Raw genomic sequence first — 72,089 nt, 5'->3', positions numbered from 1 at the left:
GGAATACGGCGGTTTGGAAATCGTTGTCTGTACAGCTCACTCGCTGCATGTGCCGATTCTCCTGCTGCACCGTAAACGAGGTGAATATCAGCTAATTCTGAAAACGTAAATGTTTCCATTATCTGATCAATTGGATACAGTGATGTTAGGTCTACAACTGTTCCACGCCTTGGGGACAGCAAGCGACAATGTGCCCGCAATGAAGATGTGTCATTGGGTGGAGCCTACGTCCAGTGCCACATTCACTTGTTCACGCGCCACCGCTGAATGTGCAACAGCTGCGTCAAACCGTTTCCTCATGTGATTAGTTTACGTGGAGTTAACAGTGTGTTGAGGCTAAAAAGGGTACATTTAAAGTAAAAAATAAGAATACATTTTGGAATAAATCAGTGGAGCGAAGTCATATGTAATATAATAATAATAATAATAATAATAATAATAATAATAATAATAATAATAATAATAATAATAATAATAATAATAATAATTTGCTAGTTGTTTTACGTCGCACCGACACAGATAGGTCTTATGGCGATGATGGGATAGGAAAGGCCTCGGAGTTGGAAGGAAGCGGCCGTGGCCTTAATTAAGGTACAGACCCAGCATTTGCCTGGTGTGAAAATAGGAAGCCACGGAAAACCATCATCTGGGCTGCCGACTGTGGGATTCGAACCCACTATCTCCCGGATGCAAGCTCTCAGCCGCGCGCCTCTAACCGCACGGCCAACTCGCCCGGTAATATAATAATAATAATAATAATAATAATAATAATAATAATAATTTGCTAGTTGTTTTACGTCGCACCGACACAGATAGGTCTTATGGCGACGATGGGATAGGAAAGGCCTCTGAGTTGGAAGGAAGCGGCCGTGGCCTTAATTAAGGTACAGCCCGAGCATTTGCCTGGTGTGAAAATAGGAAGCCACGGAAAACCATCTTCTGGGCTGCCGACAGTGGAATTCGAACCAACTATCTCCCGGATGCAAGCTCTCAGCCGCGCGCCTCTAACCGCACGGCCAACTCGCCCGGTAATAATAATAATAATAATAATAATAATTTTTTGCTGGTTGTTTTACGTCGCACCGACACAGATAGGTCTTATGGCGACGATGGGATAGGAGCGGCCTGGGAGTTGGAAGGAAGCGGCCGTGGCCTTAATTAAGGTACAGCCCCAGCATTTGCCTGGTGTGAAAATAGGAAGCCACGGAAAACCATCTTCTGGGCTGCCGACAGTGGAACTCGAACCAACTATCTCCCGGATGCAAGTTCACAATTGTGCGCCCATAACCGCACGACCAACTTACTGCAAGCTCTAATGCCGGGCTGAGTAGCTCGGACGATAGAGCGCTGGTCTTCTGATCCCAACTTGGCAGGTTGGATGGAGGCTCAGTTCGGTGGTATTTGAAGGTGCTAAAATACGCCAGTCTCGTGCCTGTAGGTTTATTTCCATTAAAAAAGTACCGCGGTAAAAAATTCTGGTATTTCAGCGTCTCCGAAAACCGTGAAAATTAGTTAGTACAACGTAAAAACATTATTATTATGATGTTGATTATTATTATTATTATTATTATTATTAGTAGTAGTAGTAGTAGTAGTAATATTATTATTACGGAAGTTCTAATTAAACGGGTCCATTACACTCATCATTTTACCTATCGGCACTTACTGTCCAGTACTAAGCCTTCTGTCCGCCTCTGTGGTGTAGTGGTTAGTGTGATTAGCTGCCACCCCCGAAGGCTCGGGTTCGATTTCCAGCTCTGACACGAAATTTGAAAAGTGGTACGAGGGCTGGAAGAGGGTCCACTAACCCTCGGGAGCTCAAATGAGTAGAGGTGGTTCGATTCCCACCTCAGCCATCATCCTGAAAGTGGTGTCCCGTAGTTTCCCACTTCTCTAGGCAAATGCCGGGATGGTACCTAACTTAAGGCCACGGCCGCTTCCTTCCCTCTTCCTTGTCTATCCCTTCCAATCTTCCCATCCCTCGCAAGGCCCCTGTTCAGCATAGCAGATGAGGCCGTCTGTGTGAGGTACTGGTCATTGTCCCCAGTTGTATCCCCGACCCAATCTCTCACGCTCCAGGACACTGCCCTTGAGGCGGTAGAGGTGGGGTCCCTTGCTGAGTCCCATGAAAAACCAACCCTGGAGGGCAAACAGATTAGGAAAAAGAAGAATAAGCCTTCTATTACAAATGCCCGGCGGCAATTCCACAGTAGGTCTTTTTCCTTCGAGTAATGTTCACGCATGGATGCAACTACGGTTTTTGAAATGTGTCTCTTTTATAACAATTTCACTGAATATGTATAGCCTTTTCTTTCAGTGTCCATCGTCCTTTCATTGACATAAAATGTTTATGAATAAGCATAGAAAACCCGCGTGGTCTATTGTCAGAAATTCATCGCAGACTGTCGCAATAACAGCACAGAAATGTTGCGCCCATTTTTATTATACTTATTAACTATTTCCTTTCATTTTGTCAGCTTGGGTCACTGATTAATGCCACTGACGTCTTATAAATCACACACAACTACACAACACTTGATTTGCATGCATGTGCTGGTACGGATCTTCGACGTCAACGTAAGGATTCTGTGTACTTTTCACTCAGGCTACCCTAGACCGGTTTTCGAGTACAGCAAGTGGCCTGGAAGGTGAGTCAACCTCTCCTACTTGCCAAGCCTTTAAGTGAAGTGCTCAACATGTGTTGGCCTTCGATAAGAAACAGGTTCAACAAGCCCTATACTGTGCTACTGTACTTGGACTACGCGTGGACAGAATGACATCACCGGCGTATCCTGCTACGGCCGTTCAAAACTAATTGGGTCCTGAAATATTTGGTTCAGTTATGAGCAAACTAATAGGACAAGGTAAAAAGTACATAGCATATATTGTGAGATGTATTTTTCTTTGCCGACTAGCTTAATATCTGCACGTATACCCGTAACACCCTGTATATAGATGGAGAATCTAGTAGCCATTTACAACATATTTTTAACATAGCAATATTTTTATTCTGTTACCCCACGAACGTACTACGCTGGCGTAGTAGGGGGAGAGGTGATACTCCCACGTGGCGCGTCCCAGGTGGTGGATCGGGAGGGTCCTAACCGGCTTGCCAGCGGACTTGAGGGAAATAAAATACCTCTCGCGGACCAAACACACAACCCCCTGCGGGTGGGGGACGCACATGTAGAATACACCCGCGGTATCCCCTGCCTGTCGTAAGAGGCCACTTAAAGGGGCCCAAGGGGCTCTCAAATTTGGAGTGTGGGTTGGCGACCACGGGGCCCTTATCTGATTCTTGTCATTGATTCCACTTACTTGTGCCAGGTTCCTCACTTTCGTCTATCCTGTCCGACCTCCCTTGGTCAACTCTTGTTCTTTTCCGACCCCGACGGTATTAAAGCATTCGAGGCCTTGGGAGTCTTTCATTTTCATGCCCTTCGTGGCCCTTGCCTTTCTTCGTCCGTTACTTCATTTTTCGAAGTGATGGATCCCTTCTTCCTTCTTATTTTTCTCTCTCTCTCTACCCCCCTGTGGGTGGGGGACGCAGACGAAAAATACACCCACGGTATCCCCTGCCTGTCGTGAGAGGCGACTAAAAGGGGCGACCAAGGGATGATTGTCTTAGAATCATGAAACTACTTTTGATTAATAGCATCACGCGGGGAACACCATGGGTCGCCTTGTGGCGAATTGGGTCAGTATGAGGGCCGCTGAGCGCTTGAGGCGAGCAAATATTATTTCACTGGTGGAAACTTGCTAAACCACTGAAAGGCATATGCCCGACACCTCAATAAGCAGGAACGACACCAAGAGAAATTAGTATATCGGGCTTAACTTTATCCAATCGACAGAGGCAGCGGAAGCTTAGCGGGCTAACCGAGAGGGCTGTCCGTGGTAGGTACCGAGTTAAAAAAAGAAGAATAAGCAAGGAGTGAGAGGACAGAGGATACATACATCGAACCAAATACAAGAGTGAAGAATCAATTTAAAACAAACTATATTTTAAGCATAAATGACTAGAACAGGTAATATATAAATCAGTTGAAGGATAGGAAATACAAACATATGATAAGGGCTCAGCCCACTTGACGACCAGAATACAATCGAGACAAATAATGATTAGGAATTCTTGGGGATACCAGTTATAATATCCAGCTAAAGCTGAAGACCCGCATTCAAAAGAGAAAACACAATAAGTACCTAATAGATTACACGACATCCATTAAAAAGGGGGGATTAGTACGCTTCACCATACCAATTAAAGGCCACTCTTACAATCTTTATTTGAAACCTCAAAGAGGGAAAGAGAGCTAAAACACATCGGGAGGAAAGAGAATTACGTTACTCAATATCGGAGTAAAGGAAAGAAAAGGGGGAAAGAGTGAATACGAAAGGAATGAAAGGAAGGGGGGGGGGAGGGAGGGAAATCCTTCCAGACTGCTTAAACACTACTACTTCGGTGATGTAAGCGACCACTCGGGCCTGTAGAAAATGTCCGAAAGGTGGCAACACTTCTATCATTCGTCCAAGCACAATTAGTCTTTTAAAGTTATGAAATTGATTTAGATTTTCGGTCAGAAGGACTCTTTTACAATGGAGACCGACAAGCCACAAAATGATCAATCATTCAAAGTTCAATTCTTGATTAAAAGAACGAAGGACCACAACAACTTATAAACATTTTTGCTCACCCAGTCTGTTGAAGCACGATGAAGCTATTCACAAATTAAAAGGAAATAAAACATCGCTACGGGCCAGCCGCCAGCGAATAGTTCGCTCTCTCCTCTTGAGTTAATATGCACTAAATGTCTGACCGTCGAAATGAAGGAATAGCTTGCTTATATACGAAGTGAAGAGATTCGAGAAGTTACTCGACGAAGATTACGTAGGTGTGACGTCACAGCCAGGCAGGAAGAGCAGTGCCGGAGAACAAGCCAGTCAGTAAACAGCTGGGCGAGCGATCAGTAGAATGCAACAGATGGCAGAAGGTAAGATGTCGTAGAACGGTCGTAACAGCCTTTACTTGCGAGCAGTGCCGCTATATTCGGTACACAGTAGGTTTGTGATTAGTAGCAGCAGTGTGTGTGTGTGGACTGTGGGTTTCCAGTACCCGTGAGTCGTACCCATGTGAGCAACACCACGTCTATTTGAGCGCCACCGTCGGTCTGCGTTGCCTGTCATTAGTACCCACTATGTGAGGAACACCACACGAATACCGGCGTCCGTGATTAGTACACCTAGGTGAGGAACCTCATCGGTTTGCGTTGGCTGTGAGTGGCGCCATTGTGTGAGAAACACCATAGGTCTGCCTTACCTGTACGACGTACAATACTTTACTAGCGATAAGTGCCATTATGCGGGATCGTTGACATAGATTTTGACCCATTTAGACAAGCATCATCGATTCAGGATTGGGCCTTGGAAGCAGTCCCTTGGTCAGTAATATTGCTTATGGGAATGTGAGGCATTGCGCGTCTTATCCACTGATTGTTTTAAATTCTTATTCATCAATTCATTCCTCATTATTACGTTTTGAATTCTGGTCAGTGGATGAATTACGTACTTTTAAATTGTAATCGCTTTTCTTCTCATTTCGTACTATAGGGGCCGCTGACCTTGTTTGAAGTTCATTATACACTGCAGACACTATTTCATTCGAGGCTTTGGGCCTATATACTTCACACCAGGTGTATATTGATACATTTTCTTTTGGAAATTTGGAACGTGAAGAACCTTTTACTGTTGTGAAGTTGTAGCAGTTCAACTGCATGCTATAGTATGCACTTTGATCACAGACTTTAGGAAGGACAAGGTTTTTCTGGCAGTCAAATGAAATTGTCAAGAGCCTTGGTTTTTCCTCTCTCAACATATCGTAAAATTGATTGCACCTGAGTTTATGCACTCTCTGTTCTATCATTAACTAATATCTCTCTCTTTGGCCCTAGTCTCTCGTTTCAATTTCTCAGATATCTCAAGAAATTTTGAGCACACGTCAGTTGAAGGAGTTTTGAAACTGATGTATTGAAAATGTGACGGAAGTACGAGTCTTTCACTTTAAGGTCTGCAGTTACCCATTTGCTGTACATCCACCATATTTTCTTAATATTTAAACTGCAGTCAAGATACACACGCTCACTGTTTGCTCGACAATGATGAGACTCAACAGTTTTAAATTTACTTATGAAGTTCAGAACTGAAGATGATTTTCTAGCATATGCCTTTGACCTTCCGTCGCCACCTCTAGTCTCGACAGGAATGGGAACTCCATCTCTTTGGAAACGTTGAAATACACCCATGACCCTGTGTTTTGTAATCCTCGATGTCGACAGAAGAGTTCTCCGACACACAGAATTTTGAACTCCAACTTGATTAACAATATTGTATTGTACTGTTATTTCTTTCTCTGGACGCACTCCTTCTACTGTGTCGTCGTGCGGGTAAGCTGTTGCAGCAATACTTCCAAATAAATGCATCTTGGCCTGCTTTGTTGCGACATGAATAAAATTTGTGATGGAAGTTCTGAAATTCAGTAATCTGCATGTCTTCTTTTTTCCTCTATGGTTACAAGTTGGGTAAACAGGTAAGGATTTTGCTGAATATCTGAAAGTGGAAAAAATATTGTTACTGTTATCCTATACGATCGTCGGCTGTAACTCGATCTGAGTATATATAACTTCTCCCTGCATACATTGACCAGTCCAACTCAGTTTATGGATGTGTTTACGATGACTAAACAGACCCATCCTGGGCGTAAAGCACACGCCCACACAAAGCACACTGAATGGATGGTGGAGGGCAGGGTTGTAATTGACGGAGTTTTCTTGCTTGTCACTTGGCCTCTTGATGTCTGCGGTGTTCTGTTTCAAACAAGTTGACAGCGGTGGATATAGTGTTCGGCCACAGTGAACGGTGCACATCACATTCTTCCCATCTATACCAGTAGTCTTCATGATGTGTTTTAGCTGGTCCTTAAAATTATTAAAAGGGACTCCATGAGGTCTTCTGCCGGAGCAAAGTTCACCATAAAGAATTTGGCGGGGAAGCCTGGTATCACCCATGCAGTGAACATGGCCTAACTATCTCAGTTGATGAGCGATGATTGTTGCCTCAATGCTATTTAGCTGCGCTTTGTCGAGAACTGCCGTGTTGGTCACATAGTCCTCCCACTTAATATTCAAGATGAATCTCATTTTCTGTTGGTGGAAGCGCTTAAGTTTTTTGATATCACGTTGGTAGAGTGTCCAAGTTTCACAGTCATACAGCAGCGTGGAAATGACAACAGCTTTGTACACCATGAGTTTGGTATGCAGTTTTAGGTCGTTATTCATGAACACTGTGTATTAACCGTCCGAATGCTGCATGAGCAGCCCCAATTCTTTTATCAACGTCTTGTTGACAGGTACACCGTTTAGACAAGATGCTTCCAAGATATGGAAAGTGATCAGCCTGTTCCAGTGTCGAGTCTAAGATGGAAATACTGAACTCAGGAAGTGTTAATCCTGGGGCAGGTTGTGCAAGTACCTTCGCTTTTTCCCCATATTGCCCCCTTCATGCCGGGTTCAGCTCTGCCGGTGAGCGAGAGTCTCAAGGGTAGACCGTCGCTTATCGGCTGTGCAGAAAAATTTTAAAGGGCAGGGATAGCATAAGGACTAGCGGCAAATGAAAGGAAAGCTAAATAGGTTTTTCACATTTATTATGACTAACACTCTTCCAAAATAATATTTAAAATTACAAAATCTAGGAATTTTTTTTGGTATTATTTCTTCTCTTCAGGCTATTACTGGTAAGGAATCTTCATCAATTAAAAGGACAGCAGATGTTCAAGTCTGCAATTATACCACCAGACGTTAATTTACATTTAACTTAATGACAAATTAAAATGAAGTTCGAGAATATCTTCTCCAATAATAATTAAACTATTTTGAAAATTAAATATTTCCTCTGGATTCATTATAATATGAATGGAAAAATTGATCACTTTCTCCTTCTTATAAAAATTAAAATAAACTTTTTATTCCTAGAAATTATTATTAATTCGTCTTCCTTAGACTTTAAATTTACCAATTAATTTATTTTATAATTATTTAGTGATTAATTTTCAAATAATCATCTTAAATTTGACGTCATGTCAACCTATGTGTTATTCATTTATGTGCAATAAATAGTCATGTAATATCTACAAATCCGAGTTCGTGACTTCGATCCACTGACATGGCCTTTGCTTATTCATTTTTGTTTAGTAGTTAAGACCCTACTTTATCTTAAAAATCAATAAAATTTACTGAAGATTCATATTCCATCAAATTGTGAACACACGAAACTGACATAAAATCGACCAAAATTTTGCGCGAATAGCGGGGAATATCACCACAAACACTGACAATAAAAATCACAGTAGACAAAATATAGACAAATCTCACACATCACATTCACACAAAGGCACACGGTAAAATTATAAAAATATTTACACGAATACTAACCCTTGATTATTATTTTTAAGTTTAATCTAAATCAGGGAAAAACATTCTTAAGATGACAATATCATGTAAAGATCTTTGCGTCAACTTGGGATGTGATAGAGTTCAGATTATCACTTCGATGACAAATTTTACCATACGACGATGCCCATGGGAATATTATGAACAGAAATCATCCGAAATTATCGGTTAAAAATGCTTATAACACCGGTCAAAATTTAAATACGCGCTTGCGGCTCATGAGTTGCGGTATTAATTTTATTCTCCTACTATTTGTGGCTCTCAATTAATCTGCGCTCAAACTGAAGAAATTATGTTAAGTAACATATTTCCTTCTCAAAATGGCTCTATAATGAATACACAAATTATTCCACTAACTATAATGTCCATCTACAAGTCAAAATAATAACCATAGCACAGTAAAATATACAAGTGTTCCGTCAGGATACTGCCGTATTCCAGGCCTATGTTTACACAAAATGAGCACACATTAATCTCGTTCAAGAATAAATAATATTATACTCATGACCTTATTCAAATTTTTAGCAGGTAATTAAATAGATTTATTTTTATTGTCATTATTATTATTCCTGACCGTGCAAGATTACACTCGCGAAGGCTACTGTACGATAACATTCAGATGATTCTAGCGTATCTCAAATCCAACGAGACGTCGTATAATTGTAAAGTGAAGTTTATCGCAATGAAAAGTACTGAAATACTGTCCCATCTGGTTTCAGTTAAAATATAAAATCATTTTAAACTCATCCAAAATTAACGTAGAGGTCAAATTAACTTTAGTTCTCCTGCCACACTGAACTCGGGACAGTCGAAATCTTTCTCGAAGACACTCACTCAAATAACTATCCAATAGAGTTCAATACACGTCCATTCAGTAACACAAACTACCTCTCACCAAGGAAAGAAGGAAATAAAAGTCTATCTATGACAATACTAATAGAAGTTACTCTACATGAATAAGGAAAAGCTATGTTTACACAACTTTTACATGTACAGACAGAAAAGAAAATATATTTTTTAAATGGTACTCATGTGACTGTTGACTGCTGGATTCTGGTTGATGACCTAGGGCATTATCCGCTTACGCACCATCGAATCAAGTCTCGTCCATGTCTGAGGTACCTTACATAATTAGAAGCTCATTGAGGACGTGAGGACGTACAGGAAACAGCATAACTCATTTTGTGGAAGGGCAGGCATCTTGAAATGTGCTCGAACCAGTAGTCTTCCTCTCCTGATTTCCTCGTGAAAAGCTGAAACTGACAAACAAGTCTTAGAAAAGTCCAGGACACACGCCCGATGCTTGATGAGATGGATAAAATAAACTTAACTTTTGTGAATCTCCAATTAATTGTAGTCAGAATTTTGAATATGTCTGAATTGCTGTATGTTAGGTTTTCAATGCCTTATGTGAAGTAAAGTTCCCCAGCGAAGCAAAAGACGTCTAATCTCGACCGTAGTTGTAGTCAGAATAATTCCCAGACGTTGAGTTCAGAAGTAGAAACCAGGATAAAAATTTCCTTCGGGAATACCACTATCTCGTCGTCTTAAGACGGAGGTGTGTCTCTTAATTACACTTTGTAACGGTTCAAATCCCGTTACAAGATAATATTATTATTATTATTATTATTAGTATTATTATTATTATTATTATGTCCGTATTATTATTATTTTATCTATGAGATTACTATTATTTTGTTATAATTATTATTTATAATTGAGTGTATGCATATATACGTATATGTAGATTAATATTAAATACCTGTACAGTGAGAGTTTCGATGTATCAGATGTTGGATGTGACGTTGTGATATTGCTATACTACTGGCGATTCTGCCAAGTCATTGCTATGTCATGGCTACGTCATCGTATTAAGTTAGCACTGAGCTCACTTTGTTTGAGAAACCCAGTAAGCCGGTTGTGGTTTCACAACTGTATGTAATATTTGCCGCGTTGTGGGAGTATGTCATCGTTATTTCTGGAGATTACGTAGCTGTGTCAACCAACGTCTATAAAAGGTGGATGCATATTGTAGCGTCAGTCATTATTTAAACGGAAGCTGAACAGTGAAGTAGTCTACTAGATGAAGAGGCCTCAGTCGGTCAGTCAACGAGTGTGAACGAGAGATGGAGAAGACTCAGTGAGCCATTAATCATTGGTCATTGAGAGAGTGAGGCCAAAGTTGGTCCGTCACTTAGTGGAAGACACGGACGCAAGGGCTTACCATGGAGTCAGAGAGGGCAACCCTGGACCTGCCAAGAGGTAATACGATATTGACTAACAAAGAAGTCAGATGCCACGAACCTGCTACGCAGGCGTAGCAGGGGGAGAGGTGATACTCCCACGTGGCGCGTCCCAGGTGGCGGATAGGGGGGTCCTAACCGGCTTGCCGGCGGACTTGAGGGAAATAAAATACCTCTCGCGGACCAAACACACACACCCTGTGGGTGGGGGAGGCAGACGAAGAATTCACCCACGGTATCCCTTGCCTGTCGTAAGAGGCGACTACAAGGGGCGACCAAGGGATGAATGAATTAGAACCATGAAACTACTCTTGATTCGTACCATCATGCGGGGAACACCATGGGTTGCATGTACTTGCGAGTAGTATCACTAACTTGGTACGAAATAGGCTTGTGATTCGTTGCAGTAAAAAGCCTGGCCTGGTGGATTCCAGTACCCGTGCGTTGTACCCATGTGGGCAACACCGCGGGTCTGGGCGTAGCCTGTGAGTTGTACCACTATATGAGCGACACCGTGGGTCTGCGTTGCCTGTGATTAGTACTCACTATGTGAGGAACACCACGGGGCCCTTGGGACCGGCACCCGTGACTAGTACCCTAGGTGAGGAAACTCATCGGTTTGCGTTGGTTGTAGGTGGCGCCATTGTGTGCGAAACACCATAGGTCTGCGTTACCTGTACGAAGTACAATACTTGTGAGTAGTACCATCTTTTGTGGAACACCGTGAGTCTTCGCTACTTCTGATTAATACCCCAACATGACACATACCATGGTTCTATTTTACTCGCGACATGTACCATTCTGTGGGGCCTTAGACGTGGATTTTGCACCCCCTTTAGACACCAAGCATCATTGTGCTTTATAAGTGGTTCCTTGGTCGGTAATAATGTTATTTTCGATCTCTATTGAGTCCGATCCACTGGTTTTTGTTTATTTGTTTTGTGTTTTGTTGGGTTCCTGTCCATCCATTCATTCTTCATGGCATATTTTATTTTTATTTTGGTCAGTGGATGCCTTTGAAATTTTTGTTCTTTCATTTCGTACCATTAGGGGCCGATGACCTTCGATGTTAGGCCCCTTAAAACAACAAGCATCATCATCATCAAGAAGTCAGATGATATGGAGAAGAAGCAGTCACAAGGATGTATCACCAAGTTAGGCGTGACACATCTACAGTAAACACCAGATCAAAGGAATACGTCGTAATTACATTCCAAGTGTTGAAGGTACAGTCAAGTGAATCAGTGAGGGAAATATTTCGTATAAATTGTAAAATGTCCGGTCAAGAAGAATTCAAAATCATGCCTAGTTTCTTTCAGTTGCAATGTCATAATTTCATATTCTCATCTGTTTTATCGCAACAAGACTCACTATTTTTTAATATGTTATTTAAAGAACATATATTGTTCTATCAAACGAATTCATAGTTTTATTTCATTGACAGTAAAATATCTTAACCTCAAAATTAATGGGGAAACCGAATGCCAGTCTCCTTTTCCCAGAACTTATATGGTATGTTGTCAAAAGTAAGCTTATTACCCCACACCCTAGAGATAGTCAAGAGTCTCATTGTATTATTGCTGCACTGAGTGGCAGCTGGCGCCCTTCAAATAACGTATGTGTAAGTAAGCAGGTAACAAGTAAGTGTGAGTACAAGGTCCGACGATTGTGTATTTTATTTAATGAATATTAATTTTCAGATTTTCAATTTTAAATGCATATATTTCAGATTTTTCAAGTTAAATGCAGTTTTATATAATATTCGTAAAATTAGTCATCGACTTAGGAAAGTCTCAACTTGATTGGTTGATCCATAATACTCATGCGAAGATTGTCGTTTTATTGGCTACCATAGTCTTACGTCAATCGTCCTTGATATTATCGATCGCATGTTCACCTTGTCACGTGGCACTCGCAGCTGACTGAAGGACATCTAACTAACAGTATTCTCGGCTCACTCCCTCGCGTGCTGGCCCAACTGGAAAATCCAGTCACCAGGTGGCTGGTTCTCGCCGGCTCGGAAGTGATGAAATTCGCTTCCTGGCGGTCGAAATAATCCCAACTCACTGTTGTAATAAATGTTCTTTCTTAATAAACTTTTGAAGGGTACAATATTAATAGCAAGACCAGAGCGTTCACATGTAGTTTTAAAGCAGTTGACTGACTGTTGTAGTTCTGCAGGTGTTAGAGCAGGAGATGCGGTGTCATCGGCATACTGCAGTTCTGTCACCCGGATAACCAGAGTACGTCTTTGTGAGCCAAGTCTTGCCAGATTGAAAAGGCTTCCATCAAAACGAAATTTAATCTCTATGCCTAAGCTGTTTGCAGATAATTCATGCAGCATGGCAGCCATGCACAGTGCAAAGAGTGTAGGACCAAGCACACAGCCTTGTTTCAATCCATGTGTGATTGGGAACGAATCTGATACTGAGTTACCATGAAGAACCTGTCCAGGCATGCAACCATGAAGAGCTTGAACCAATTCCACATAACGTTCAGGACATCCAAAATGTCTCAATACTTTCCACATAGCAGATCTTGGTACTGAATCAGAGGCTTTTTCCAGATCATAGGAAACTAAATACAGAGGCGGCTGCTGTTCTCTGCATTTTTCCTGGAGTTATCTGGCACAGAAGATCATATCTGTTGTGCCTCTGGAGGTTCGGAAACCACGTTGAGACTCAGGAAAAATCCTCTCTGAGATAACTCGGAGCCGGTTTAATAGATTTCTTGCGAGAATTTTACCTGCAGTTGACAAAAGGGATATACCACGGTAGTTCCCACATACACTACGATCGCCTTTCTTGAAGATAGTGATGATGGTAGCATTCTTCAAGTCGTTAGGTTCTTCTCGAGTTTCCCAAATCCTATACAATAATATTGCATGAATTAACGGGCAACATTATAATACAGTTGTTAATACTAGTTTATGCTTGGTATGTGCAAGACAATGTAGACTTTGTTGCCGATTTTTACAGAGAAACAATACTGGAAGGAATTTGTGTTTGAAAGGATTGAAAGTTTATTCTCTTAAGTTTTCAACCTACCCATTAAAATATCGTGCCTTCAAAATCTATTATTGAGACTTTAATTAAACCTGTTATATTGTTCCCATTATCTACTGACCTTTCCTCTTCCTGTCGTGATCGTTTCCAAGACGCTTCCTGGAACGCGTTTTTCCACTTTCCTCCATAACCGGTTAATAAAGAACAAAGCACACGCAGATTATATACCGTTATTTGCTACTTCACAACTTCATTAACAACAGAATGTCAGCCATGTTGAAAACAATGCTAGTCATCAAGTCACATGATGGATACCTGCTTCCTCATTGGATAAAGATGGATTACCTATGACTTTCCCGGAATTGAAACTCATGTCATTGGACTCTGCCATTTATTGGAACTGAGTGCTATTTTCACCAGCCATTTAGAGCCATTTCTGTCCGGTTGTGACATGTCATATCCCTTGGTCACAGGAGATTCCATATTGATGTAGATGATGTAGATGTTGATTCCCATAGGGAACCTAAAATATTTGTCCCGAATGAGTAAATTTATAATACCAATATAATGGTCCGTTATTGGACATTATAAATTTTCCAGCTAACTCATTCTTGGTTGCCTGCGTTTCGCCCTCGTGTGCTAAGTTCCATATTGACTAAAATTTCGTTTTTTTAAATTGGACTTGGCCGTGATTGAAACTAGACACCTCAAATAAGCTCGCTCGCGAATGGCCAATGGAGTGCCATGTTAATCCGCCAGTGGTCGCTAGGATGAAATTAACGCGAGTGGTCGCACGTTGAGCAAAATGCTCACGGTATGATATGACGTGTTTACATAATAAATACCAACCGATTTCAAGCGTAAATGTATTAACACATTAAATTAACATAAGAATAAATTTCAAATGGTTATAAAGACCACTAAAATTTCAAATAAAATTACAAGTAGTAATAAATCTCAAATGGTTATAACTGTATCTGGAAAAAACATTTCCCAACTTTGTAAAATAGTGCGTGGGTCTTTCGCAATTCCCTTTACACGAGGAGGATATTTTCAGCACAAGTACGTGAACGTGGATTTCTTCTCTGTGAAAGTCTTCCCCACTTTGTCACCTTATCTTTCCCTATATAAACATTGTCACTAAACATGAAATTCTCATTTACCTCCAACATAATTATGTTGTTCGCCAGGTAGAGATTGTTTTCCAGGTTCCGTTCCATCAACACGTTCTTCTGGCTCGGACTGTTCAGTATCCGTAATATTTTCACTGTGTTCACTTGTTCACAGTCCGAGTCACTGTTTTCGTCCTCGAGTTGATCACTAGGAATTTCATCACACCAAGCTAAAATGTCACGACTTGAAACCATCGTCACGCACTAATTATACAACACATTAATACAATAAGTTGCAAAGATCTGTTTCACCTATGAAACAGCAGACAACAATAGCTAAACTATAACACACACAGAAATTAGCGCCAACGTGACTGGTCGCGCGTGAAGCAAAATGCTCACCCTTGACGGTCGCTGTTAAGTCCTCCCTCCCTGTCCCTTCTCAAAGTCACAGACGTGCGTTTCAATGCATCCGTCCTTCTCTCAGAACTGCATTGCGAAGGTACACCAGGGATCAAGTTCGAAACTACATGCTGTTTAAACGACCAGATGATTTTCTACGAGCGTGAGCATTTTGCTCATATAGCGACCACTGGCGGGTTAATGGTCACATGACAGCACATCTCACGCACTTGTTAACTGGGGGCGAGGAGTTATAGAAAATAGAAAACTTATCTGTCTCTCAGTCTCTCGTAGATACTATTTCTCCACTTAAACTGGTGGCGGCATTCGGTAGCTGTTTTTCTGCTTGTGCTCATAATAAGCTAATTCGTTCATTTGAACGAAGTGCCGCGAGAGCTATTTCTAGGACATCACCTCATGAACTACCTCGTTCATTTGAACTAGTTCATTTGAAAGACTCAAGGCGACGAACGGTATCGAATGAACTAATTCAAACAAATGAACTAACTGGACCCATCCCTAATCATATAAATAGCATGGAGCTTCCACATTCCAAAGAAGCTCAACTTGTTACTTCTCCATCTACCCACCAGATGCCACCACTAAACAACATCGAGAGTCACAATGATCGACTTCACCCCATTGTACGGTACGTATAATACACAATCCAGTCTTCATTTATTCCTTATTAGGCCAATTCCAGGCGTCGCGTGTTTAGATTTGTACATTTCTTTTTAACGTATATAGGCTATGAAACTTACTATCTAAACAAATTGAGATTTATGAATAATAACGTCTAGATGATACTGAACAACCTCCATAAATATCATTGTTGTAAAACTGATGTATTCGATTTTATAAAATTTTAAACGCAGCGATCGGTGTTTATATGGAACGGACTTTCAACTTTACATACCTTTACGTCTTTTCTAAATTCTGCGAATTATGGTAACTTTTATTGGTAATGTTAAGATATTGTTTACAAGAAGGACAAAGGTACATTTTGCGAAAAAAAAGAAAATGTTAAGTTGCGTAATGTCTGCGAAATTAGTTAAAGGCGATCGTCGCGTGTTCACTTGACAGCGTCGCGGGATTACACACGCGAATCGGTGCTATATCGACATGGCACGATGGGGCTAATTAATCTTAAACTCCGTATCAAATACGATGAATTAAAGATAAAATGTATATTTAATATCGCAGTAAGTAATAATAAAGAAGGGGTGTGATGGCGCAGCGGTCAAGCTACTTGGAACCATCAAGACGGACTGGGTTCGAGTCCCGATTAATGCATGTGTGATTTTAGAGGTGAAAGTCACGTCCGGTGGTTCGGATTTCGCGTAAAATGTGAGGTGACCGTGGCTTATGATCGCGAGATTATCGGTCACGTAAAACTGTAATCTTTCTATTAAATAAATAATAACTGATAATGAATAAAGGAATTTGGGAGCCAGCGAAATATATAAATAAATAAATAATTCTTAAAACTGCCGGCTGTTGAAACTAATCTTCAGGGTCGTTGCCTTGTGACAAGGAGATCTGAATCACTTGATACCTGAAAAATAATATTGGAAAAGGAGTCCATGTGGTAATTTCCCCCACCCATAGAAATTAAACAGGATATATCTTAATCTCATACAATTTACTTGGTCAATTAAACCAGTATTTACCTTGAAATCTGAGCATAGCTCGTCGTGATACACCCTTGAACATATATAACAAAATAAACAGAATATTGATATAAATAATGTCTTAATTATGAAGTAACTCTCTCTCAATAATTGGTACTCAGTTTATTCCGAAACGCAAAATTTTCACACGCAGTCATGACTATTTTTACAAGAATGGACTCCACTTTGCTGATAGCGTTGTTATAGTTTGGAAAAGGCCCAACACGTTACCTTATGTAGACATTCATAATCATAGAATGTTGTTACCCTCCAGCATCTCTCTCCCTGGTTCCGTCATCAGCAGATCTCAAACTCCCAACATGGCATGGTACATCTTCCCACAACTCGTTCAAAACACCTCTTATTACACTCCGAACGAAAGCGAGTATCACATCTGCTCATTGCAAGCTCCAACTTGAGAATCCTTGACCAGACGCTAGCCTGCTCCACGCTAGTCCAAGCCCACATAACAGCATTCTAAAATAGCACAGTTCCGGGAATTTTCCACCTCAGCTCCGTCAACACCTAAACACCCGCTCGGAGAATCGTCACGTACACAACCGGGAGATAAACTGAGTGATCGAAACACACTAGTCCCAAGTAAAATATAGAGAGTATATAAAATTTAGAGAGTATCCATAATAATGAGAGTTCCTATAAGAGTTACCATGCCGCGACGGCTAAATACACATATTTGAAATATACACATTAAATAATAATAATAATAATAATAATAATAATAATAATAATAATAATAATAATATCTGAGCGGGGTTTGTCAGGTTACAAAACTACAGACTTTCTTCCCCTCCCAATAATAATGTATATAACTACAGATACTGGTACTGAAATGTGGCCGGCTTAATAAAGTGTTTTTATGAATTGTCACATTTAACAGTGAATGCGAAATGAACTAAAATGTTTTAAAATAAGCACATTCAACGCTTAAGCAGCCTACTGTTTGAATGAAAGCTTGGTCATAAAAATATATAATAAAATGAAAAAAAACCATCTTTTGTTCATTCTGCTTCTGGTATAAATTCATCAAAATATCATTTCCCATGAATAAAACGAGCCGCCGGCAATTCTCTTTCGATTTCATTTAAAAAGCACTCGTCTTTCGTCGGCGGTTCACAAAACAGTGCAACTTTTCGTTGCACTTGCGAAAATTCGTTACGAAATAGATATCACCATTTCTTTCAGTTAATGGCAGGTACAAACATACTATTTTGAATGTTCCTTTCCGCTGTATTTTCCAAGTACGAAGTCACCCACTTCAAAACCCATTTCACGAGGTGGATTTTTGTCATCTGCTTCGATCTTGTAGTCTTGGATGTAGAGTGTGTGTGGTAGTAGTTTCAGCATAACAATATTTTCTTGCCTGAACTATATATTTTTTGAATGGCTTCACGTAATGAATATCATGCCCGGCTCCATGGCTAAATGTTTAGTGTAGAGATGGGCTCTATCGACTAGTCGGGCGATAGTTCCTTCGAACTATCGACTGAGTAGTCGAATGTTTTCAGTCGAAAGTATTCTTTGCATATTACAGGTAGTCAGGCGTTTCAGGACAACGTAACACTTCCTTCTTCGTCCGTCCAACCAGTGGATATTCTATATTTAAAAATGTAATTGTACAAGCTTCTTTCTGAAAGTTTGAAACGAAAGCGCTTCGCGGATTGAAAATAATATTTTTCTAAGCTTCTGATCAATATCTTATAAACACATGCTCGCGGAAATCCCCTGTAGCGGCTGCGAGGTCACGCACGACCTGGATTCAGATCTATGTATAGAGAGGTTCCAGCTGATGTAACACAAAAGACAGCGAAACCTCTGAAAGTTGGGCGGAAGACTAGGCCTATTGTAATAAATGAATTTAAATGTATTAACATCCGGGTTCGGCGGTATGTCTGGTTCAAGCATTTAAAGTGCGCGAAAATTATTCACCATCGGTCATGTTACCAGACCGCGTGTGATTAGTGTTTTGGACGTAGAGTGTGACGAATTCATCATTTATTTAGGAGAGAATTCTGGTGATGGAATAACAGCGAATCTTCCTATCTACAGGGAATCGAGCCCCTTGCATTCGGATTAATGGAATACGTGTCACGTAAATAGGCCTACTTGTTATTTCGTGGCAAAATATATTTTATAGCAAAGATAATGTATTTTAATTTTCATTTATCTTCTTATTTATGTAAGGAGCACGAAGACCTTGCCGGGTGATATGAAATGTTTGTTTATGCCTGCGACGACGGTAGGTCTTTTTTGTTTGTGCAAACTTCATAGTCGAGAGGAACGAATAGTCGAATGTTTTCAGTCGAACGATAGTATTCATTACTTCCTGTCGAGGAGGTTGAATAGTCGAATGATTTCAGTCGAAAGTATTCATATAACGCAAGTCGTCAGTCGTTCCATGAAAAACAATCGAATGTTTCCAGTCGAAACTCTCCGTATCAAAAAAGTGGAGAGCCGTACTTTTACGAATTAGACTTCTTTTTATAAACGCCAGTTATCAATAATTAGAAATCACTTGTATAGAAATGTTATATTGACTTACAAATTTATTCAAAGGGACCCACGTTCGCAGTCGAGAAGTCTACTCCACTCCACATTAGGAATAAGAAGATGCACCACTCGCAGATCCCAGGTTCATATCCCATTCACTGACAGCGGACACCGTATCGTTAGTTTAATATACTGTAGTTTTCCACTTTTCTATATTCATTCCTGGCAAATGACACAATAGTACTGTACCTTTGGGCGCATAGCACAATCTCAGGCTTATATAATCACACTATCGAGGAACTTGCACAGGTTAAAATCCGATTTACGCACTCATCCATACACGGGGCTAATAAATAGAGAGATACCCTTAATATGAACCAACATCATAAGAATTGCCCTTCTTGGTACTAACTGGACAGTGAAACGTAGAAAGACTACATCGAGGCTCTATTCTCGAACAATGTTAACAATAATATGTAAACCTTGTTGCTGTAGTACACAATCAGGATATACTATGAGAATAGCCAAACACACCACTGCGGTATTTTACTAGATTATTACTGTAATTAGGTGTTATTTATGAATAACGTAATTAATATAAACAAATATACAAGGAAACAAAGAGCACATAAACAAGAGAAAATCGCCTTATCAAGTAGATACCTCTAAGGTCAACATACACGAGGCTAGATGAATTAAAACAAAATGTAAACAGCACACATACAGCAACTTGACAAATAACTTTAAGTTCGCTTTGAGGAAAATAAGTTTATCAACGTTCTTTCCTTACAGGCGGCTTCTTTTTTTTTTTCAGATAGAATCATTCCAGCCTTAGAGAAAATTCTCTCGGATGGAACCGACGTTGCAGGTACACATAAATACTTCAGAGCAAGTTTATAGAGTTGTAGCATTGACGCCTTATATTTCCTCCAAAACAGTCCAGGGCAGTTTCTTCTCTCTTCATAGGGTTTCTAGATGTACTGGCGGAGTATGACAGTGGCGGAACTTACAGGGTTTGATTTTTGTTTCAGACTACAAACTCTATTATCGAGGAAACCCCAAATTTCATAACTGTGATCGTCTTGAGATACAGTGCCAGTATTTGTTTCAGTCACGCAGTTTTCACGTGATTCTTCTTCATCCTCTTTGCAAAGCACGGACAGTTATCTCATTATGGACTGATGGGACACCTCAAAATTTGTAACTACTCCAAATGCCGCCTTCTTGAATCTAGGATTCAGTAAAGTAGCACTGGCAATGATTGAATTCTTTTCAACAGACCCAAATCTGTTTTGGATACCTTGAACTAGCTCCTCTTTTAATGAACCTCCAACAGTCGTGTTAGTCCTCTTACCCTGAAGGCTAATTTGAATTCCTCTAACCAATGGAATGACTATTGACACTGTTCGATACTTCTCTCCAGAAAGTTCCTGTGTCATTACTTCCCTTAGTTTTAACAATGAAATACAGTCTTCAACAACCTGCCATTGGTCGGCAGTTAAGGGCTCTGGACTTCTAGGTAAAGACACAAGAGTAGCTGAAAGGGGCTGCTTTATTTCCTTCAATCGTTCAAGCATTGTAAGTGTGGAGTTCCATCTGGTACATACAGTATATCTTGCTTCACTTTGAGTTGTTTAAATCCCATTTGACTTTGCATTGACCTGAGTTTATCTGCAGCAATAACATTTGACTTAAAATGTGTGACCAATGCACAGCAAACTTTAAGAATGTTTGCTAATTTTACACATTTATTAATAGCATCATTTACAAGTAAATTTAACATATGTGCAGCGCATGGCATATTTGGTATGCCAAGATACTTTACAGCAGCTTTTACATTCGCTCCAGTATCAGTCACAGTAGTTACTATTCTACCTGTAATGCCCCAGTCGTCGAAAGCTTGTTTCAGAACATGTGCTATATGATTCTGGGACAGTTCTTTCGTAGCAAGCACACACGATCGTAAACTTTCACTATCGAAATAGTGACCAGTCACAGTAAGAAACGATGTGGTATTCAAAGAAGTCCATATGTTTGTAGACACTGATACATAAAGAGCTGCACGTAACTCATTCTGTAATTCATTGCGGGTCGAGTCGTATTAGCTTGATAGAATTGTAGAGGTAAGCCGTTTCCGATGTGGAAGAGGGTATCTTAGTTCAAGTTCATGAATTAATTCTTTGAAACCAGAATTGGCAAGGGCTGCATAACTCTGGCAACCATTTCAATCACTAATGAGTCGATTTTTTCAATTCTCTGATCCGAAATATCATTAGTTTTGTAACTACCGTAGAGACGCAACTGCCGAGTACGCTTTGTTCTAGTGTTGTGATCTAGCTGTGAAACGTTTTCTTCGGCGGTGCTGGTGGACGAACATGCTGAGGTGGTGGGCGTGGATTCTGTCTCATTTTCAGATAAACGTATTCTTTTTTTTAGGGATCGTAAATGGAACAGATTCCGCCCGAACCAAATTGTTTTGCTCCAAAACGGTCACATGTTGGTGCTTTAAATGTCCCTCAGATTTGATGTGTTATTGGAACGTTTGAATTCTTTCTTACACAGGAGACACGAAGCAGAAGTTGAACTTATTTTCTCAAAACGATCCTATACTTCAGACCTTTTGGGACTCATTTTTTCTCCTACACAATAACAAACCGCACAATAACATTAATTTAGCAATGTTTACAAGTAACCACGAATGTAATGTATTTGTATAGACAGCAAGATAGCGAAAACCCCCGATAGCTATCGGAGATATCCGAAGTGACCATAAACCGATAGTTCCATTCGCTTCTGCGTCGCTGTGACGAGAGTGCGACTGAATTCAGTCGACTTGTTTAATGCTGACTAGACAGCAAAACGTGGAGAGATCCGTGACGGTGAATGCGACTGAATTTAGTCGGCTTGTTTTTAAGTAGTCGACTGCTACGATTGTGTAAACTATCGACTAGTTCGATAGATATCAGTCGATAGGTTAACTTGCTGGCCCTTGGTTACAGGGGTCCCGGTTTCGATTCCCGGCAGGGTCGGGTAATTTAACCATCGTTGGTTAATTTATCTGGTACTGTGGCTGGGAGTATGTTTCGTCTTCATCATCATTTCATCCTCATCACGACACGCAGGTTGCCTACGGGAGTCAAATCGAAAGACCTGCACCTGTCGAGCCAAATATGTCCTCGGTCACTCCCGGCACTAAAAGCCATACGCCATTTCACTTTCAATGAACCACGAACCTACTACGCTGGCGTAGCAGGGGCAGAGGTGATACTCCCACGTGGCGCGTCCCAGGTGGCGGATAGCGGGGTCCTAACCGGCTTGCCGGCGGACTTGAGGAAAATAAAATAGCTCTCGCGGACCAAACACACTACCCCCTGCGGTGAGGGACGCAAATGTAGAATACATCCGCGGTATCTCTTGCCTGTCGTAAGAGGCGACTAACAGGGGCTCAAGGGGCTCTCAACTTGCGAGTGTGGATTGGTGACCACGGGGCCTTCAGCTGAGCCTTGGCGTTGCTTCCACTTGCTTGTGCCAGGCTCCTCACTTTCGTCTATCCTATCCAACCTCCCTTGGTCAACTGTTGTTCTTTTCCGACCCCGACGGTATTAGAGCATTCGAAGCCTAAATCATTTTCACGCCCTTCATGGCCCTTGACTTTCTTCGTCCGTTACTTCATTTTTCGAAGTGACGGATCCCTTCTTTCTTCTTTTGTCTCTTCTTTTACCCCCGTGGGTGGGGGATGCAGACGAATAACACACCCACGGTATTCCCTGCCTGTCGTGAGAGGCGACTAAAAGGGGCGACCAAGGGATGATTGAATTAGAACCAAGAAACTACTTTTGATTCGTACCATCACGCGGGGAACACCACGGGTTGCATGTACTTGCGAGTAATACCATTATATTAGGTACGAAGTAGGTTTGTGATTAGTAGCAGTAAAGAGGCTGGCCTGGGGGTCTCCAGTATCCGTGCTTCGTACCCATATGAACAACACCGCGGGTCTGGGCGTTGCCTGTGAGTTGTACCACTATATGAGCGACACCGTGGGTCTGTGTTGCCTGTGATTAGTACCCACTATGTGAGGAACACCACGGGATAGTACGAGTCCCGGTGGTTAGTACACCTAGGTGAGGAACCTTATCGGTTTGCGTTGGCTATGAGTGGCGCTATTGTGTGAGAAACACCATAGGTCTGCGTTTTCTGCGTGGCCATTTTTGTTCTGTACTTAACATCTCTTCAACACGTACTACATGTACGTAACACGACCTAATACGTTGAAAGTCTGTTTCGATTACAATGCGGTCGTGAAAATTCAATATTCATTGACATGCCCCACAACGGGCGATTTAAACGCACTCTACAGTGTGCTAGCAGCAGTGCCAGACCTGTAGCCCTGATCCTTTCAAACAGAACAAAGATGGCGTAGGCCACCATAGCTCATTTGGTAGAGCAACCGACGCGAAATCGGGAGGTTGTGGGTTCGGATCCCACTGGTGTCCGGCTGGCCATTTTTTTTCTGTACTTAACATCTCGTACTACATGTACGTAACACGACCTAATACGTTGAAAGTCTGTTTCGATTACAATGCGGTCGTGAAAATTCAATATTCATATTCGATTTTCCTTGTAAAACTAGGTTAAATTTATTACATAAACCAGATAAACGTGTTCTGAACGCATATTAATGCTTATCATGTTAGTTCCTTAGGGTGAAAGTAAGTTAATATCAGTTACGCCGAATGGATGAAGTATAATGTTATTAATGTTGGCAACAAAATCACCCCACTATGTAAAGTTTTTGAGCCATGCGAGTTCTCCGCAAGAGGATGGAAATTTCATTTAATTTTCCCTGTCTTAATTTCTTTCCTGGTTCTTTCTTTTTTATTATTATTCGTAAATTTGTGATTTTGCCACTTGAAGTTATGGCCATTGTTGCTGTTGTACAGATTGGTCACGGCTTTTGTTCATGGCGTGTGTTCGTTGCCATTACGTGTTGTTGTTGGTGGTGTTTATTATGATTCCTTCTCGGAGACGATCTGGTGGTGGGAATTCTGTTAAATTGTATGACTTCCCCCTTGCTCTTGTGGATTTTTGGAGCATGTTATTTGGCAATTAACTTTTCCTTTGAACCTTTCTCTATCCTGTGTGGGATATATCTATATTTTTCCCTTTGGTACTTGGGTTGTCGTTTGTGTTAATGATAACGTGTGCAGTTAGTATCTGATTCCCTTGGAGAGAACTACGTGTTTATGGAGACGTGATGTTGTATAACTAAAGTCAAATTATAAAAGGATAAGTAATAAGGAACTTTCTGAAACCAAAAAGGAATAATCCTGATTTATCCAGTTTCACTGAAATGTGGGGTTTCTAGAATAATTAGCTTGTGTAATTATTAATTTATTATTTTCATCTTGCGTTGGTCGACCACAAGTAGGAATTTTAGCCCTTCCAATTTGTCATTAAACTTAATTTAATTTTTTTTTTTTTGGACGTTTTCCCTGTTATGGAATTTAATTTTCTTTTCTTGAAAGAAATGTATTATATTTTTCTTTAAAGGCAAGAGATGTTGTTCTTTATTTAATTTTAGTATTGTGATACCAGTCCGCCTCTGTGGTGTAGTGGTTAGCGTGATTAGCTGCCACCCCCGGAGGCCCGGGTTCGATTCCCGGCTCTGCCACGAAATTTGAAAAGTGGTACGAGGGCTGGAACGGGGTCCACTCAGCCTCGGGAGGTCAACTGAGTAGAGGTGGGTTCGATTCCCACCTCAGCCATCCTGGAAGTGGTTTTCCGTGGTTTCCCACTTCTCCTCCAGGCGAATGCCGGGATGGTACCTAACTTAAGGCCACGGCCGCTTCCTTCCCTCTTCCTTGCCTATCCCTTCCAATCTTCCCATCCCTCCACAAGGCCCCTGTTCAGCATAGCAGGTGAGGCCGCCTGGGCGAGGTACTGGTCATACTCCCCAGTTGTATCCCCCGACCAAGAGTCTGAAGCTCCAGGACACTGCCCTTGAGGCGGTAGAGGTGGGATCCCTCGCTAAGTCCGAGGGAAAAACCGAACCTGGAGGGTAAACAGATGATGATGATGATGATTGTGATACCAGCTACAGTTGTTGTTCTTAATCCACGGGTTTAATTGAGACACCTCTCCACCAGTTCTGGTAAGTTCTTCCTTGTTTATTTTAGGTGGTGTTTTGGGGTGTCTGTACTCGCTTCCCGTTTTCTTCGGTGAACTAGCTCATTTGCTGTACAGCTAGTTCGTTTTGTTTTACTGCCTTTAACGTGTAGTTGTGTTTGACTACGTAACGGGTCAGTTCCACTATATGAGCGACACCGTGGGTCTGCGTTGCCTGTGATTTGAGGAACGCCATCGGTTTGCGTTGCCTGTCAGTGGCACCATTATGTGAGAAACACCATAGGTCTGCGTTACCTGTACGACGAACAATACTTGTGAGTAGTGCCATCATGTGTGGAACACCGTGAGTCTACGCTACTTTTGATGACAAATACCATGGTTCTACTTTACTAGCGATAAGTACCGTTATGAGGGGCCGTTGACCTGAATTTTGGACTCCTTTAGATAGCAAGCGTCCTCGATTCAGAATTGTGCTTTGGAAGTGGTTCGTCGGTCAGTAATACTATTTTTATATTAGTTTTTGGGTCAGATGCACTGATGGTTTTAAATTCATATCCATCTATTCATTCTACATGACATTTTTTATGCTGGTCAGGGGATGATTTTGAACTTTTAATTTGTCATTATATTTCGTACCATTAGGGGCCGATCACCTAGTTGTTACGCCCCTTTAAACAACAAGCATCATCATCAACACCACCGTTTTGATGGGCCGATGACTTGGATTTTGGACCCGTTTAGACTACAAGCATCATCGATTCAGTATTCTGCTTTAGACGCAGTCCCTATTACTTAACGCTGGTTTCTGGGAATGTTTGGCATTGCGGGTCGGATCCACCGATTGTTTTAACTTCATATCCATCCATTCGTTCTTCGCCCTCGTGTTCTCGAATCTGGTAAGTGGAAGATTCTAGATTTTAAATGGTCGTAACATTTCGTCTCATTTCATACCATTAGGGGCCGATGATCTCGATGTTAGGCTCCTTTAAACCACAAGCATCATTATCATCAGCAATCATCACCATCTCTCGTATGTTACGAGATGACAAGCGGTCAGCTAACCTCGTCTTCTGTTTTATGAGGAATTGTGGCCTGTTTTATCGTGTATTCAAGTGTGTGTTCTATTCTTCTTCAATTTTTTATTGTTAACTACGTTTTATTGTGTTGACTCGGTTTTCCTTATATATTTTATCTTTTAATTTGAATTATATATATTACCTCAAAAACAATGCCTTATTCTGTTTCAAACTCTTTTTATGTCGTTTATAAGGAAATAAGGCATTGCGAATTAGATCCACTGATTATTTTGCTTTCATACTCATTTCTCATCATCATTTTTTAAAATTCTTGTCAAGGATAAATTTTAAAGTTTGAATTATCATTACGTTTCGTTCATGTCGTACCAAAGGGGCCGATGACCTAGATGTTAGCACCTTTAAATAACAAGCATCATCCTCAGACCTATCTGTGTCGGTGGGACGTAAACCCATTTTTTTAAAATGCTCTGGTCAATGTAGTCAGTAGTTGTACTGTACTACAAAAAACAATAATCACCACTTCTAATGTTGGCCTACTTAACTGCAATTGCCACTCCTAGCCTTCCCCTTGTGAAAATCCGTTCAGTCCGCACAAACACAACGCCTACCGGCGACTTAATAATGTGTAGTTTATCGTGATTGCTTAGTGGAAGGCAGTCTCCTGCTATCAGGCCAGAGGTAACCTTGTGGAACACGGCAAGTGATAGTGGTTCGATAAGTGGTAAGGTCAGGCATTTATTCTACTGAGTGTTAAAGCCATGTCAGCGAACAACACACTGGTGGTGGCGGAGTTCCACCCCGAATATGAGTACTTCATGGCAGATCTGTGGGTTGGAGTGGTGCTGACTCTTCTGGTCCTCAGCTGCGTGTGTTGTGTGGGCTCCTGTCTGCTGTACCACAAGCTACAACAGTGGAAACAAAGAGGTCAGTTACCACCTTACATCCATATGAATACATTTATAATTCTTCCGTACACTTGAAATTTTTGTCTCATTCTTCCAATACCAGAGAAAATTGATTGTCACGTTGGAACTGGTAGATCATTTCAAGAATTTCCGATGTATATTGTCCGAGGATGGTGGTAGAGTAAGCGAGATTCAATTAAGGAGCCGCAAAGCTAATGCAGTAAACTCCCCCTGTGGGTGGGGGACGCAGATGAAGAGTACACCCACAGTGTCCCCTGCCTGTCGTATGAGACGACTAAAAGGGTAACACCCCGTGCGGGTGGGGGACGCTCATACTAAATACACTCCCGGTATCCCCTGCATGTCGTAAGAGGCTACTAAAAGGGGCAGCCTAGGCGCGGATATGGATTGCGGTTTGGTATCATGTGTTGGACCACCTGTGTATGGGAGGGGCTGAATACATTCACAGGTAATCCCTACCTGTTGTAGAAGGCCACTAAAAGGGTCATGTGAACATCCGGCCCCTCTTTTTTTAGGGTTAGTTGTAGACCGATTCAAAATTATTGATGTGTGTGTTGCTCGAATGCCAGAAGGACATAGATTTTTTTCTCTATATTTATTACTCGTACACGGTATGGGGTACATGCTATTGCGGGTGACCGGAGGAAGGGGAGTCTTTGCTGAACTGAGCTAGTGAGCAGACGTGCGTGGTAACGGTCCGGAAGCGCAGGAAAAGAAGTATGGGCGTAACAGTACAGCAGTATAGGAGAGTGATAGGGCGATGGCACAACCGTGTCAAGTGGATCAAGACGGAGTGTAAATTACGATTTAAGAAAGAAATAGGACTGACAGAACTGTTGATGGCGGCAGCTATAGTGGCTACTCTATTAGTAATCGGAGGCGTCGAGTTGAACCTAGGCCCATTGACATGGGAGGGCATGGATAAAATCAAGGAAGTTGTCCGCGATGCTTCTCAGGCTGACCAGACCTAAGAAATGTTCGAAGCACTGTTCCAACAAATCAACGATATGAAGGACAGCATAACCAAAGATCTAACAGAAATAAAGGCGAAGATAAGAGAAGACAAGGAAGAAAGAGCTATAATAAATAAGAGGATACAGGCGCTAGAAGAACATGTACAGGTACTTCAATGGCGAGATAGCAGAAGAACGGAGGAGGAGAAGAGAAGAAATATTATTATTTACGGACTGGATGAAACGGAAGGAGAATCTAAGATGTAATTGATGAGCTCAGTCTTTAAGCTAATGAGAGAGAAATTAGGCATTTATTGTACCGAAAGGTAGATAGATGATGTGTATAGGATGGGAAAGAATAGGGGAAGAAGACCTGTTAGAATTAAGTTTGTTTCCTTATTAATGGCAAAGAGTTCTACAATTCCATTTACGACAAGCAAGAAAATCGAATCTACGGGCATTTATAAGAGGAAACCGCTTGCATGTGATAGAAGATACCTGGGCGAGAACGTGGACGGTCAGTGATCTGGGTGATATGTTTAAAGAACGAAGTAAGCAGTTTGGGTCATCAGCGGAAGTGCATGGTGAAGGAGTGATGACACAAGAGATTCCAGAGTATACGTGCGGTACTGGGGTTGATAACCCTGGACAGGTGATTCAACGGTCTACGTCAGATCTTCCAGTGGAGTTAAATAACAGTGGGAGGAACGACGAGGCGAGCCAGATGTCAACAGCGGCGCCGCGTGGAGGAGCTGAGGATACTTCCAGGCGTAGGCCAGTGAGTCTAAAAGACTTTTTTCAGAAGAAGGGTATGGGTTCAGGTAGTAGATTAAACATCACAGAAGAACTATCTGAGAAGGACGTTATTTTCTCTCCGGAAGGGAGTATAATGAAAGTGGAAAGATATAGAATAACTAGAATTAAGTCAGGGAGTTTAGAACATAAACTTAAAAAATAACTAGAGTTAAAGGCATCATGTGTTAATATTGAAGGAGTATGGAGCAAAATAGGCAACGAAGACTTTAAAGAGCTACTGGAAGAAATGGACATCCTTGGGCTTGTAGAAACTTCGGCTGATTACAAGAAAGACTTAAATATAGAAGGGTGTATCGTATGGAGTCAATATGGATCAAGGAGATCCAATAGAGGAAGGATATTGGGCGGAATTTCAGTGGTTATCAAAAACAACTTAAAAGATAGAATACAGCTCGCAGAATCTGAGTTTAAGGAATTAATCTGGATAAGAATATTAGATAGGGTCAATTGGAGGAATGAAATATGTATAGATTTTATATATAATCCACCTTTAAGCTCCCCATTTGCGCAGAATGAATTTTTTTAGAACTTAGCGACAGAAATTAGACGAATGAGAAGTACGTATGATCAGGCAAGCATTATTATTATGGGCGATCTTAACGCGAGGATAGGGGACAATAAGTCAGTTTACAGTCAACTTGAGGACGGGGTATTAGTAGTTAATAGAAATAGCCAGGATAAAGAATGTAACAGAAATGGAGAAAAACTACTAGAATTATGCGCGGTAGAGGAGCTTTGTATATTGAATGGGTGCTGGTTTGGAGATGAGAGAGTAAAACTAACCTGTATAGTAGAAAATGGGGACAGTACAATTGACCTAGTTGTATGCTGTAGGGATAGTTTGCAAATTATCAAAGAGACCGGAGGAAGGGGGAAAGGGTCCTAGTGATCATTGCCTCAGGCATCCCGTATTAGGCATCGTCCAACATCAGACCCCGGGCAATACCGGATACGAACAGGTGGGTATTGCCTTGGCTGCTTGGTTCGGCTACAGAGGCCCCTGATCGGAGTGGATGGCATTTGGGGAGGATGATTTCGGGCATGGCTTCGAAACGTCTTCGACCTGCCCAAGTTTGTCCCCCACCGAAGACTCTTTTGATTCCTTGAGGGCTTCAACCCCTGGGAGCATGCGCAGCATGAAGGAATGGGATCCAGCTTCTCTAGGTTTCCGGTAGCTACCTTGATTTTAAGCTGGTCAGTAATACTATTGTTCTACGTCAGTTTGTGTGAATGTGAGGCATTGTGGGTCGAATCCACTGATGGTTTTAAATTCATAACCATCCATTCATTCTTCGTCCTCACGTTTTGAATTCTGGTCAGTGGAGGAATTTGGATTTTTTATTTGTCATTAAATTTCGTCTCATTTCGTACCATTAAGGGCCGATGACCTTGATGTTAGATACCTTTAAACAACAAGCATCATCATCATCATCATCATCATCATCATCATCATCATCATCATAAACCCCACGAACCTACTACGCTGGCGTAGCAGGGGGAGAGGTGATAGTCCCAATTGGCGCGTTCCAGGTGGCGGATAGGGGAGTCCTAACCGGCTTGTTGGTGAACTTGAGGCAAATAAAATACCTCTCGCGGACCAAACACACAACCCCCTGTGTCTGGGGGACGCACATGTAGAATACACCCACGGTATGCCTTGCCTGTCGTAAGAGACGAATAGAAGGGGCCCAAGGGGCTCCCAACTTGGGAGTGTGGGTTGGCGAAAACGGGTCCCTTAGCTGAGTATTGGCATTGCTTCCACTTACTTGTATCAGGTTCCTAACTTTCGCCTATCCTGTCCGACCTCCCTTGGACAAATCTTGTTCTTTTCCGACCCGACGGCATTAGAGCATCCGAGGCCTAGGAGACCAACTTCAGACCTGGTCATCATACGGTCTTGAGAAATTTCACACTATACTCGACAGAACGGTAATATGCTCACCGGGCTTCCGGTGGTTTTGGCATGTTTGTATGTTCTGATACCTACAGCGAAGAGGTTCCATTAAGAACCCCACACGAGGCTGTAGCTGTTCGCGTTCCGCTGCCTGTCATAGCAACAGTGTGTAATGTTTATTTTCCACCAGGCCAACATCTGAACATAAATGATATTGCTGATCTTATAGATCAGCTTCCACCACCCTTCCTCTTACTGGAAAATTTTAACGCCCATCACCCCATATGGGGCTCTGAAACGCCTTGCCCCCGGGGAAGAGAGCTGCAAACATTACTAACAGAGCTGGATGTATGTATTTTGAATACAGGGGAACCAACTCACTTTAGTGTACGTTATGGCACATATTCTCGCATAGACGTAAGTCTATGCAGCCAAACGTTGGTTCCACTGTTTCGGTGGAATGCGCACGACGATCTCTGTGACAGTGAACATTTTCCCGTCATTCTTACTTTGTTGAAACATAAACCCGTCGAGGCTCCCCCTCGATGGGTTCTTAAACATGCTGGTTGGCCAAAGTACACATCACTAGCTGTCTTTAACGATGATATCAGGCGGACCGTCGGCGAGGAAGTAACTTATGTCACCGAAGTTATTCTTGCTGCTGCTGAGGAGTCCATTCCGTTTTTCTCGGGGACTCCTCGCCGAAAACTCGTTCCTTGGTGGAACGATGAAATAGCAGCAGCCATGAAAGAACGCCGTCGCGCTCATAAGCGTTACCGTAGACAGCCTACTGTGGCCAACTTGGTTACATTTAGGAAACTCCGCGCTAATTCGCGAGTTCTTATTCGACAAAGTAAGAAGGCTTCATGGGAGAGATATGTGTCCACGAACCTGCTACGCAGGCGTAGCAGGGGGAGAGGTGATACTCCCACGTGGCGCGTCCCAGGTGGCGGACCCTGCTACGAAGGCGCAGCAGGGGGAGAGGTGATACTCCCACGTGGCGCGTCCCAGGTGGCGGATAGGGGGGTCCTAACCGGCTTGCCGGCGGACTTGAGGGAAATAAAATACCTCTCGCGGACCAAACACACTACCCCCTGCGGGTGGGGGACGCACATGTAGAATACACCAACGGTATCCCCTGCCTGTCGTAACAGGCGACTAAAAGGGGCGACCAAGGGCTGACTGAATTAGAACCATGAAACTCATTTTGAATTGTACCATCACGCGGGGGAACACCATAGGTTGCCTGTACTTGCGAGTAGTACCACTAAATTCGGTACGAAATAGGTTTGCGATTAGTAGCAGTAAAAGCCTGGCCTGGTGGATTCCAGTACCCGTGCGTCGTACCCATGTGTGCAACACCGCGGGTCTGGGCGTAGCCTGTGAGTTGTACCACTATATGAGCAGCACCGTGGGTCTGCGTTGCCTGTGATTAGTACCCACTATGTGAGGAACACCACGGGAATACCGGCGCCCGTGTTTAGTACGCCTAGGTGGGGAACCTTCTCGGTTTGCTTTGACTCTGAGTTGGGCCATTGTGTGAGACACACCATAGGTCTGCGTTACTTGTACGTATTGCAATACTTGTGAGTAGTACCATCTTTTGTGGAACACCGTGAGTCTTCGCTACTTCTGATTAATACCCCAACATGACACATACCGTGGTTCTATTTTACTCGCGACATGTACCATTCTGTGGGGCCTTAGACGTGGATTTTGCACCCCCTTTAGACACTAAGCATCATTGTGCTTTATAAGTGGTTCCTTGGTCGGTAATAATGTTATTTTCGATCTGTATTGAATCCGATCCACTGGTTTTTGTTTGTTTGTTTTGTGTTTTGTTGAGTTCCTGTCCATCCATTCATTCTTCATGCCATACTTTATTTTTATTTTGGTCAGTGGATGCCTTTGCAATTTTTGTTCTTTCATTTCGTACCATTAGGGGCCGATGACCTTCGATGTTAGGCCCCTTAAAACAACAAGCATCATCATCATCATCATCACCAGGTGGCGGATAGGGGGTCCCAACCGGCTTGCCGGCGGACTTGAGGGAAATAAAATACCTCTCGCGGATCAAACACACCCCCCCTGTGGGTGGGGGAGGCAGACGAAAAATACACCCACGGTATCTCCTGCCTGTCGTGAGAGGCGACTAAAAGGGGCGACCAAGGGATGCTGAATTAGAACCATGAAACTACTTTTGATTCGTACCATCACGCGCGGAACACCATCGGTCGCTTTTAGTTGCGAGTAGTACCACTCTGTTCGGTACTCCATATTTTTGTGATTTGTAGCACTCGAGTGGGGTTCGGAGTGGGTTACCAGTACCCGTGAGTCGTGCCCGTGTGTGCAACACCACAGGTCTGGGCGTTGCCTGTGAGTTGTACCCCTGTGAGCGACACCACGCGTCTGGGCGTAGCCTGTGAGTTGTACCACTATACGAGCGACACCGTAGGTCTGCGTTGCCAGTGATTAGTGCCCAGTCTGTAGGGACACCACGGGAATACCGGCGCCCGTGATTAGTACACCTAGGTGAGGAACCTCATCGGTTCGCATTGGCTGTGAGTGGCGCCATTGTATGAGAAACACCATAGGTCTGCGTTACCTTTACGACGTACAATACTTGTGAGTAGTACCTTAATGTTTGGAACACCGTGAGTTTACGCTATCTTTGATTAGTACCGCAGGTTGAGAAATATCATGGTTCTCCTTTACTACCGATAAATGCCATTAACATCATTGTGCTTCATAAGTGGTCCCTTGGTCACTAATACTATTATTTACAATGCTTTTTGAGTCTGAGCCACTGTTTTTTTTCTTTTTGTTGTGTTCATGTCCATCCATTCATTCTTCATGACATTTTTTATTTTGGTCAGTGGATGCTTTTCATTTTTTGTTGTTATCTAATTTCGTACGATTAGGGGCCGATGACCTCGATGTTAGGCCCCTGTAAACAACAAGAATCATCATCATCATCAGAGATGTGTGTCGTCTATGACGTCACACACTCCATCATCCCGAGTGTGGACTATGCTTCGACGGATTTCGGGTATCCAAGAATCATCTGCTGTACCGGAAATTTCCATTGCAGGCAGTGTCGCCACTGACCCTCTCGCGAATGCTGACCATCTAGCTAGTCATTTCGCGGATGTATCTGGCTTCGGGAATTACCATCCTCATTTTCTAGCTCTGAAGCGGGAGGCAGAACTTAGTTTTGCCACCCAAGCTTCAGAGGATTACAACGTGACATTTACGGAGTGGGAACTCCGCAGCGCCTTAGCGCTTTGCAAGGACACGTCTCCTGGACCGTACAACATCCATAACCAGATGTTGAAACACCTTAGTGATGATAGTTTACTATATCTTCTTCATGTGTTCAACCGAATCTGGATAGAGGGTGATTTTCCGTCTCAGTGGCGAGAGGGCATAGTCGTTCCTGTCCTCAAGCCTGACAAGGATCCTAAGTATGCAGGAAGTTACAGACCAATTTGTCTTACAAACTGCCTGTGTAAACTATTTGAAAGGATGGTAAATCGCCGACCCGTGTGGTGTCTGGAGAAACAAGGATTCTTGTCCGAGTACCAATGTGGTTTTCAAGCTGCTGGCTCGACTACTGACCACTTGGTACGCGTGGAGAGCTCCATCCAGGATGCGTTTCTCCGCAAACAGCACTTGGTAGCTGTTTTCTTTGACTTAGAGAAGGCCTACGACACCACCTGGGGCTATGGTATCCTTTCAGTCCTTCATCAGTGGAGATTCCGAGGTAACTTGCCAGCATTTATTGCGAATTTTTTGTCCCTCCGTCTATTCCGTTTCGGAGTAGGGAGGACATATTGGCAATACCACGTTGAAGAAAATTGAGTCCCACAGGGATCGGTCCTTAGTGTCAATCTGTTCGCGATCGCCATAAACGGTATTGTTGCTGCTGCTGGTCCAGCAGTAATACCGTCGCTATATGTGGACGATTTTGCTCTGCACTATAGCTCGCGCAGTATGGCAGTCGCAGAGCGACTGTTACAGCAAGCTATCAGGAGGGTGGAGCAGTGGTCCTTAGAACATGGCTTTCGGTTTTCTGCCGCAAAGACCTCTGTTGTCCACTTTTGTCGTCGCCGTACTCTTCACCTGCATCCTGAGCTTTATTTAAGAAATGTCGTTCTTCCAGTTGTTGACACTCACCGATTTCTTGGGCTCCTTTTCGATAGTAAATTATCGTGGGAGCCACACGTGCGGCAGCTAAAAGTGCAATGCGCCAAGGGGCTTAATCTCTTGAGGTTTATTAGCAGCACTAATTGAGGAGCGGATCGCACGGTGCTCCTGCGATTCTCTCGGGCACACATTTTATCGCGGTTAGACTACGGCAGTGCAGGATGTGGCTCAGCAAGCTAGTGTCCTTTCAAAGCTGAACAACATCCACCACAGCGGGGTTCGTTTGGCGACGGGAGCCATTCGAACAAGCTAGCCTGCTCGCTGAGTCTGGTGTGCCGTCTTTACACCTGAGGCGCGAGCAAATGCTTCTTTCCTATGCTGCAAATTTGCGACAGATGCCACTTCATCCAAGCTATCCTTGTGTGTTCAACAATGGCAACCTTTTGCTGTACGCCGCTTGTCCTCGAGCAACGCGGCCGGTTGGAATACGCTTGGATAGCAGTTACAGATTGTTTGACGTACCTTCTGTTCGTTGCCTTGTCAGACAACCAAGTGGGGTACCTCCGTGGGTTGTACGGCGACCAGAAATCATCCTGGATCTGCACATTGGCCCGAAGGAAAACACGGACCCTTGGATTTATCGGAGGCTATTCCTGTCCGTTGTTGGCCGCTATCCAGGTTCAGCCGTTATCTACACGGATGGTTCAAGGACAGAAACGAAGGTGGGCTGTGCGTTCGTTGTCGACAATAATAGGTTTCTTTTTGCTCTCTCGGAAACCTGTAGTGTGTACACAGCAGTGCTCTATGCTATCTGTGCAGCTCTGTGGTACACACTGTACAATGAGCGCCGACACTTCCTTGTGTGTACTGACTCCTTGATTTCGCTTCAGTCTATTGATACCTGTTTCCCTCGGCACCCTCTGGTGCAGCGGATCCAGGACCTGGTGGCCGGGTGTTCGGATGCCGGCACCAGAATTACATTTCTGTGGCACCCAAGCCACATGGGCATAGAGGGAAATGAATTAGCAGGTAAGGCTGCCAAGGAGGCAGTTACACTGCCCCCGTTGCCTTTCAAGGTTCCAGCAAGTGATATTCGCTCTCAGCTGAGACATCTGGTTATGTCCTATTGGGAGATGGGGTGGCAGGCCATTCCACTTCCCAATAAGCTGCGAGCGATAAAAGGAACAACGAAGGTTTGGAGGACTTCCCTTCGGGCTTCGCGGAGGGAAGCCGTGGTATTATGTCGTCTTCGGATCGACCATGGTATCCTGACTCACTCGCATCTTTTGAAAGAGGAACCGCCTGCGATGTGTACCTGCCGCGAACACCTTACCGTGGTGCACATCATTACGGAGTGTTTGGACCTGGTCGTTCTGCGCCGTAGTCTTAACCTTCCAAGTACTATCTCCCTTATCTTGCGAGATGACGAGCAGTCAGCAGACCTCGTCATCCGCTTTATGAGGGATAGTGATCTGTTTTATCGTGTGTGATGATGTCCTTTGTCCTAGTGTTTTTGTGTCTCTTGCGCTTTTAACCTATTGACTTCATTTTAGTTTGTGTTGCGTATTTGAATGTGTTATTTTAACGTCTAACGTAATTTATGTGTACATATCTGTACTACCAGGCAATTACTTATTCCTTAGTTTTCCTGTATTTTCTCCTATTTTATTAGAAAATAAGGCATTGTGTATCAGATCCACTGATTGTTTTAATCTCACCCTCATTTTTCTTCATCACCATTTTTTAAACTCTAGTCAGTGGATACTTTTAAAAATTTTAACTTCATATCTCATGTCGTTCATCTCGTTCCATTAGGGGCCGATGACCTTCGATGTTTGGCCCCTTAAACAAGCAGCGTGTAAGGGGATTCCGGATTGGGGTCGAGTTTCTTTGAATTGATTACCAGTAAATGAGAGTTAAGTGTGTCCAACGATATTGTTGGTATATGAGGTTCTTTAATTTTTTCTATTCCTATTGAACGTAACTGATTCCACGCATTAACTGTATTGAGATTTTTGGTTTGATTTCTGAATATTTAAATTTATTGTTTCTAATTAATTGTTTCGTTTTGTTCCGTAGACGACAGTATTGTTCCCACGAACCTGCTACGCAGGCGCAGCAGGGGGAGAGGTGATACTCCCACGTGGCGCGTCCCAGGTGGCGGATAGGGGGGTCCTAACCGGCTTGCCGGCGGACTTGAGGGAAATAAAATACCTCTCGCGGACCAAACACACACCCCCTGTGGGTGGGGGAGGCTGACGAATAATACACCCACGGTATCCCCTGCCTGTCGTGCGAGGCGACTAAAAGGGCCGACCAAGGGATGAATGAATTAGAACCATGCAACTACCTTTGATTCGTACCATCATGCGGGGAACACCATGGGTTGCATGTACTTGCGAGTAGTATCACTAATATGGTACGAAATATGTTTGTGATTCGTTGCAGTAAAAAGCCTGGCCTGGTGGATTCCAGTACCCGTGCGTTGTACCCATGTGGGCAACACCGCGGATCTGGGCGTAGCCTGTGAGTTGTACCACTATATGAGCGACACCGTGGGTCTGCGTTGCCTGTGATTAGTACTCACTATGTGCGGAACACCACGGGGCCCTTGGGACCGGCACCCGTGACTAGTACCCTAGGTGAGGAAACTCATCGGTTTGCGTTGGCTGTGAGTGACGCAATTGTGTGCGAAACACCATAGGTCTGCGTTACCTGTACGAAGTAGAATACTTGTGAGTAGTACCATCTTTTGTGGAACACCGTGAGTCTTCGCTACTTCTGATTAATACCCCAACATGACACATACCATGGTTCTATTTTACTCGCGACATGTACCATTCTGTGGGGCCTTAGACGTGGATTTTGCACCTCCTTTAGACACCAAGCATCATTGTGCTTTATAAGTGGTTCCTTGGTCGGTAATAATGTTATTTTTGATCTGTATTGAGTCCGCTCCACTGGTTTTTGTTTGTTTGTTTTGTGTTTTGTTGAGTTCCTGTCCATCCATTCATTCTTCATGCCATATTTAATTTTTATTTTGGTCAGTGGATGCCTTTGCAATTTTTGTTCTTTCATTTCATACCATTAGGGGCCGATGACCTTTGATGTTAGGCCCCTTAAAACAACAAGCATCATCATCATCATCACAGTATTGTTCGAAATCCGTTTGCTCTTTTGTTGCTCTGTACCTGCGAAACAAAGCATCACGGCGGGCCATTGTTGCTTTTATCTCAGTGTTTAACCACGGAGCAGGAGGGCGAGTAACCCTTGACTGCAGAACAGGAGCATGCTTGTCATAGAGTCCTAGCAATAAGGAGTTAAATTGTTGTACTTTCAAATTCACGTCGTGCAGATGTCGTATGTCGTCCCAAGGTAAATTATATGCGTCATATTGTAGTAGAGTTAAGTATATATTTTTCATGTCTCTGTAGTTTACATACTTAGCTTTACACTTCGGCACCCGCAGTGAGTAGCACATATAGATAAGATCGTGTATAGAGATGCCAGGGACAGAGATTTGTCCGTGCATGACAGCCTTATGGGGATTACTTGTCACTAAGTAGTCAATTAGAGTGTGGGCTGAGCCGTTACGTGTGTGTACGTGGTTAGTTGCGTCTAACGGTAAGATGGTCATGTCCATTGACATGAACAGCCTGCGAATTCGGTCCGAGTCACTAGTCTGGGTCAGGAGATTTATGTTAAAATCACCGAGGATTATGATGTGTTCGTAACCCGGTATAAGTTTCAGCAGATCCGCTTCAAGTGCGTCTATATTACTTACCTTGGGTGGCTTATATACTACTACTATTATCACTTTCTGGTTGTTGACAGTCGCCTCAAGGAACATATATTCAGTATGGGGAGTGTCATTGAGGGAAGATTTACAGATTATTTTGCTCTTAATGTCGTCTCTACAGTACACTGAAACACCACCGCCTCGTTTACCTGCGCGGTCATTCCTGAATAAAGTATACCCATCAATTTTTACAAGCGCGGAACTGATACTGTTAGTCAACCAACTTTCACTCAGGCCAATTAAATGCACATTTGTATCAGTAATTATAGAACGGACTTCGTCAAAGTGACTTAAAAGTGATAAACAGTTAATGTGGCAACATTGGAGGGTTCTAGGAAACTGCTACAAGGCACGTTTCAATAGGATTCCTGTGGGCTCGTGTTGGGTTAGGGGAGCTACTGGTGATTGTGAAGGAGGGTTGTCATTGTCTTGGAATACGTCCGGATGAATGGTATGCAGGAATTCCTCATCTGCTACAAGCACAGGCTCATTAGTCTTAGCCATTATCATGCATAACTAAAGAAACACTTACCGAGAATTTCCCAGGTACATTCGCTGACTCAATTCGCACACACTCAGATACACACACAAATATATACACATGAAAACTACTGAACATTTTAAGACTTAAACCTTAATTCACTGTTGCACCTGCTGAGTTTAGAGTTCTGTTCAAGTCACCTACAGTACTAATATATTCTTTCCTTCCATTATTTAGTAACACTACTATGCGTCCTTCGACTGTCCATATGCACTTATGCCCTAGGATATCCCTAGCTCTGTTTAGAATCTGTTTCCGGATACTCGTAAGCGATTCTGTTATTAGAAATTTAGATCTTTTGAGATGTTTTTTAACTCTCCAAATCCGGTTACGATCTTGAAACCTAAGGAACTTCACGATGATCGGTCGTCTTCCCGTCACTACGGCTTCAGCTGTTGTACGTTTCCGCTCACCAAGCCTGTGGCAGCGGTCATTGTCTCCCAGTGAGATGTCCAGTTGTAGCTTATATCTGATGAAGTCCGTAGTTTTTTTATACACATCTTCATCAGGTTCCTCGGCAACACCGTGCAGTAGGAGGCAGTTACGACGGCTATACTGAGCCAAATCGTCAATCATTTCTTCATGACGGGTTAGTGTCTCGTCCATCGTAGATATCTTAGTCCTTAGTTCGGCAATTTCAGTGGTCACTTGGTCCTTGAAGGTTTCAAAGTCGGCACTCAGGCTCTGTATTTCTTGTCGTGGGTTGGTAGCAGTGTCGCCAGCACTGGTGGTCACTGCTGCTAGGCGAGCTTGGAAGTCACTCAGTTGACTTTCAAAGACAGTTATTCTTTGATTAACTTCTTTAAGTGTCATGCTTTAGTGATATATTTCCACTATAGCACTGTACAAATGTTTTCAGTGACAAAGTTCGTACCTAGATGCGGTTGTTCTTGCTGTTTTCGCAGGATATAACAGAGAGCACTCACACTGCACCGGCCGCCATCTTTACTATCGAGCTCGGTATAAGACCTATCTGTGTCGGTGCGACGTAAAGCAAATAGCAGAAAAAATAATCACTCATGACTTGCTTGAATATTCTGAAGAGATACTTGCAAGCTGGTGAAGTTGTCACCAGTGGCCAAAAATCTCAAAGTGCCAATTTATCTTGAACAGATATAGCTTTCCTAAATTTCGTGTCCCTTGTTTTTATTTTCGGGTCAACCAGATTTAATAAATACTCGAAATCGGTCGGTGATATATGACTGAAATTCTTAAAATATGCACTTATTTCTTGCGATTTCAAATCCAGAACCAAATTGGAATTAGCTTTACCTTTGTAAAAGTCACCTCGCCACCATCGACGGGGATGTTTATAGTCCTCGATTAGGTAATAATAATAATGGCGTATGGCCTCCGGAGAGGCCTGGTGTAGGTTTTCCTCATAGACGGCCTATTAGGCGACCTGCATGTCTGTGAAGATGACCTAGGATGATTTCTAATGCTGAATGGGAATTAACTAATTAAGTTTAAAATCCCCGACCCGGCCAGGAATCGAACCCGGGACCCTCTGGACCAAAGGCCAGCACGCTAACCATTTAGCCATGGAGCCGGACCTCGATTATGTAATGCAGCAGAATATACACAGCACTTATGACGAGTACACTGGACGACATGGTTGCATGTGTCACAACGAACTCTGCAGAGCTACTGGTGTTCGCATTGAGGTTTGAAGAACGTACACGTTATACAAGGTTGCAGCCTCCTAGTGAGTACCCGCCTTAAGAGGCACGAGTTTCTTGCCAATTTTACACTAGACAATTAAAAAAAACCCTCCGTTTACTGTCATTTCTGCTCGACACAAACGTCTATAAATAATGACACGTTAAACAAGGGCAAGGCATGTCCATTCTAAATGGCCTCAATGTACACAATATATGGTTCAAAACAAATGGCCATGAACAAAATGCTAGGAGGCTTAAACTTTCCCTGTTTTGAAAGACACTTAAAATCCTACATAAGCTTATGGCCCGATGTAGCAGAGGCTAAGCCTATACTGCAGAGGGGTGAATAGATGGAAAATATTAAGTACCAAAATAGTTTGCACAATTTTGAATTTTAGAAAAACTTAAGTCACCCCCATACCAAGTTGAGTGGGAATTAATAGAGGGTGAACACTCTTTATTCCATAAATTTACATATATCCCAGCAGGGATTTCAACAGAGTCCTTAGACTTGCCGAAAATTTACATTTAAACAGAAACATTAGTATTTTACATTAAGAAAAGAAGTTTGAAGCATTCCCCTCAGCTTGTCTGGAGATATTACATGTTATATGTCTGTCATTACCTTTAGATGTTTGGCCTTCCGGCGACGGCAAGGCTGTCTCTTATTACGCCATACACACACTAGCCCGGAGCTATGAAGATGAAAATACTACCCTAAAGCGCCCACCTTATATAGCAACTCAGAGGGGAGAGTTTAAGAACTCTCTTGAGCTAGGCAGAATGCCTGTACTTACCCCTACACCTTGAGGGTGGGGGACGCACATGTAGAATACACCCCCTGTATCCCCTGCCTGTCGTAAGAGGCGACTAAAAGGGGCGACCATGGCGCGGATATGGATAGCAGTTTGGTATCCTGTATTGGATACCCTGTAGATGCGGGGCTGAATATATTCAGTGGTAATCCATGCCTGTCGTAGAAGGCGACTAAAAGGCTCATATGGTCATCGGTCCCCTCTATTTTTGTTGATTTTGAGGGTTATTTGTAGACCAATTCAAAATTCTTGATGTGTGTGCTGCTAGCAGATGGGCCTCTTACGTGTGTGACTACGCCCGAAGTCCCGCCGGTATTCCGGAAACTCACATCGGGTGGGAGCGTCATGTATCCGCGCAGTAGTATCCGCCTGACAAAACAGCTTCCCACACGGCCGAATGCCAGAAGGACATATTATTATTAATTATGTTTCAACTTTTCTCTATATTTATTACTATGTACACGCTATGGGTCATATGCTATTGCGGGAAGGGAGTTCTAGTGCTCATTGCCTCAGTCATTCCGTATTAGACATCGTCCAACATCGGACCCCGGGCAATACCGGCTACGACCAGATGGGTATTGCCTTGGCTGCTTGGTTCACCTACAGAGGCCCATGATCGGAGTGGATGGCATTCGCGGAGGATGATTTTGGGCATGGCTTCGAAACATCTTCGAACTGCCGAAGGTGGTCCCCCACCGAAGCCTTTAACTTGTGGTACCTTGAGTGGTTCAACTCCCTGGGAACAAGCGCAGCGTGAAGGAATGTGATCCATCTTCCCTAGGTTTCTGGTTGCTATCATAACTGATGGGAGTGTCTTCAAGCTGGTAAAGTTTATTTTGATTAGCAGGCACATAAAAGGTTTCTGTGGCGAACCGGAAGATCTGAAGTAAATGCGCAACTGTAGTTAATTGTAAAGACGCGCAGTGCCGTGCAGGCTGACCCGTTGCTCATGTGCGATCACTTAGGCGATATTCCTGTCGTAATGGAAGATCACGAGACCTTGAATCTGGTTCGTGCAGTTATCTTCCACCATAAGCTCATATTGAACACTGGCAACGAGTTGATGGAAGACCTGAAGCACCGTGCCGTGACACACGTCCGGCGCATTACGCGCAAAGTCAATGGCGAAGACATTGCCACGGGTGCGTTTATCGTCTCCTTCAAATTGTCAGTGTTGTCAGAGAAAGTCAAGGTAACAACCAATCGTTGCGGTGTGAGGCCGTACATCCCGCCTCCCATGCGAAGCTATCAGTGACAGAGATTCGGGCACATGGTATCTCGTTGCTCGAATCAGTCCCTGTGTGGTACATGTGGGAAAGTAGCTCACGGTTCAGGGGAGTCCACAACTCCGTACAAGTGCACTAACTGCCGTGGTCTTCATTCTCCTCGAGATCGGAACTGTCCGACCTATCAGAGTGACAAGAAGATCTAGGAGATCAAGACCCTGGATGGTCTTTCTTACCAGGAAGCGCGCCGTAAGTTTAATTCTCTGAATGCACCGGCCAAGACACTAGACACTAGACACTAGCATGATATCACTGACTCTTCCAGGTTCACCTTTTCCATTGCAACATCTTCCCAGAAGATTAGAAGATTGCTGCGCGTAAGACGGCAGTTGCTCCTGTGAACATGCGGCTCCGCCGGCATCGTCGACCAGGGCTGGGAAATCACCTCCCAGCCCGTCTAAACAAGAATCGACGGCGGGGAAGAAGACCGCCCATACCAGGCGTTCTTATACATCTCCTACAAATGGGGCCTCACGCCCTCCACCTGATTCTGCGCCAGCGGGTTTTCCTCCTGTGAAACCTGCGCGCTCCCTCGTAGGAAGAAACCCCGCCCCCGGACTGCGTCGAAGAAATTCAATGCATTTACGGTATCTCCATCTTCATGGAATATACGGAGGGACAAAAACTTCGCAATAAAAAACCGGCAAGTTACCTCGGAATCCCCATTGACGCAGGACTGAAATAATAATATATCGCTATTTGGTGTCTTAGGTCTTCTCTAAGTCAAGGAAAACAGCTACCAAATGCTGTTTGCAGAGAAACGCATCCTAGATAGAACTCTCCAGGCGTACCAAGTGGTCAGTGCTCGATTGAGCCGCACGAAGACCACACTGGTACTCGGACAAGAATCCTTGTTTCTCCTGACACCACACAAGTAGCCGACTTACCATCCTCTCAAATAGACTTCAGCTTCAACTTGTTTTTCCATTTTTCTGTAAATAATACGTGTTCAAATTTTGCAGGCATGAGATACTAAACTAATGGTGCGGTAGTCAAACTCTGACCTCAAAACTGGGTCTCCCATTTCATCAGCATCAACAGCCTCTTCATGTTCCAGGACCAAATTATCTACATCTTTACCTTGATACAACTGTTGGATATGCTCCTGCCATCTTTCTGCTTTGTCTTCTTTCCCTAGAAGTGGCTTTCCATCTGAGCTCTTAATATTCATACACCTAGATTTACTTTACGCATTTACATCCATATTTTGCATTGCCTGTTTCCATTTGTCCTTTTCATGATTGCTTCTCCGTAGCTACTCGATGTATCTCATACTTTCTCGATGTCGTTCTTCCATGGTCTCTCGGAAGTTCCGATGATTTTGATTACCATTTTGTCGTGAGTGGTCATAGGGTCGATTTCTTCTGTCCCTTCTAGATCCATTTCGGTATCGGTTGTACCGATAGTCTTCCTGTCTCCTATCCTCTCTCCTATAATGCGGAGGTAATCTTCTGCACTCTTCCTCCCTATTCAAGTCAGACCTGCGTTGTGGATTAGGGTAAGAGTACTGTCGATTTGCTCCTCTTCTCCCTGTTACATTTGCCTTCTCTTCTGGTCCAGAGATTTCCACGACATTCACTTGTGGATGGTGTGGTTTCGAAGGTCTTTGCGCCAGCTGAGCGTTAGTGTTATCCAGCTGTCGTAAAATTGCATCAGACTGAACTGCATTTTGAACATTAGCAGCTATCAAATTGCGTTGTACCTCTAGCGGGGATTGCTTCTCTAGAGCTCTAATTAAATCCGTTTCTGATAATGGAGCGTCCAACTCTTTCATTTGCCTAAGCTGTAGGGCGAAATAGTCCGCATAGCGTGTAGGTCCATCAACATTATATTTCCTGGAGTATAATTCTAATCTAAGATTTTGTTGATGGTCCGAACTCCAATATTTCTGCAGTAATGCCCTTTTGAAACCTTCAAACACAAAGAGGTGATACTCCCACGTGGCGCGTCCCAGGTGGCGGATAGGGGGGTCCTCACCGGCTTGCCGGCGGACTTGAGGGAAATAAAATACCTCTCGCGGACCAAACACACACCCCCTGTGGGTGGGGGAGGCAGACGAATAATACACCCACGGTATCCCCTGCCTGTCGTGAGAGGCGACTAAAAGGGGCGACCAAGGGTTGATTGTATTAGAACCATGAAACTACTTGTGATTCGTACCACCACGCGGAGAACACCAAGGGTCGCTTTTACTTGTGCGTAGTACCACTACATTAGGTACGAAATTGGCTGTGATTAGTAGCACACAGGAGCACCGTGCGGTCGGCTTTTGCAGTACCTGTGATTAGTACCACCATATGAGCAGGACCGTGGGATGATAGCTACCATGGTTCTGCCTTGCCTATGATTAGTACCCACTATATGAGGAACACCACGGGATAGGGAGAGGTCCCTGTGGTTAGTACTCTTATGTGATGAACACCATAGGTTTGCGTTGCCTGTAAATGGCGCCGCAAAGTGAGAAAAACATAGGTCTGTATTCTATGTCGAATTTCATAAGCTCTGAGTAGTACAATAATGTGTGGCATACCGCAAGTCTCTGCTACTTTTGATTAGTACCGCAACAGAACAAATACCATGGTTCTACATTGCTAGCGATCAGTACCGTTATGAGGGGCCGATAACTTCGATTTAGGACCCCCTTTTGACTGCACGCATAATCGGTTGTGTTATGCTATAGCAGTACTCCCTTGGTCAGTAATACTCTTTTGTCACGTCAGTTTATGTGAATGTGCGACATTGCGGGTCGCATCCACTGATTGTTTTAAATTCATGTCCATCCATCCATTCATTCTTCGTTCTCACGCTTTTGAATTCTGGTCAGTGGTGAATTTTAGACTTTTAATATGTCATTCCATTTCGCCTTATTTCGTATCATTAGGGGCCGATGACCTCGATGTTAGGCCCCTTTAAACAACAATCATCATCATCATCATCATCATGAAACGTTCAAAATTCTCAAAAGTATAGCGGAACGCGTGATACCAATTCACAGCTCCTCCGTCTACGAATTTCTCCGCAGTTCTGAGTTGTCGATCGGGTGGAATTTTGTTTTCTTTCATGTACTCCTCCAGCTCACGGATAAAGTCATTGGGAGACTGTTCCTGAGTGCCGCTAAATTTCCTAGGTTTATCCTCGCCCGTCCGTATAATATTTATAATTTGGGGAACATTCCCAATTGGTGAACTAGCTATTTCGGGATTGAAAAGATTTAAGTTAACAGGGCTTTGTTGACCCTCTTCGTTATCCAGCTCCGTCCGAACATTTACATTTGCCTGTTCTTTGACCGTTTCTTCGATCTGTCTCTGGCGATCTAGAATGGAATTTATGAAGACCCTCGTACTTCTGTCTTGAAGTTTGAGGAAGTTGACGTCCTTTTCCAGTTTTTTCATCGTATCGGCCGTTTCTCCGACTCGGAGACTGTTCACACGAACTTCTGATAGAGTACTAACTTTATCTGTAATGTTTGTTTTATCCTCATCCATGATGGTCTTTATATCGTCGAATTGGAGATTTAATTCCTCAATCTCAATCCTATTTACCTGACAACTACTCTTGACATCCGTGAGATCTTCACTCCCACGAACCTGCTACGCAGGCGTAGCAGGGGGAGAAGTGATACTCCCACGTGGCGCGTCCCAGGTGGCGGATAGGGGGGTCCTAACCGGCTTGCCGGCGAACTTGAGGGAAATAAAATACCTCTCGCGGACCAAACACACACCCCCTGTGGGTGGGGGAGGCTGACGAATAATACACCCACGGTATCCCCTGCCTGTCGTGAGAGGCGACTAAAAGGGGCGACCAAGGGATGATTGAATTAGAACCATGAAACTACTTTTGATTCGTACCATCACGCGGGGAACACCATGGATTGCCTGTACTTGCGAGTTGTACCACTATGTTCGGTACGAAATGGGTTTGTGTTTAATAGTAGTCATGAGCGTGGCCTGGGGGTTTCCAGTACCCGTGCGTCGTACCCATATGAGCACCACCGCGGGTCCGGGCGTAGCCTGTGAGTTGTACCACTATATGAGCGACACCGTGGGTCTGAGTTGCCTCTGATTAGTATCCACTCTGTGAGGAACACCGCGGGGCCCGTGGGACCGGCATCCGTGCCTAGTACACCTAGGTGAGGAAACTCATTGGTTTGCGTTGGCTATGAGTGGCGCCATTGTGTGAGAAACACCATAGGTCTGCGTTACCTGTACGAAGTACAATACTTGTGAGTAGTACCGTCTTGTGTGGAACACTGTGAGTTTCGCTACTTTTGATTAGTACCCCAACATGCCAATACCATGGTTCTACTTTACTCGCGACATGTACCATTCTGTGGGGCCTTAGACATGGATTTTGCACCCCTTTCGCCATCAAGCATCATCGTGCTTTATGAGTGGTCCCTAGGTCAGTAATCAATTATGTATGATCTTTGAGTGTGATCCACTGTATTTTGGTTGTTTGTTTCCTTTTTTTTTTTGGGTTCAAGTCCATCCATTCATTCTTCATGACGATATTTTTTTTTGCTCAGTGGATGAATTTGACATTTTTGTTCTTTCATTACGTACCATTAGGGGCCGATGACCTCGATGTTAGGCCCCTTTAAACAACAAGCATCATCATCATCATCAGATCTTCACTCCGTGATTTTCTTTATATCGTCGAATTGGAGATTTAATTCCTCAATCTCAATTCTATTTACCTGGCAACTACTCTTGACATCCGTGAGATCTTCGCTGATTTTTTCTAAGATCTTTCCTGACGTCGCCTATTTCCTTTGCCTGTTCTACCTTAGCATCCGATACCTCCTTTTTTATGGAGTCGACTTCTTCCCTAACATTGTCCATACTAGCTTTGACAAGGGCTATATCACTCTGAAGTGAGGTGACTTTGCCAGCGAGAATCTTGTTATCCTCTTGTAATTGTTGAGTTAAATGTGTAACCTTTTCCAGCGTTTTATTTTGATTTTCCTGACACTCTAGCGCGATTTTATCAATACGACAATGTGTCTCTTCCAACTTCGCAAGAAGTTCATCCAGACCTTTCCGTGACTCTTCTTGAGCCTTTTTGTTTTCCTCTTGGATTACTCTTCCCATAAGGTTCATCCGTTTTTCTACCTGTTCTATAGTTTTCCTATTTTCTTCACGAGCTACCCTATTTTCTTCACGGGCTACTCTATTTTCTTCCATCACTTTAGCTAAAGTGTTCGTCGTTTCCTCACGTGCTTTTCTATTTTCCTCCTGGTTATTGTCCATGCACTGAGTCAGCGCAGCCAACAACGCCCTAATCTCATCCATTACTAATACGGATCAGTTATACAATGCGAACCTAGCCAGCGGACTTCAATAATGCCATGAATCCCCCCTAAAGTATGGTCATCAAGCATAAGTGAAATTAAGTGTTTACAACGAGCATCATTCTTTCAGAAAGCATGATATTACTACTATAAAATGATAAGTAATTCGCGTAATTTGTCAGAATTTTAAATATAGCAAAACAAGATGGTTCAAAATGTAAAATTTTATAAAGTGCCGAATATTACGATTATGATCCATCATGTCAATCCATCGTGCCCCACGGTGAAGGAATCCAATTAATATCTGCCCGTTTAAGCCACGACTAACATATTAGAGGCACGAGACCCCCTCAAGGGTGCTCAGTAAGGGATTGACATGTTCCATAAAAAAATGGTGTGGATCAAGGAAATGGGCAGATATCCGTAAATAATGAACCATCGAAATACAAATTAATGGTGGATAATTTATTCCAAAATAATTCCGTCCTTCTAAAATTATGATTGTGTGAGATGAACACTAAAAGTTTAATCTTACGTTGACTCTTGCCGTACATCCAAAAATTGAAAGCAAATGGGATGGTACATGTTAATGAACTCTCATTAATTCTGACAAAAATTTGTTTTCATGAAAGTCAATTTTATCGAATATTATTTCCACGAACCTGCTACGCAGGCGTAGCAGGGGGAGAGGTGATACTCCCACGTGGCGCGTCCCAGGTGGCGGATAGGGGGGTCCTAACCGGCTTGCCGGCGGACTTGAGGGAAATAAAATACCTCTCGCGGACCAAACACACACCCCCTGTGGGTGGGGGAGGCTGACGAAAAATACACCCACGGTATCCCCTGCCTGTCGTGCGAGGCGACTAAAAGGGGCGACCAAGGGATGAATGAATTAGAACCATGAAACGACTCTTGATTCGTACCATCATGCGGGGAACACCATGGGTTGCATCTACTTGCGAGTAGTATCACCAACATGGTACGAAGTATGTTTGTGATTCGTTACAGTAAAAAGCCTGGCCTGGTGGATTCCAGTACCCGTGCGTTGTACCCATGTGGGCAACACCGCGGGTCTGGGCGTAGCCTGTGAGTTGTACCACTATATGAGCGACATCGTGGGTCTGCGTTGCCTGTGATTAGTACTCACTATGTGCGTAACACCACGGGGCCCTTGGGACCGGCACCCGTGACTAGTACCCTAGGTGAAGAAACTCATCGGTTTGCGTTGGCTGTGGGTGGCGCCATTGTGTGCGAAACACCATAGGTCTGCGTTACCTGTACGAAGTACAATACTTGTGAGTAGTACCATCTTTTGTGGAACACCGTGAGTCCTCGCTACTTCTGATTAATACCCCAACGTGACACATACCATGGTTCTATTTTACTCGCGACATGTACCATTCTGTGGGGCCTTAGACGTGGATTTTGCACCCCCTTTAGACACCAAGCATCATTGTGCTTTATGAGTGGTTCCTTGGTCGGTCATAATGTTATTTTCGTTCTCTGTTGAATCCGATCCACTGGTTTTTGTCTTTGTTTGTTTGTTTTGTGTTTTGTTGGGTTCCTGTCCATCCATTCATTCTTCATGACATTTTTTTTTATTATTTTGGTCAGTGGATGCCTTTGTAATTTTTGTTCTTTCATTTCGTACCATTAGGGGCCGATGACCTTCGATGTTAGGCCCCTTAAAACAACAAGCATCATCATCATCATCGAATATTATTTTGAATGCTATATTTGATTTTGCTTAGAGAATGATGCTCGTGCGCATGTCAAAATAAGCCGGAAAATCTGGAACAAGATTTTGAATGCTTAAGTTATATGACTGGTCAAAAGATGAAAATACAAAAAAAAAAAAAAAAAAAAAAAAAAAAAATTATAAAATTATTTTTTTGTTTAAGGGGAACTTATTTTCACTTGCTAATTATTTCTCCAATTTAACTCGACCTTTCAGTGATTATCTGTTCAGCGTAACAGCATACACGTGACATTATGTGATAAAAGTAAGCAAGAAAGAGGAATGAAAAAAAAAAAGTTAAATCTTTAATCATGTGTCATGACCTTAACACAACGCCGAAAATCAAAATAACGATGGTAACACACACGTTAATAATTCACAATAAAAATAAAATCACTCAACCTGTAGAAAGAACAAAATAAAAATGCACGAAATAAGTCTCCCGTTACCATCATCCAAGGAAAGAATTATAACCAACTACAACTATGGATACTATTTTACAAATATACACACACGTCCACACGTTATCCGTTCATTTCATGGGAATGGTAGACTCCCATAAATAATGATTTACACCTATAAGTAATCCATCCGGTACAAATAGTCTGGGTAATGATGACTAAAAATATTGCCGATATTTACATCGAACTCAGGACGTTACCAAAATATAGCATATATCGAGGAGTTGAGTAATATTATATAGCTACGATTTGTTATTATTGTGATGACGCTCATCCAGTATGACAAAAAGCTCTCACCATCTCATACACTCAATTTTATTTTGTAGGAAGACATGTGGTTTACCTCGTGGTTCAATAATTTATGAAGACGCTATCGCCTATAGTTTTCTCACGAAAACAACAACTTGCAAATACATCAAAATGACGATACATTATTCCTAAATATCCATTCAGCATAGCACGCAACATCGCAGAAAATAGATTACATGTGCTTTTGTTCATAGAGACGCGAAGATTCGCCTCCAAATAGCACATAAAATCACCATAATCCATGCCACATTTCTCCACATGGCACAATGTGACCACGAACTTGCTACTCAGGCGTAGCAGGGGGAGAGGTGATACTCCCACGTGGCGCGTCCCAGGTGGCGGATAGGGGGGTCCTAACCGGCTTGCCGGCGGACTTGCGGGAAATAAAATACCTCTCGCGGACCAAACACACACCCCCTGTGGGTGGGGGAGGCTGACGAATAATACACCCACGGTATCCCCTGCCTGTCGTGCGACGCGACTAAAAGGGGCGACCAAGGGATGAATGAATTAGAACCATGAAACTACTCTTGCTTCGTACCATCATGCGGGGAACACAATGGGTTGCATGTACTTGCGAGTAGTATCACTAACATGGTACGAAATATGTTTGTGATTCGTTGCAGTAAAAAGTCTGGCCTGGTGGATTCCAGTACCCGTGCGTTGTACCCATGTGGGCAACACCGCGGGTCTGGGCGTAGCCTGTGAGTTGTACCACTATATGAGCGACACCGTGGGTCTGCGTTGCCTGTGATTAGTACTCACTATGTGCGGAACACCACGGGGCCCTTGGGACCGGCACCCGTGACTAGTACCCTAGTTGAGGAAACTCATCGGTTTGCGTTGGCTGTAAGTGGCGCCATTGTGTGCGAAACACCATAGGTCTGCGTTACCTGTACGAAGTACAGTACTTGTGAGTAGTACCATCTTTTGTGGAACACCGTGAGTCTTCGCTACTTCTGATTAATACCCCAACATGACACATACCATGGTTCTATTTTACTCGCGACATGTACCATTCTGTGGGGCCTTAGACGTGGATTTTGCACCCCCTTTAGACACCAAGCATCATTGTGCTTTATAAGTGGTTCCTTGGTCGGTAATAATGTTATTTTCTTTCTCTATTGAATCCGATCCACTGGTTTTTGTTTTTGTTTGTTTTATTTTGTGTTTTGTTGGGTTCCTGTCCATCCATTCATTCTTCATGACATTTTAAATTTTTATTTTGGTCAGTGGATGCCTTTGTAATTTTTGTTCTTTCATTTCGTACCATTAGGGGCCGATGACCTTCGATGTTAGGCCCCTTAAAACAACAAGCATCATCATCATCATCATGTATTGAGTCCGATCCACTGTTTTTTGTTTGTTTGTTTTGTGTTTTGTTGAGTTCCTCTCCATCCATTCATTCTTCATGCCATATTTTATTTTTAATTTGGTCAGTGGATGCCTTTGCAATTTTTGTTCTTTCATTTCGTACCATTAGGGGCCGATGACCTTTGATGTTAGGCCCCTTAAAACAACAAGCATCATCATCATCATCATCATCAGCACAATGTGAGAGGAACAATAGCGAAAGTAATTCGCAACATCCGTCCTAAATATCACGGGAAAATTCTCATAAATGACTGGAACCACATGTAAATATAATAATCAGACAATGTCCTCCCTTGAAAGTATGAAATCGGATCCAAACGAAAGCTATCCGTATCGTTAGCGTAGCGTTAATGTGTCAGATGAGCCTGCTCCCTCGTGCAAAATATAGCAAACACTTTTGGCAAAATATAAGAGAAATACATTCCGAAGAATGAAAATATCACGCGCACACAATCCTCAGTATTATAGTAATTGAATGGAAACGTAAAATTCCTTAAAGGTTAACTGATGGCTGATATTTAAACCAGATACTTGTCTGATGACATGACTTATTGAAACCCGCGTGGTCGATGATGTTGACATACAGTCATCACGCACCTTAAAATCACATAGTAAGAGAAAAACTACAAGTTCAACGTCGAACTGTCCCGGCATTCGCCTTAGTGCAGGAGAATGGAAAAGCACGGAAAACCATTCTCAGGACAGCCGACGGGCGAGGCCAGGCGAGAAATGCAGCACTGTGCCCCAGGCCCGTCTCCCGAATGCAGAGGCGTAGAGCCGTGACCACCTCTCCTCTGCTCGGTAGGCCGGTCAGAGTACAGAGCATATGGGACAACAACCCACTCTATATCTACCGACGAGTGAGAGAACGAGAATATTCTAGTGCATGTTCGCCACCTATCTTCTGAGCTCTGACGTCACACCTCGTAATTCAATTGACGTCCTGAATTCCTCGACGTTGTAAATAACTTGTCCCCTAATATAATTAATTCCATAATTAATTAATTTAATTCCCAAATATGATTATTCAGGCCTTCGTGAAATGGGATATCACAGCTTTTACGCACACTTGTTGGAGAATGTTTATTAGGACATCGAATCTGTAGTTGTAATATGACGAAAGATTTTGAATGCAATACTTGTGGGTGAAAAGTTCAACCGGATTAAAATTTTCCCCGTCTTCACTTGCGGTGATAACATTGTCTCTCACCCCTCAACAGGTTACACAAAAGATAAACAAAAAAATCATCTCTTTGAATTCCCCTGCCGGCACTCTGCGCGGGACACCTGGGGTACAGTCCGGTCTTATAAAATTCACTGCCAATTACAATAGACCTAAAATTTCACAATACTCACACTTTACACACACATACACACGGGCGCGCGCGGGGGACTGCAAACTAACGTGCGCTTCACACATACTACATCCGGTGGACTGCGACTTGTTACTAGGCGGCGATGCAATCTGCATACGTCTGCACTACAGTTGTAACAAAAGTTCATGCACTGACTTTCTAAGCGGTCGGAAAAAACACACAGACCTTCGAAGTAAGCAGTTCACTAAAGCCCTTCTTCCTTCTCGTGTTAGTGTCCCAAAAACAGGGTTGTTAACAAGGAGCGACTCTAAGTTAACAACAACGCACCGTAAAGAAAGTGGGTATCGTCTGCGGTATTCCCTACCGGATCGAAAATGCTAGAGGCGCCGAGGTGCCGGAATGTTGTCCCTCAAGTGTTCTTTGTAAATTAACCAAAGCACCTTCAGACTGAGCCACAGGATCGAACCTAGAGACACCGAAGTGCCGGAATTTAGTCCCTCAAAAGTTGTTTGTAAATTAACCAAGCACCTTCAGATTCAGCCACAGGATCGAACCTAGAGATGCCGAGGTGCAGGAATTTTGTCCATCAAGAGTTCTGCCGTGCACGACTAGGCTGCGCTAGGATCGAACCCAGAGACGGTAAGGTGCTGGAATTTAGTTCCTCAGAAGTTCTTCCGAGCTCTACCGGACTGAGCTAGGATCGAACCTGGAGACGCTGAGGTGCTGGAATTTTGTCCCTCAGGAGTTCTTTGTAAATTACTGAGCAAATTCTGACTGAGCCAGGATCGAACCTGGAGACGCTGAGGTGCCGGAATTTACTCCCTCAGAAGTTCTGCCGTGCACGACCAGACTGAGCCACAGGATCGAACCTAGAGACACCGAAGTGCCGGAATTTAGTCCTTCAGAAGTTCTTTGTAAATTAACCAAGCACCTTCAGACTCAGCCACAGGATCGAACCTAGAGATGCCGAGGTTCAGGAATTTTGTCCCTCAAGAGTTCTGCCGTGCAAGACCAGTCTGAGCCACAGGATCGAACCTAGAGACACCGAAGTGCCGGAATTTAGTCCTTCAAAAGTTCTTTGTTAATTAACCAAGTACCTTCAGACTGAGCCACGGGATCGAACCTGAAGACGCCGTGGTGCAGGAATTTAGTCCCTCAGAAGTTCTTTGCTATTTAACCAGGCACCTTCAGACCGAGCCACAGGATCGAACGCGCAGACGCCGAAGTGCAAGACTTTAGCCCCTCAAGAGTTCTACCGACAAGGCTGAACGACCGGACTGAGCCAGGATCGAACCTGCTATATTAAAAAGCTAGCGCCTGTGAGCTACTCAGCCCGACCCGGCAAGAGAGAGCAGGCTTAAAGTCTGCTGCTGATACTTATGGCGTAGGCTGTAAGCGTGCGATGGACTTTGCACCGGGCGAAACTCGCTGATGCAGTACATTCCAGCGAGTGTCCGTGCGCTGGCCGATTCGAAGCAGCTTGTGTGTTTGCTTCAAGCTCACTCTAATACATCGTTTTAATAAAACACATCCACGATATTTTTCTTGCTAGGCCACGAACCTGCTACGCAGGCGTAGCAGGGGGAGAGGTGATACTCCCACGTGGCGCGTCCCAGGTGGCGGATAGGGGGGTCCTAACCGGATTGCCGGCGGACTTGAGGGAAATAAAATACCTCTCGCGGACCAAACACACACCCCCTGTGGGTGGGGGAGGCTGACGAATAATACACCCACGGTATCCCCTGTCTGTCGTGCGAGGCGACTAAAAGGGGCGACCAAGGGATGAATGAATTAGAACCATGAAACTACTCTTGATTCGTACCATCATGCGGGGAACACCATGGGTTGCATGTACTTGCGAGTAGTATCACTAACATGGTACGAAATAGGTTTGTGATTCGTTGCAGTAAAAAGCCTGGCCTGGTGGATTCCAGTACCCGTGCGTTGTACCCATGTGAGCAACACCGCGGGTCTGGGCGTAGCCTGTGAGTTGTACCACTATATGAGCGACACCGTGGGTCTGCGTTGCCTGTGATTAGTACTCACTATGTGCGGAACACCACGGCGCCCTTGGGACCGGCACCCGTGACTAGTACCCTAGGTGAGGAAACTCATCGGTTTGCGTTGGCTGTAAGTGGCGCCATTGTGTGCGAAACACCATAGGTCTGCGTTACCTGTACGAAGTACAGTACTTGTGAGTAGTACCATCTTTTGTGGAACACCGTGAGTCTTCGCTACTTCTGATTAATACCCCAACATGACACATACCATGGTTCTATTTTACTCGCGACATGTACCATTCTGTGGGGCCTTAGACGTGGATTTTGCACCCCCTTTAGACACCAAGCATCTTTGTGCTTTATAAGTGGTTCCTTGGTCGGTAATAATGTTATTTTCGTTCTCTATTGAATCCGATCCACTGGTTTTTGTTTTTGTTTGTTTGTTTTGTGTTTTGTTGGGTTCCTGTCCATCCATCCATTCATTCTTCATGGCATTTTTTATTTTTATTTTGGTCAGTGGATGCCTTTGTAATTTTTGTTCTTTCATTTCGTACCATTAGGGGCCGATGACCTTCGATGTTAGGCCCCTTAAAACAACAAGCATCATCATCATCATCATTTCTTGCTAGGAAGGGACTACGCATCTCTAACCCGGTGCCGGAACTCTAGGTCTGCACAAGGCCTACTCGCAAAGCATAACGCCTAAACAGCAGGGATTAAATTACACTGTAAATGCTAGGGAGCGGCTAGCTGCTTCCCCGTTCCTAGCCCTAAGAATCCGTTTTACGACCGGATGCTCTTGCTGACGCAAAGGCTAGGATTTTAAATCGCAAGGATCTGTTTTACAGTCGGATGCCCTTCTTGACACAACGACTAAGATTTTAAATCGCAAAAATCTGTTTTACAGCCTGATGCCCTTCTTGACGCGAGAACTAAGATTTTAAATCGCAGTATCCAGTGTCTTACTTTACTAATAATTGTTTTACGTCCGGATGCCCACCATAACGCAAGAACCATGATTTTAAATCACAGGAATCTGTTTTACGCCCGGATGCCCTTCCTGACGTAACACAATCGGGATTTATTCTTGCTAAGTCACTTCCGCTAGTAGCAAAGGATGTTGCTTGCTTTGACTCTGAGTTCGTAGGAAAGAGGGCAGCACGATACTCTATTGTTTAAAGATGGCAGCTGTTAAAAAGCACTTGGCTTTGATAAGCATGTGGAATTTTTCAAATTTCCCGCTACCACGTGCGTATGGGGTTTAGTGCCGTTATGATGGCAGCACGATGCTCTGTTGATTAAAGGCGGCCGCTTGTCAGAAAAGCATGTGGCTTTGTTTGCTCTGTTAATTAAAAATGGCGGATGACAGATGTCAAGAAAGTAACGTGGAAATTGCCGCCACCACATTTCAAGGTAGTAACAAAAGATGGCTCTCTTGATTAAAGATGGCTGCTGTCAAAAAGCACGTGGGTTTTTTCATATTGCCCGCAGTGCCGTAAAGATGGCAGCACTAAGGTTAGGGATGCAAGATGGCGGATGACAGCTGTCAAAAATGCACGTGGCTTTGTAAAGCATGTAGAATTTTTCAAATTGCCCGCCACCACATGCCTATGAGGTTTAGTGCCGTTAAGATGGCAACACTGAGGTTAGCGATGCGTTGTTCCTGTTGAGGTTTTGTGCCGTTAAGATGGCAGCACTGAGGTTAGCGATACGTTGTTGTTTAAATATGGCGGATGACAGCTGTCAAAAAAGCACGTGGCTTTGTTTACAAATTCAAACCTCGCGCCAAAATTCAAATCTCTCGCCAAAATTCAAATTTCCCGCGTTGTGTAGGAGGCCTCTGCGGAGGTCCTGTGGAGGTGGAGACCGCCGAACTCTTCAGTTATACTACTGACGGCTCCCCACATAATAACGCCAGGAGTAACACTCCTCTGCTTCTCCAAAATATCTGAAGAATGAGACCTCTTCCCAGGTCGCCACCATACACACAGACGATGGTCATCCGAGGTAGTACAGAACCGCGATTCCTCACTGAACACAATCCGATTCCGTTCATCAGCAGCCCATGCTTCCCGGTCACGCAGCTGTTTGTGTTGTGTTGTTGACGGCAGTGTACAGTAATTCTGTAGTCTGGCTGCTGCTATTCTCCGACCAACGGTGCGGGATGGCGAAGAATCTTGCAGGGAGTCCATTACGTGTTCTCGAATAGCAGGCAACGATGTGAAAGGGTAACGATGTACTTGGTGCACAATACGCCGATCCTCCCTTGCGATGGTCAGACCTGGTCGACTGGAACCTTGAAGGCGAGTATGCCTGCCCTCACGTCGCCATGAGTCCGACATCGAACCACTGTCACATCCGAATGCCCCACAAGTCTGAATTGCATGATTCAACCAGCCGGCCAAATTGACCCCCTTTCAAACTCTGTCAGGTGCTCAAAACGCTGCCCCACACGAGTACGCGGCATCTGCATGTCCTTCACAGTGATAACTCATCTCACGCTGTTCACGCCCCATATATACTCTACCTGACATGGTAACAAGACTAAACATGAACCAAACAAATGCACACTGGTGGCACTGTGTTATAGAATATTGCGACTCTAATCATTTACATGCCTGCCGATGGTGTCTACGTGTACGGAGTTACGTTGAAATCTGACCATTACTTCTGGGTGGTTCAAATTTTATTATCGGACAGTGCATTTCAAGTTTGAGGACCTGAACTTCCTTAGAAGAGCTTTCCACACTTTCTTTGAAGCTCAGTTCACACACAGCCCCTCTAATACGGTGCGTCGTGCCTACACAACATGACACTTAACTGCTGCTGGTTCAGACCAAAGTATGCGTTCGAAATTCAAGCGCAATTCACACGTATCGAAATACCGCGAAATAAATCAAGGAGACAAATTAAAACTAATAATACAATAAATCTCTGGCGTGCAAGCATAACCCGGATAATAAGGAGTTTGCTGTGGTAAGAAGGAGCCGTTTTAGATTGACATGTCTGGTCTGCACTGATATTTTCTGTGTTTTGCAGTGGTCGCCAGTGGAGCAGCAGTGGACATGGAGTCTCTCCCGAGCTACACCATAGTCTCCGGTCTCCCAACCTACGAAGAGGCGCTACAACAGCTGCGCTGTGCCCGCGAACCGCCGCGCCCTCAGCCTCTGTCGGTGCTTGAGTTGCTGCAGCTCTACGAGTACAAGGCGCAGCATGCTGCCAGGTCGCGATCCACCAAAGTCTAACAGTCCATCACGTGGTCTGTTCCAAGAAGACCATGTTTGCACCGCCCTGAGGAGTACAGCAATGTCAGCCTTGGAAATCTACGACCACCGGAGAAATTACAGAAACATAAATCTGTGTTGAGGGGAATGAGAGAGTTTCCTCGATTTATTTCAACCTCTACAGACCCAGGAGAAAGGTTTCAAACTCAAAATGCAATACCTTTATACAGGGTAACGCGGGAGGAAAGGGCAATATTCTACAATGCGGTGAAAAATTTTAATATTGACTGTAAACGCTTATAACCTGGAAAAATATGTTTATTGTTCCTGTTACGGGGTTACCCGTGGAATGCAGAGGTGAAAGAAGGTGCGGGCTGGAATGGGTCTAACTACAAAGCTGAGATATTGAATAAATTGCATTAAAGGTTATATTTTCAGAAAATAGTAAAACTTAACAATATTCACATAAAACTTTAGATTTTAACAAATAACAACAAGTCAAATCAAGTACAAGACCAGGAAAGCCAAGATTTAGAGACAATTAAACAATCTGGGCCACAAGCCCTAATTTTTACAATTTCTGAGCACTCAACTCACAACCGCATATTACCTGTTCCGAGGTATCAGTGGAACAGCAGAGGTGAAAGAAGGTGCGGGGGTGAACAGGTCTCAGGCTACGAAATTAAAGTTAATTTAAAATTTAACAAGGTTATATTTTCTTTTCAAAATCAAGAAATAACAAGCATGGCAGGTACAGAGTAGCAAGGCAACAAAAGTACAATTACAGTATTTACAGGATTTGGGCTTCGAGCCCCGAACTCACAATTCATGAGCAATTAGCCCAGCTTTACCCCAAACAAGTTTCAACAGAGGGGCAGAAAACCCCGTTCACGCCCAGGAGCACTTGCTCCAAATTACACAGTAAAACCTCCTCGAGGCATACAACACTCAATTTTCAAGAAAGAGCCACTCGCTCTCAAAATTTAAGCCTATCAAAGGCCACACCACACTCAACCTTCAAGCTGTCCACCAAGGACATAGACACAGGGGTAAAATACCCAACCTACTGAGGCCTATTTAGTAAGGAAAGGTTAATTACATGGACTCTAAAATATCAATTTGAGAGGAGGCGAAGCTGCACTCCTAATACATTTTGTTTACAACCTACTTGGCACTAGGCCGCAAATGCAATGGCTAATCCCATACTAAGGAGGTGACTTATATGAGAAGACAATTTACATTACGCTAGACAGGAAGAAACGGTTGAGAAAATAAGTTCACCTCGAAGCAAAATGAGTGCGAGCTCGAGAGGGTTAAGCACTCTCTATCCCAATATGTAGTTAAAACAGAAAGAATTGACACCGAGTGTCTTTACATTTTTCAAGGAAAGTTACATGGAAAAGGCTTCGGACCTGCCCCGAGAGTTAAACTGCTGAGCTAGCGAGAAAAGAAGTTATTAAAAGGCCATTACCTTGTTGTTGAACTGTTGCCCGACGAAAGAGGCGCTTCCCGCCCCCTGCTATGTACTTTACACACTGAAAGATGGTACTGAAGTGGCCTGGAGACCCGAAAATCAGCAGTTTATATACTCTCGCGGAAAGTTCGAGGCGTTTCAGGAATGAGAACACCCTCCCACAAAAACTTTATTGGCTAGGGTTAGGCAACATATCCCCGTTGGGGAAGACACGCCTGATTGGTCATAAATTAATTAAAGAAATTCGGGATTGGCTAAATTCAAAACAAGGGGAAAGAAAGGGTTATACAGCCAACTTAAACAATAACAGAAAGAAATTTAACAAGAAACAAACTTTTGAAATAAAAATTTCTCCAAAAAAACCAGTTCTTTCACTTCGCACTAGGGTGCACCATTGTAGTTCTTCAGTAGTGTCCTCTAGAAGAGAATGTTCACACTTCTTACTACAGGCAAAACAAAAATACATCGAAAACGACCTAGTTCAGAAACTTCAAAATTTCCAAGTAGTGACATCTTCTGAGAAACTTGAAAATTAACACATTAGATAAAGTTCAGACTTCCTCCAGTAGGGGAGTTTCAACAGGCGCAAAGTTTGAATTAGCGACGTGGAGGTGTACCACCCGGTACATTACCAAAGGGCAGAAATCCCCTAATTACATGGAGCACTTGCTCCGACGTAGCAATGTCAAGCCTCCACCAATAAAAGACCTGACCCGCTCTCAATGTTCTGAGCCTATCAAAGGCCACAACGGATTTTACTATCAGCTGCCCTCAAGGCACACTTACACAGAAACAGGGGTATCTTGTACCCAACCTAATGGCCCTTAGTAGAAAAATAATAGGTTAAGTTAATGGCCCAAAATGCAGAACTGAATGGAGGCGGGAATCTGCACTCCTACATGAAACTTCTTAAAACCTAAGAGGCACTAGGTCGATGAAACAGGGGCTATTCCCAAACTATGGAGGTGACTCGTATAGAGAATAAATTTAATACATTAAGGAAGAGTAGAAGAACGGTTACGAAAACGTAGTCACCTCAAATTCAAAATGAAGGGGAGCTCGATAGGGTAAAGCACTCTCCATCCCCGATCCACAGCTAAAGATATACGAAGACTTACAAAAGTGACGGCAATTTACATGTTTGAAGATAGGTTGCATAATAAAGGTTTCGGGCACGCCCCGCGGGTTAAACTGCTGAGCTAGGAAGAAATAAAGATGTTAAGCGGTCATTACCTTGTTGAAGAACAGCTGCCTGATGAAAGGGACGCTTCCCGCCTCCTGCTACACTTCCATACACTATGCTAGATGTTGTTCGAGTGGCCGAGAGACAGGAAAATCAGCAGTTTTTATACTCTCGGGGAAGATTCGAGCACTTTCATGAATAATTAAGACAGCCCACAGGCGTTTATTGGGTAGCTTAGAGTTACACATCAAAATCGAAGAAAGACACGATTGGTCAAAAATTAATTACAGAAATTCTGGATTGGCTAAGTTCAAAACTGGCGGAAATAAAAGATTTATATTGCCAACCCACAAATGAAAGAACGAAATTTAGTAAAGAACAAACTTATTAATATAAAATTTCTTCAAATAAAGTTCTACCACTTCGCACCAGGGTGCATGGTCATAGTTTTTTGTAGAGACATCTATCAGAGAATGTCTACACTTCTTGATCAATAGAAAACAAAACAAGTTGAAATCCACACAGTAATGACAACTTCGTAATCACAAAATTTACGGTAGTTACAGTTCCCGTGAATATCATCCGCCACTATGACGGAGGTTCCCCTCTGTCCAGATTCGGTTGGAACACCCCAAGGAGAAATAATAGGGTACACTCACTGGTTTTGAGCGGGTGGGGGACGCACGTGTAGTACACACACACGCGGTATCCACTGCCTGTCGTAAGGGGCGAAAAAGGGGCGACTTAGGCGCGGACAGGGATTGCGGTTTGGTACAATGTGTTCGACGCCATGTGGATGAGAGGGGCTGAATACATTCACAGGTAATCCCTGTCTGTTTTAGAAGGCGACTTAAAGAATCATGTGGCCATGGTCCCCTCTTTATTTTTATTGTTTCTGGTTACTTGTAGACAGATTCAAAATTCTTGATGTGGGTGCTCCTCAGAAATGGGCCTATAACTTATGCGTTTACACCCGAAATCCTTTAACCACCCAGCGATCGGTGGGTGGGAGCGTCATGTACCCTTGCAGTAGTATCCACCTGACTACACAGGTCCCCGCACAACCGAATGCCAGAAGGACATATAATTATTATTGTTTTTTTTATTTTTTCTCCATACTTAGTGCTGTGTATACGCTATGGGGTACGTGCTATTGCGGGTGATTGGAGGAAGAGAGTCGAAGTGCTCATTCCCACAGTTATCCCATATTAGGCATCGTCCAACATCGGACCCTGGGCAATGCCGCCTATGACCAGGTGGGTATTGCCTTGGTTGCTTGGTTTGGGCTAGAGAGACCCCTGATCGGAATCGGTGGCATTCGGGGAGGACGATTTCAGGCATGGATTCGAAACGTACTCGACCGGACCACGGGGGTCCCAAACCGAAGTCTTTAACATGTGATTTCTTGAGGCGTTCAACCCCCTGGGCTTCCCTAGGTTACAGGTTGCTACCAGCACTGATGGGAGTGACTTCAAGCTGGTAAAATCTATTTTGTTTAGCAGGTGATTATGATGATGCTTGTTGTTTAAATGGGCCTAACATCTAAGGTCATCGGCCCCTAATGGTACGAGATGGACGAACATGAGATGATAATTAAAATGTTAAACGTATCCACTGACTAGAGTTAAAAAATGGTGATGAAAAAATGATAATGAGATTAAAACGATCAGTGGATCTAATTCGCAATGCCTTATTTTCTAATAAAATAATAGGAAATACAGGAAACAAATGAAAAAGGCATTGCCTGGAAGTACGGATCCACATATATATATAATTCAAATTAAAAGTTAAATAACACATTAAAGTACGCAACACAAACTAATCGGATAAAAGCGCAGTTTAAAATTCACTAGGTCAAAGGACATCATTACACACGATAAAAAAAAGCGCCCACTCCTCATAAAACGGATGACGAGGTCTGCTGACTGCTCGTCATCTCGCAGGATGAGGGAGATTGTACTCGGGAGGTTAAACCTACGGCGCATATCGACCAGGTCCACATACTCTATAACAGGGCTGGTCAAAACGAGGCTCGCGAGCCGCATGCAGCTCTTGAGTCAGTCTTGTGCGGCTCTTGACACCAACCTTAGAATTAAATTAAATGATATAATTAATGGAATCTAACGACATCTCGCGGCTGGCGTCAGTCAGTAGCAGTGATGTGCGGCTTAACGTTATTAGCGCTGTACGTCAGTGGAAAGACATGGGAGGTGAAGATAGTTCCGGCGCCTTCCATTTGATAGTGCTTTGAGCGGGAGAGTGTGTCAGTGAGCCAGTGTCGTCAGGTGAAGCCAGTCGCGTTCACGTATAGGCAGTCGTGTGCTGTGCTGAAGAAATCAACGGCAGATTTTATGATTTGAGATCATTCTTAGAAAATCCTTTTTCTGTTGATGTTGTGAGCGATGGCAGTCCTGTTTCATCACCAATAACAAAGGATACAGCAGCTGTAGAGTTGGAGCTACAAGAACTGCAAGAGGACGAAGGATTAAAAGGACTCAAACGAAGTGGCATTTCTACCATAGAATTTTGGAAGAATGTTCCAGAAAAAAAATACACACTAACAAAACAGTGTGTGAAAAGACTAATCTCAATCTTTGGGACTACTTACGTGTGTGTGAATCACTGTACTCAACGATTAAATTCATTAAATCTACATATCGATCTGAACGAACTGATGAACATTTAAGTGAAATTGTGCGAACTGCGCTTACCAATTATCAGCCAGATATCAAAAAACTAACAGCAAAAATGAACAATCAGAAGAAGCATTTCTCAAAAGTAAAATCTCATTCCTTGATGTGTACCTAAAAAATAATGTTCTGTGTATTGTAGAAAATAAATATCCCTTCATTTGTTATAAAATGAAAAACGTGTCTTCATTTTATAAACCATTTTCTAAACATGCTCCCAATTTTTTGTCTCCCAAATTTGCGGCTCCCAGAAGTAACGTTAGTGGCCACCCCTGCTCTATAAGGATGTGTACCACGGTAAGATGATCGCCGTAAGTACACATCGGAGGGGGTTCTCCTTTCAGTGGACGGGTGTGCGTCAGGATACCGTGGCCGATCCGAAGACGACATAATACCACTGCTTCCCTCCGAAAAGCGCGAAGGCAAGTCCTCCATACCATCGTTGTTCATTTTATCGTTCTCAGCTTATTTGGAAGTGGAATGGCCTGCCACTCCATCTCCCAATGGGACATAACCAGATGTCTCAGCTGAGTGCGAATATCACTTCCTGAAACCTTGTAAGGTAAGGGGGCAGGGTTACTGCACCCTTGGCAGCCTTATCCGCTAACTCATTTCCCTCTACACCCATGTGGATTAGGAGCCACATAAACATGATTCAGGTACCAGCATCCGAACACCGGGCCTGCAGCTCCGGGCCCCGCTGCACCAGAGGGTGCCGAGTGAATCAGGTACCAATAGACTGTAGCGAGTTCAAGGATTCAGTACACAGAAGAAAGTGTAAGCGCTCATTGGACAGTGCGAACCGCAGAGCTTCACAGATAACATAGAGCTCTACTGTGTACACACTACAGGTTTCCGGGAGAGCAAAAAACCTATTAGTGTCGACAACGAACGCACAGCCCACTTTATTGTCTGTCCTTGAACCATCCTTGTAAACGACGACTGAACCTGGGTATCGGCCAACAACGAACAGGAAGAGCCTCCGATAAATCGAAGGGTCCATGTTTTCCTTCGGGCCAGTGTGTAGATCCAGTATTATTTCAGGGTGTCGTCACACCCATGGAGGTACCCCACTTGGTCGTCTGACAAGGCAAGGAACCGAAGGTACCTGAAACAAACTGTGACTGCTATCCAAGCGTGTTCCAACCAGCCGCGGTACTCGAGGACAAGCAGCGTACAGCCAACGGTTTTCATTGTTCAATACGCAAGGATAGCTTGGGTGAAGTGGCATCTGTCGCAAATTTGTAGAATAGGCCAGAAGAAGCTGCTGGCGCCTCAGGTGTAAAAGTGGCACACCAGATTCAGCTAGCAGGCTAGCTGGGGCGCTTGTTCGGACAGCTCCCGTCGCCAACTTAACCCCGCTGTGGACGATGCTATTCTGTTGAGCAAGGACACTTCGCTTTGTTGAGCCACATGCTTCACTGCTGTAGTCTAACCTGGATAAAATATGTGCCCGATAAAATCGTAGGATTGCCGTGCGATCCGCTTTCCAATTAGTGCCGCTAAGAAACTTCAAGAGTTTAAGCCTCTTGGTGCATTGCACTTTTAGCTGCCGCAGGTGTGGCTCCCACGATAATTTACTATCGAAAAGGAGCCCAAGAAATCGGTGTCAACTACGGCAAGAGTGACATTCCTAAATAAAGTTCAGGATGTGGGTGAAGTGTAGGTTGACGACAAAAGCGGACAAAAGGGGCCTTTGCTGTGGAAAACTGAAAACTATGTTGTAATTTCCACTGTTCCACTCTGCTAATAGCTTGTTGTAATTGTCGCTCTGCGACTGCTATATTACGCGAGCTATAGTGTAGAGCAAAAGCGTCCACATATGGCGACGGTATTACTGCTGGACCAGCAGCAGCGACAATACCGTTTATGGCAATCGCGAACAGAGTGACACTAAGAACCGATCCCCGTGGGACTCCATTTTCTTGAACGCGGTATTGCGAATATGTCCTCCTACTCGTACACGAAAACGGCGCAGGGAAAAAATTCGCATTAATACCGGCAAGTCACCTCGAAATCTCCATTGATGCAGGACTGAAAGGATACCATATCGCCATGTGGTGGCATAGGACTTATCTGTGTCACAGAAAACACCTACCAAATGCTGTTTGCGGAGAAACGCATCCTGGATACCACGAACCTGCTACGCAGGCGTAGCAGGGGGAGAGGTGATACTCCCACGTGGCGCGTCCCAGGTGGCGGATAGGGGGGTCCTAACCGGTTTGCCGGCGGACTTGAGGGAAATAAAAGACCTCTCGCGGACCAAACACACTACCCCCTGCGGGTGGGAGACGCACATGTAGAATACACCCGCGGTATCCCCTGCCTGTCGTAAGATGCGACTAAAAGGGGCGACCAATGGCTGATTGAATTAGAACCATGAAACTAATTTTGAATCATACCATCACGCGGGGAACACCATAGGTTGCCTGTACTTGCGAGTAGTACCACGCAATTAGGTACCAAATAGGTTTGTGATTAGTAGCAGTAAAAAGCCTGGCCTGGTGGATTCCAGCACCCGTGCGTCGTACCCATGTGAGCAACACCGCGAGTCTGGGCGTAGCCTGTGAGTTGTACCACTATATGAGCAGCACCATGGGTCTGCGTTGCCTGTGATTAGTACCCACTATGTGAGGAACACCGCGGGAATACCGGCGCCCGTGTTTAGTACACCTAGGTGGGGAACCTTCTCGGTTTGCGTTGGCTATAAGTTGCGACATTGTGTGAGACACACCTTAGGTCTGCGTTACTTGTACGTATTGCAATACTTGTGAGTAGTACCATCTTGTGTGGAACACCGTGAGTCTTCGCTACTATTGATTAGTACCCCAACATGACACTTACTATGGTTCTATTTTCCTCGCGGCATGTACCATTCTGTGGGGTCTTAGACGTGGATTTTGCCCCCCGTTTAGACACCAAGCATCATTGTGCTTTATAAGTGGTTCCTTGGTCGGTAATAATATTATTTTCGATCTGTTTTGAGTCTGATCCACTGTTTTTTGTTTGTTTGTTTGTTGTTTTTTGTTTTGTTTTATTTTTATTTTGGTCAGTGGATGCGTTTGAAATTTTAATTATTTCATTTCGTACCATTAGGGGCCGATGACCTTCGATGTTAGGCCCCTTAAAACAACAATCATCATCATCATCAGCATCCTGGATAGAGCTCTCCAGCCGTACTAAGTGGCCAGTGGTCGATCGAGCGGCTCGGAAACCACATTGGTACTCGGACAAGAGTCCTTGTTTCTCCAGACACCACACAAGTCTCGATTTAACATCTTCTCAGGTAGCTTACACAGGCAGTTCGTAAGACAAATCGGTCTGTAACTTACTGCATACGTAGAATCTTTGTCAGGCTTGAGGACAGGAATGACGATGCCCTCTCGCCACTGAGACGAAAACTCACCCTCTATCTAGATACGGTTGAACGCCCGAAGGAGGTATAGTAGACTACCATCACTAAGGTGCTTCAACAGCTGGGTTATGGATATTGCCTGGTCCAGGACACGTGTCCTTGCAAAGCGCTAAGGCGCTGCGGAGTTCCCACTCCGTAAAGGGCACGTTATATTCCTCTGAAGCTAAAGTTGCAAAACTGAGGTGATGACGTTCTGACGTTCTGCCTTCCGCTTCAGAGAGAGGCAATCACGATGATAATTTCCGGAGCCGGATACATCCGCGAAATGGCTAGCTAGATGGTTAGCATTCGAGAGTGGTTCAGTGACGATACTGCCTGCAATGGAAATTCCCGGTACAAAAGGTGACCTTCGGATACCCGAAATACGTCGAAGTTTAGTCCACACTTGATATGGAGTATGTGACGTTATAGACGACACATATCATTCTCACGAAGCTGTCTTACTTTGTCGAATAAGAACTCGCGCCTTAGCGCGTTGTTGTTTAAATGTTGGCAAGTTGGCCACAGTACGTTGCCTACGACAACGTTTATGAGCGCGACGGCGTTCTGCTGTAATTTCTTCGTTCCACAAAGGAACGAGTTTTCGGCGAGGAGTCCCTGAAATGGTCGGAATGGACTCATCATCTGCAGCAAGGAGAACTTGTATTATACAGGTTGCGGCAGAAATACCTTACGAATTTCAAACGTAAATAACTTGGCAACGCATCAAGCCATTTATAGATTTATTGCACGGTTGGAAAGAGTAGTGTTTGCCATTTTGAAATATACAAATACACACTAGGTTTTGAAAATAATGTCATTCAAATGCCGACCGTCTGTAAGCCTCTCACTGAAGTTCCGCATTGCCTCGGACCAAACAGTAACACGCTCGCTGTAGAGAGCTCGCTCATGGGTCTGTTGAGGATTGGTTGCGGACCAGTACCGAAAATTTTCTTTATTATCGTAGCCTGACAAATGAAAGTGCGCTTCATTACTTGCCAGGACACTGGTGTCAGCTGCTACAGCTTCCAGGATAGTCTCACAACACTCTCTGCGATTGGCCCAATAACCTTCACTGAGTTTTTGAACAGCCACGATTTTGTACGGATGGAACTTCATGTCTCCGTCTAAAATCCGACAGTCCCAGAGCACGTGAATGCCTAAGCACCGAACATTGAGGAGATTGCGTAATGGCATGTCTCATTGCACGGACGATCTCTGGGTTCGGACGCTACGAGGCCTACCAGGCGGCTTCGTTTTCACAGTTGAACCACTTTTTTTCTCAAACTGATCATCCATAACTGAATGGTGTTCCTGCTCGGAACTTTTTCATGTCGACCTAAACCAGAGTGTCTGCGAAACAAAAGCTGTGTTGTGGTAACAGGGTCGGCATTTTTGAAATAAGTCTCAATCACGAAACATCGGTGTTCACCACTCCACGCCATGCTAGCGACTAGCTGACGGAGTAGCCGGACGAGACGATGCCCAAGGCCAAGACCGCGCGCACCACGACAGTTACACATGTTAAGCTGTGACCAATACGACCTGTAGTTCGGTCTAATAAACTGCATGTGACGTAAATGGCAAACCCTGCTCTTTTATATTGCGTAACAAAACTGTGAATGACTTGTTGCGTTGCTGAGTTATTTACGTCTGAAATTCGTCAGGTATTTCTGCCGCACCCAGTATAATATATATCGCCGTCAACGGTCCGCCTGGTCTCGTCGTTGAAGATAGCGAGTTATCTGAACTTAGGCCAATCAGCATGTTTAAGAAACCTTCGAGGAGGGCCCTCCACGGATTTCTGTTTCAACAAAGTGAGAATATTTGTAAAATGGTCACTGTCACAGAAATCGTGTGTATCCCACCGAAACAGCGTAACCAACGCTCGACTGCATAGACTTAAGTGTGTGCGAGAGTATGTGCCGTAACGTACACTGAGATGAGTTGGTTCCCCTGTGTTCAAAATACATAAATCCAACTCTCTTACTAATGTTTCCAACTCGCTTCCACTGGGGCAAGTCGTTTCAGAGCCCCATATGGGGTGATGGGTGTTAAAATTTCCCAAGAAGGAGAAGGGAGGTGGAAGCTGATCTGTAAGATCAGTGACATCATTTGTTAAGAGGCAGGCCTGGTGGGAAATAAACGTTACACACTATTGCTATGATAGGCAGCGGTACCCGCACCGCAACTGCATCCAGTGGGGTACTTAGAGGAACCTCTTCGCTATAAGTATCAGAACGACAAATAATACCCACGCCACCAGACGCCCGGTGAGCATAATATCGTTGTGTTGAGTATAGTCTGAAAATTCCTCAAGACCGTATGACGACCTGGTCTGAAGTTTGCCACCTGAATACAGACTATACTCGCCGCGTACTCACTAATGAGCTGACGCAGCTCAGCAAGATGCCTGTCATAAATGTTACAATTCTACTGCAACAGTGCCATAGTGTGTACTATAAAAGGAGTGTTAGGTTATGAGCGACAAATTGCTCGTGAACCTAAACAATATCGAAATCTACATCCGTAGATGCAGAAGATAGCGCAACGTCCATCACGTCATCGACAGACGGTGGGGTTGACGCCCAGAACTCGACGCTTTTCGGGGCGGGAATTTCCTCTACGAGGGGAGCGCACAGGTTTTGGATCAGGGGAACCTGCTTGCGCAGACTCATGCGCTCCAGATGGAGGGCATGACTTCCCTTTCGCAGGGGATGTGCGGGAGCGCCCGGTAAGGGCGTTCTTCTTCGCCGCCTTCTTTTCCAGTTTAGACGGGCTGGGAGATGATTTCCCAGCCCTGGCCACGAACCTGCTACTCAGGCGTAGCTGGGGGAGAGGTGGTACTCCCACGTGGCGCGTCCCAGGTGGAGGATAGGGGGGTCCTAACCGGCTTGCCGGCGGACTTGAGGGAAATAACATACCTCTTGTGCCCTTTTCAAGGCATGCAATGCGGTATTCTTCTTGCTTGACTGATGCGCCGGCTGCTCCTGTAAAAAAAATGACATCACGTAATACCTACCGCTCATGTAGACTCTTATCTTCTCAGGGATGGTCACGTCCTTCGGCTTTCCTCGGGCTGACAGGCCACACACGATCGGGGGTGAGGAAATGAAAGACGAGGGGTCAACTAACTACTAAAATGAGGGTACCCAGGGACTGAAATAAATTTGAATAAATAAAATGGTTTATTAACAATCGACAAAATATGAAAATAAATGAAATTTAAAATGAAACGAAGTGACGTTAAATTAAAATGCAATAATGTTACCTGGGAAATACTACAATTCAAATCTCCAAAACAAAAATAAAACATCTGCCTTGATGAACTTGACTGAAGGTCGATAAAATTGAATAATCCACATCACCATCGAACTGGTGCCTTTTATGTTCAAGACACAACGACAACAGACCACTGGTCCACTAATATACAGCATTTGAATAAGACACCCTGAAATGCATTTAAATCATATTTCCAATAACTGGCCTTGCGTAACATTTAATAATTGATTTAATTAATTACACTGATTTCAAAATGTGGATGTCCTAAGCTTGTTGACTCCAAGTTCAATTTAAGTTGATAACTACCCAACTGTAAAAACATTATTGTGTACAATAACCATGGTTAATAAAGGAAAATCCATGAACACGGTATCTCATTACCACTTCTGTTTATTAGCCACAAACTTAATAAACAGTGGCTGAACCGAGAAGTGTTATCAAATCAAACGTTGATGATGAACATTCACTTACTTAGTTAATTTACACATTACTAGTTGTGATAGCCTGGACACTTTACAAATAAAATAGAACAAGTTAGGCCAAGTGCCTTAGTTTTACCTTGGTAAATGAATTTCGACCCTTTTACAATATTAATTTATCTAACTTGCCGCTGTCTGTATTTGCACAGAGAATGATTAAAATTGTATGACATCATCGTCGATGGAGGCAGATTCCATCTTGTCTACTTAATTCGCGGCACTTACGACATAACTTTTTATCAAAGGTCGAATCATTTACCTAATTAAACTTTTGTAGTGGGATTCAAAGGTTTTGTGATTTACGATAACCCAAAGCAGAAATGTTTACTTTGATTCTGACTAAGAACGATCTGTGGTCTTGCTAACCTAACACATGAAATTTATTACTTACAAAATGTACATGACAATGGAGTAACCACAATGCTCCA

At 43.7% G+C, this 72,089-nt stretch overlaps 1 protein-coding gene across 1 annotated transcript; it reads left to right on the top strand.

Moving 5' to 3' along the window:
- Nucleotides 1-27,364: 27,364 nt before the first annotated feature.
- LOC136872548 (protein commissureless 2 homolog) lies at nucleotides 27,365-59,708 on the top strand. Its single transcript, XM_067146345.2, has 2 exons — nucleotides 27,365-27,531; nucleotides 58,975-59,708. Exons 1-2 carry the CDS (start codon nucleotides 27,366-27,368, stop codon nucleotides 59,178-59,180), a joined length of 372 nt encoding a protein of 123 aa, XP_067002446.1. The 5' UTR covers nucleotide 27,365; the 3' UTR covers nucleotides 59,181-59,708.
- The last annotated feature ends 12,381 nt before the right edge of the window (nucleotides 59,709-72,089 follow it).

The sequence above is a fragment of the Anabrus simplex genome, chromosome 4, assembly GCF_040414725.1.
Source record: "Anabrus simplex isolate iqAnaSimp1 chromosome 4, ASM4041472v1, whole genome shotgun sequence".
Classification (NCBI taxonomy): domain Eukaryota; kingdom Metazoa; phylum Arthropoda; class Insecta; order Orthoptera; family Tettigoniidae; genus Anabrus; species Anabrus simplex.
The sequence above is the reverse complement of the archived record's forward strand: the minus strand, read 5'-3'. Positions and strand labels throughout refer to the sequence as shown.

Excerpts from the sequence above, each read along its gene's own strand:
- LOC136872548 (XM_067146345.2), top strand. The coding sequence starts at position 27,366 with ATGTCAGCGAACAACACACTGGTGGTGGCGGAGTTCCACCCCGAATAT. Across the intron at positions 27,532-58,974 it reads ACAACAGTGGAAACAAAGAG|TGGTCGCCAGTGGAGCAGCA; the intron begins GTCAGTTACCAC and ends TGTGTTTTGCAG.